The sequence below is a fragment of the Sparus aurata genome, chromosome 19 (genome assembly GCF_900880675.1).
Source record: "Sparus aurata chromosome 19, fSpaAur1.1, whole genome shotgun sequence".
Taxonomy (NCBI): Eukaryota; Metazoa; Chordata; class Actinopteri; order Spariformes; family Sparidae; genus Sparus; species Sparus aurata.
Window position 1 is genome coordinate 2,077,406 of NC_044205.1, and position 72,089 is coordinate 2,149,494.

Sequence of the window (72,089 nt, forward strand, 5' to 3'; positions counted from 1 at the left end):
GTGTGCGGTCCTGACATGGGCAGCACCATAAATATATGATGTAGGAGACACTGCTCACACACTACTTTGATATATATATGATTATTAATCACTAGCAATTAATATTACACTCGTTAAAGGGGGCACCACCTCCGTGTTTAGTTATTGGAATAATCCGGAGGACATTATTCCAAACACCTAACTGTACCAGTTGGCTTGGACAGTTAGAGTCCATTCAAAATCAATTTATTCAATATCAATCAATATTCAGTCTCAATATTCTGAAGTAGTGAATTCTTTGCACGTATCCATCGGTTCTCCATATTAAAATTAAGTTCCAGACAAAGACAAACGATTATATGTTTATTGACTAAATAATTTGGGTAAAATAAAAGACATGACAATTTTAGACGAACAACAGATAACAGAAAATGTAAAGACTGCAATTAGGAAAGTAATAAAGTCGTGTGACCGTCGGTAGATGGTAAAGTTAAAGGGTCGGGTTTTTATATATTAAATATTACGGGAGTAATCTTTTAATACTAACGAGACCCTAATCTTAATTCTTTTAAGTTCATAAGATAGAAGTTAGAACTTTGACAGAAGTCAGAACTTTAGACAGAAGTCAGAACTTTAGACACCACTCATTCTCACGTGTGTGGATCCAGCTGTATGAAGACGTTCAGCCTGTTTTGTCTGGGCGTCAGGAGGCACTGAAGCTTGGTCTCTTTGAGAGTTCTGGGTTGGACCACGGCACGGCGCGTCAGTCCAGTAGCCAGAGGGAAGGCCGGTACTCTGTTGAGGGACTCTTGGTCCGAAGGCCCAGCGGGTTTCCGCCTTGGGAGCGCTGGGGGCAGAGTTGATCTCGGCTGGGAGCACACAAAGGCTCTATTTACGGAGACTCCTTGCACGGCCTCTGAGGCAGACGATGGACTGCAACGTTCTTCATCAGATGATTACAGTCTTGAAAAAGACTTTTCTTGATGGTTTCAAATAGTGGTACTCAAGTTCTGATTCTGAAACTAATTCGACTTCTTCTGAATCAGGCGGTGATACTTTAACGTTATATTAAATCAAATCAAAAATCAAAAAGAAAAGAATTTGTTCTATTAAAGACTCGGATAAAAGTAGAGTACTTGAAGTAGTTATTCAATTTGCTTTCTTAGAGCTTGTTGCAAAAATAAAAGTAAAGATTACTTTAAAAATAAAAATAAAATAAAAATGAAAAACAAAGAAGAGAAGAAAGAAGAAGAGGGAGAAGAAGCAGGGGGAGAAGATGACAGGGGGAGAGCGTGTCCGGAGAAGAAGAGAGGAAGAAGTAGTGGCATGAGAGAGGAGAGTGTCTGTTTTTATGACCTGTAGCAGGGGCTGGCTGACAGTGTCACACCTCCTGTGATCTGAGTTGAGGCTCCCAAAAGTTAATCTAACTATACTATTTGTATTTAACATTTCGAAATCGTGTTTTAACCTTCCCAAAACTTCACCATCTTAAAAGTCGAATGTTTGCCTTCGTGAAAAGATGCAACATGATAATGATCATTTGTCATTCAAAAGAATTATAACCTGATTAAGACATGAAGCACTTAAGTATACAACATATGACAATAAAGTATACAATACACAGTAGAACCAAGGACTTATACATATTCCTTGTAGTTCTATCTTTAACAAGACATATCAGACATTTAACTGGTAAATAATACAAGTATTACACAAGGAATGATGATCTTCAAATCTCTCCTCCATCGACAAAGGGGAGGGGGTTTCTGTTGACCTCAAACTTATTGAGTAATAAACTTCATTTGGGCTTCACAATAACATAAGAAAGATCTTGTTGAATGACCTTCTTAACTCTATTTCGGGATCCGTTAAATTTAAGAAATTGAGATGTAGTTTATTTGTCATTTAAGACTTATTTGAATTAGGGTGAGAACAGAAGACTGCAAAAGGGAGAATGGTATGTCAGACCCAGGAACAACAATGATCGTAAATAACAGTTGGACATGTGAGGAGAAGAACACACAGATAAGGTTCCCCATTAAGCCTTCCCCCACTGGAGAATGTTCCAGAGGAAGAGAAACGTAGATTAGAAAAACATCTTAAATCACCACATCTATGTTAGAAACCAGTCCTTCTTCCTTTTGGTGTGACCAAAGAAAACTCTATCAGGCTTGACCTTGTTTGACCTGAGGAACAGGGGTTCATCTTCTTTGGAGGAAGAGGAACAGACCAGATGTGCTTTAGTCGTTGTAAATTACAAAGAAGATCTCTGGTGATCTGTTTATTGCAAGAAAAACAACATCTTCCCACTCTGTGGAGAGGAGAGGAATTTGCCAGGCCAGGATATGGGGGCTTTCAGTCCCAAATGCTGGAAAAAGGAGTTGATTTGGGTTAAAGGTAATCATGGCCAAAATGAGACCACTTTACGATGCAGAGACAACGGCTTGTGTTCCTACAATGTTCCACAGCAATGCCCTGAATCTGTCTCTTGTCATGACAGTGGCAGGAAATGGCACAGACAAGATGTGGTTCTGCTTCCAGTAGTCCAGGAGACATGGCAGCAACACCAATGCTGTGTAAATGAGGAGACCAAAGAATGTGTAGAGTTCCTCAACTTCAACATCAGCCCATTTGTATTTCTTGCCCATTTTCTCTTTTTTTGCTGCTTCCTTGTTGGTGTTTTTGCAGAGGGTCTTCATTGTGTCGGCAGAGAAATACAGCTGGAAAAGCTCCATGGGTGAATGTGTTAGGCATGTGTTTACCTGGGCCCGTATTCACAAAGAATCTTAAGGCTAAAAGTAGCTCCTAACAGGCGAATTTAGGAGCAACTCCTAAAAATAATGGGCGTGTCAGTCGTAACTTTAGGACTCCTAATTTTTGAAAATAAGAGTTATTCACAAAACATTTTAAGCCTAAAAGTAGCACCTAAGTCTGGGAGACCTTAGAAGTAGTCCAGAGGACTCCTAACTCGCTAAGACCTGGTCCCAGCCGAATGTTTTGAAGACGCTAAATGACAGGGAATTATTAAAACTAGAGATGCACCGATCAGGATTTTTGGGGCTGATCACCGATCACCGAAAGCAGTATCTGCCGATCCCGATATTGCCGATCACCGATCACAGCGTCAAATCCATAAATTCTTCTATATTGTTGTCTTGTGTAACTTTCATATATTTAATTAATTATTCTTCTTACACAACATTGACGTTGTATTATTAAGTATAAAAATTAGGAGATGAGAAAGTATCATGATTTGACCCCTGTTTTATTGCAGGCTGAGGCAATGTGTAATATTTCACACTCTAGAGACTCTCTTAGAGACAACTTGGACTCGGCTTACATAGAGTAACTGTAGCTTACTAGTGGGAATGCATGCAGTCAGGGTGGGAATTTTGTCATTTTAGGGGCAAGTCCATTTGGCCTTCATTTTTTTTTTCAGGGGCACCAAGGCCACATGACAGGGCACAAAGGCCACTGGGTAAAATGTGTTGATTTACCTTTCAGACTGATACCATAACATCCTAATTTATAATAAGACATGGATTGTGTATTAAAACATTTTTTTTATACTAAAATCAAGTTAAAGTTACATTAGAAAGTAGTTTTTGTTAAGTAGGGTTAGGGTGAGGTGAGTTTTGTGACACCTCATTAGTGTTATTGAATATTTCTCCCAATAGAAATTCCCCAAAATTATGGCAAAGCACAGTTTTTCCAAACAAAAAATTGTAGAAAAACCAGCAGGAGACCACTGATGTGTGGAGTGATTTTGGTGACACTGCACTCTGAATAATAGTTAAGTTAATTAATTTTTTGTAGTTTCTCTTTTCGGTGTTGCACTTTGTAGACGGTCCCTGCGCCCTCGTCTCACAGCCAGCTGACCATACAGACCGGAGTTAATGTCCAGATGCTTGTTTTGATGAAAATACGGTTGTAGCTCGTTGTCTACCTTATTACGGTAGGAAAGTTCCGTCGTTTGTGTTTTAACAAGGTTTCACTTATGAGTTATTGATCCGGGAAGTTCGAATCTGTGAATATATTTTCAACTTTACCGAACTAAATCCTACCACATAAGTCAGTTACGTATCATGTCAAAACCGGCTGCAGTCGCTCGCTGTGCTGTAAGTTTCGTTCTTCTGTTTTGAGATGCTGCTGCTGTTTGAGAGGCTTTCACGTGAGATCATTGTGATGATGAGACTCCACCTGCGCGAACCGCGGACTCAATGAAGTTACTGTGAGTGACTACTGTGTACTCAGGTGGCTGTAATTAAAGGCAAGCCCGCTACGCTGACCGGGCCAGGGGCACAGAGGCCACTGTGGCTGTACGATTAGTTTTTTTTTTTCACGGGGCATCAAGGCCAAAGTGCGGGGCAACGGCGGCCATGAAATTCCCTCCCTGCATGCAGTTAATGCACTGTCTTTATACTTAAACATCATCTGATCGGCCTGATGTGATCTATTTTGAGAACTCCGATCAAAACCGATAGGGGCATTATCGGCCGATTGCGATCGGTTGCCGATCGATCAGTGCATCTCTAATTAAAACGATGTTGGATGGACCGTGAAGGGATTGAAGTTGTGGTTGAGTTGGTGAGGGATGCAATAACGTTCCCAATCAACTGAAACAATCCAATAACGCCGGAGTTAAAATGTTTGGCCGGTATTTGGCTACGGGGAAAATGCAGCTCTTCGCACGGGACTAGTATTACCTGGGGACCTCAAGTGATTTAGAAATTATCACAACACGTCCGTGTTTTGTGCGGCGCATTCGCACAGGATAAGCGAAGTCTGTGTTTTAACTCGAATTTACTGACATTGTCCCCCGGGTCGATCGCACCGGAGCCCTTGCTGGAGCAGCACAACTGTTATATATGGATATTTTTGATATAACAACTGGTGAGCCTGTTGAAAGATGGAAAAATGTTCCTTACCGCATGCTGCCATGCATGTAATCCATCTAATCATCTTTCGAGATCTTGCTCTTCTGATGAGCCTCCTGAATTTGCACCCAAAATGCTGTCAAAACTTTCATTCATAATTCCCACTGCAGCCTCCATAATTCTCGACCGGGAAAAAGGCAGAAAAAAGGTGTGGAAAACACAAAAAACCTTAAGAAAAACAAAAAACAACCCCAAATCACAGAGATGCCGTTTTGCACGGGACTAATATTATCAAATGACCTCTGTGTTTGGTGAAATATGGTAGGTAATTTGCGGTGCAATTTTTAAATTACGGACATTCGCATGGGATTAAGATCACAGACGACCTCCGCAATTATTACAAATTACTGGAGGTCCCCAGGTTATACTAGTCCCGTGCGAATAGGGCTTTTGTCAATCGGAAAAAGTTGCATTCCATCAATACACAAATTGTCTTTGACGCATGTTACGATATACTGGACGTTGTTGCGAAATGGCCCGGATCAACACACGATTCCCGAATTTTAATGGAGAGTGGTTTGACGCAGCTTTTCGAGCAAATGCCGCTTTTATTGCCAATTCACGTTTTTCATCGCAATCTTCTAACATGATTTTTTTGATTTGATTTTAAAAGTGGGTCTCAGCGGCTTTGTGAATTACTTTTAAGAAACGACTCCTACATAAAAACTTTTAGTCCGATTTAGGAGTACTCCTAACGTTAAGATAAAAGTCTTTGTGAATACGGGCCCTGGACTCTTGGCGTTCTGCGGGGCATGAACCTACTAATTTGTGGGGCAGTATCTGGATCATGCTGTTTTCCAGGGCTCAGAGCTGTGGTGTGGCTGTGCTGCTAACTGAGATCTTGACCTGGACCTGGCTTGATTGCCCCTGCCACACCCCCTCCGTGTGCTCGCAGTTGGGGTTGTAACATTGCAAGATGTTCCAGGCTGCTCACAGCATCTCTCTCTATAAATGTACATGACAATAACACATAGATAACTTAGATAGATAACACAAGATAGTTTGATTTATATAGTGATAATTCATTACAGAAGTTATCTCAAGATATTATCCATATATAGTAGGTCTAGACCGTACTCTTTATGATGTTATTTAGACCCAATTATTGAGACCCAACAATTCCCATAATGAGCATGCATGTAAAACCCATGTAAAAAGATAGTTCACAAAGAGGGTAATAAGTAAAACAAAAGCTAGTCTATCTCTGTACATGTACACGACAAAAACTCATGTAAAAAGAGAGTTTACAAAGAGAGTAATAAGCAAAGCAAACGTAACAGAGGTTCATAAAAAGTTGTTCTTACCTCTGGTCGTCAATAGCAAAAGACGGGTCATCCATGTCATCACCGCCATCACCCGTGGTTTCGCTGCTATTCATATGCAAATTGGAGCCTTTCGCTCCTCCGGGAGCTCCACATATGTGACCAGCCATGAGAAAACCAGCAACAAGTCTCCCGAGCGGCATTTTGAATTATTTACAAATTTCCAATGATGTCTAACACATGGAAAATCTGATAATATTTGAAGAAGTTGTGGCCATTTGAATGTATGCACATCTGAAAAGCCTTTAGGGAGAAAACAGCCCTCGAACATTTGCAATTCTCACAGCAGGAAATTCTCACACCTGGCTAGTCAACACAATGGTGCTCATTTGCATCTCATTTAGATAAGCCCTACCCCCTACATTGATTCAGTGACATCTGGTATCTGTTAGCCTGCAGGGCAGAAAGTATTGTAGTGGTTTGAACAATGGTCATCAAAAGCAGTTGTCATGTAGTTAATGTTGATGTAGTGTTATTTTCCTTAAGCACTTTAGTGGACTGATCAGAATTAGAAGGTACTTTATTGAAATGGAAATGCTATTATTACAAAAAGGCCCTGAATATCATTAATTAATACACAGGATAAGATGTTACAATCCATTGTGCCATAATCCAAGGTATAAACCACATCTACACATCTACAACCACATCTGTTTAACACTCTGTAAAGCGCCATGAGACATGTGTGTTGTTTTGGTGCTCTATAAGTGAAATTACATTGCAATTGAAATTTGGAAGTGCAGTGTAGATGGATCAGTCTGTTGCTGAATGAGCTCCTGTGGCTGATCAGCACATTTTGGAGAAGTTGTGAAGGAGAGTCCAATTATTTGGTGATATCACATCTGCATCTTCTTCTGCATACTCTTCTGTGGACTCTTCTGTGCTGTGACCCTTGGCGCTGGGCATGTGATGTCTCTTGCCTTGTCAGCACAGAAAGGCCTGATTTTTTCATAAAGATAGGTCTGCCTGTCAATGTTCAGTCCAGGTGGGGCAAGGACAGGAAGACTGTCAACAGGGGGCAGAAGCGCTGAATCGTGCAGTAGCTGGAATGCGACAGGTTCTGCATCACAGTGAGTTCTTGCAAGCACCACACCTGGTCTCTTGGCATCAAAGCTGTGACAGAATAAGCACATAACAGGACACTTTAAACATGGCTAGCTATTTTCTCATAAAACACTATCATGTCCATGAAATTATTTCTTATATGTACACAATGTGAAAGTTTCAATATAAATACCTGAAGTGCTGATAACTCTTGATCTGTGGGAGCTTTCGGAACTTGGGACTCAGATGCTGCTGCCAGTCGAAGGTCTCGACTAACACTCTGCCATCTGCATTTCCAACAAGCTGTGGGATATTGAGGTGACTCTCAGGAGAGCTGTTTTCCACTACCTGGTGACAAAAAAAGAACAGAAGAAGAAAAAAAGATCTTAAGTTAAACCTTTCATTGAAGCAGAACAGAGAACAGCACTGAAGTCACTAATGTTAAAAGCTCTATGTTGACTTTTTTTACACAAGCCCAAAACTGTTCAGCGAAAAATGAAAACTAACCTCAGCGATGTCTGCCAAAGTGTTGACTCTGGTCTTCATGTATGCTTGCTTGATTAGTCCAAAGCCACAGTCAGGGGAAAATTTGGTGTGGCCAGCAATAAGAAAGTGGATGTCAATTGTCTCATGAAGCTTGTGTCCAACCCACCAGGCAGCGTACCAGAGCATGAAGTTGTTTTTGTTTTGCCCACTGCAGTTGTCACAATGAAGATCCACATCTGTCCAAAGTAGCTGAAGAGATGATGCATGTAGCTGATGACTTCATTGCTCCCCTTACTTGATGACATGCCTTCATCAATCAGAAAATTCACCTGTTTTTGCAGCCCTTCACAGGAGACACCAAAAAGGCCACATTTCCGTGGAGTCAGGAAGTACATTGGCCCAGGCTGAAGAGGGTTTGAGGGAAAGTGTATCTGAAGAAGACAGAGGGAGAGAGGGAAAGGGGATTAGATTAAATGAAAGACATTTGTGTCTATTCATAACTGTCTAATAAATATAGATATAGATTACTATATTGCTGCTATTCTGCATTTGCACTATTATTAGGCTACTTATTCTCCATGCACTTTATTGTACAGTAACGCTTGCCGTGTGTGTCTGCTGCAAACCAAATCGCCCTTCAAGGGACATTTAATAAAGTGAAATAAATGATGTGTGATAAATAGTACCTGCTGTGCAAAATCAAAACTGTAATGTATCCTGATCTTCTTGCTTGCTGATGGGGAGGGTCCCAAAGACAACTTAGAGTCAGCACATGTCTTTCTGCAGGCAGCAGTCATCTCGTTGTACACAGCCCTCTCTTTTTGCACAAGGGCAAGATGATCGTGTTGCTTCTTGACCGCTTCAGACTTTCTATCATCTGGGAGGTTTGCACTTCGTACCAGCTGCTCGTTATTGTTTTGGCACTGCCAGCAGAGATCTGTACGTGGCCTGCAACTTCTGATGTGTGGGAGAAGCTGGTTCCACAGTGCTTTGAAGCTTGATTTGCAAACTGCACGCTCATCTGATTAAACAGATAATACTTACGATTAATTATACTGTAATTGCTAATATTACTTCACATTACTTCACATTACAAGCACTCAATTCGAAATCAATTTTTACACATACCACACTCCTTAGCAGATTTCACGTAGAGACGCCAAACTGAGGCCTTAGACACATGGGTTGGCAGCAACTCCACATGCCAATCCCTATGCCCAGGATGTTGGCCAGGCAGCATGATGGCATTGTCTTCTGCATAGTTTTTTATAAATTCCACAACTCTGTTGATAATTCTGCGGCTGATGAACCTGGCTGGCCTTGGCTGTGAGTGCTTCTTCCTTAACCGTGGTCTTGCCCCATTCTTCTCAAAGTGTTTGATTATATCCGTCAAGGTGTCTTTGCCAATTCTGAAAAAGGAAAACAAAGAAGTTTCACATCATGGGTCATACTAACAGGCACATTATCACCTGACTCTGGATGTATTCATCCAAACTGTTCCTCAAGTAGGCTAGTTGCTAAACATTAGCATCACAGTCAATTCAAGCAATGCTAACAGGCACATTGTCACCTGACTCTGGATGTATTCATCCATACTATCCTCCAGTAAACTAGGTGCTAAATCATAAGCATCAGTCAATTCAAGCATTATTCAAATTGATAGCAGATGCTCACATTACAAGACAAAACCTCCCATTACAGCTTAGTTTCGATACGCATATAATTTTAAAACGACAGTACTGAGCTGGCTAATAACAATGTAGGCTAAGGTATAAACATGAAAACAAAAACATGAGATAACAGTTTGTAACACTGCATGAAAAGTGGGATTTTCGGCCCCGTAAACGCCCGGAAATCTCCCTAATTTTCGGCAGTTAACGACAATTTACAGGCTGTGAACGTGGCGTTTGTCTGTGCGGAAAATTGTCGGAAACGAACCATGACGTCAGCGGAGCTCCCGGAGGTTGCATAGCAGCGAAACCACGCCTGGCCAGAGAATGTGTGGGCTGGCTTGAATAGTCAGTATTGGATGAAACCACTACTTATAAACAAGCAAAATCACTCGTGATTGGCCACCCTGGGTCATTATAAATGTAAACCCCAGTGGGAATATATATATATATATATATATATATATATATATATATATATATATATATTATGTTTACATATTTATATTTATATGATTTATTCATTCATTTATATTTATGATATCATCAATGACATTAATGAATTTACTGAGGAAAGGAACATTTGCCAGGAAGGAGTTGTTTATTCAAAGAAAGAGTTTTATTAGCACAAACACAGCATGTACAAAGCATAATCTGCCCACACAACAAACGGGAAGATCACAAGAAGCCCAAAATCCTACAGCACCAAAGTGTCTGTTTTTGCAGACGTCTGTGGTGCGCTGCCCTGTACTTCAGAATCGCCTCTCATGTGACTGCAGTGTGGCACAGAGCTCGGTGAGCTCCCGGCTGCGAAAGGACGGAGGTCGCACAATTCATCCAGACACCCGCCATCTTGTGCCGTCTTCCTCCTCAGACATCAGGTCCATGGCGGCGCACTTCCAAAGGTCCACCTCATCCTCAGCTAGCACTCTGTCTCGCTTCCAGCAACTGTAAAAACAATCAATAAAGACGATCAATACTGCGCGATGCACTGCGTATGGATACAACACATCTATTATTTAATAGAATAATAGTCACATTGACCAAAAACGGATCCAATCTAATAAATCTTACCCTCTTTCTCCTCGATCGACTCTGAGCTGAACTCCTCACAGCGTCCGCCTGCGATGCAAGATCTGGTTGTTTGTTGTCCTGCGTACCGTCTCGTAATGTCTTACAGGCAGCTGGAAAACAATTAAAAAGAGTGGTATGAATAAAGAAACGTAAGTCACAGTAAAATTAAACGAGTGAGAAAACAGTAACAGTTACTTACACACAATGGCGTCATTATCGGCATCGTGTAAATCTGGACTTGCAGACGTGGCTCCGAGCTAACAGGAGGTCGCAACCTTGTTATGAGGCGAGGTTAGTCTGTGAAAACAAAATGCTCGCAGCGATAAACCTCCGTGTCCCTCTGCGGCAGCAATTTGTCCATCACAAGGTAGCCAACCCCGAAAGCACACAGTACTCAATACCGTACTTTATCACCTATTTTACTCTAAATGGGAACATATTCATTTCTGAATGGAACATATTGCTGTTTTGGAAAACACTTGGACCTAGTAATTGAGATCCTAAACACATTAGAAGATGTTTACTGAGGTAGTGTGAAAAGAAGTGTAATTTTTTCTTGAAGTGAAACTCTCGCCAAAATGCAACCCAGGCTTTTTTGGGGATTGTATATGAGTCAAACCTTCGTGTAAAAGCAAAATTACGACGAAAGAGGCACTTTTAAGATTTACTGTATTTTTGTTTTCAGGTCAAGCTCATTTTCAATAGAGTGCTAGGGCACTTTTACGATACGCTATTTTTAAAACACCAAGAAGACTTGACAACATGAAACTTTGCTTGTAGTGTCACCAGGGTCTCTACACATGAACACAAGCATTGAGAACATTGTTTGTGTACACAGAGTTTGCTAAAAAGAAAGTTTTTGAACAGCTTACCTTAGCAGTAGCTTGTTCCACTCACAGCCGTCATGGCAGCAGAGAAGTATCAATCTCAGAATGCAACGTAACCTGGAGGAGAGTTGAAGTGGACTGCTACTGTCTTCCGGCAACAACTATCCACGCGATATCTCACATGACTTTTCCGGCTTTTGATTTTAATATTGTTTCTTATATGAGGCTCCTTTTTCAACTTCAAGGTCAATGTTGTTTTCTGCTAACGACAAAACAAAGAATTATCCATGCATTTATATGGAACTAAGCTTTGGGAGCGGTCAACCTTGACTGTTCTCCATTTTACACCGCATTCTGAGATAATTTCTCAGCTGCCATGACAACGGGGAACAGAACAAGCTACTGCTAAGGTGAGTTGTTCAAAAACTTTATTTTTAGCAAACTCAACAATGTTCTCAATGCTCGTGTTCATGTGTAGAGACCCTGGTGATACTACGAGCAACATTTTATGTTGTGTCGAGTCTTCTTAGTGTTTTAAAAATAGCAATTTAGATGCTATCGTAAAAGTGCCCCAGAACTCCATTGAAAATTAGCTTGACCCGAAAACGAAAATATGGTGAATCCTAAAAGTGCCTCTTTCATCGTAATTATGCTTTTACACAAGGTTTGACTCATATACATTCACAAAAAAGCCTAGGTTGCATTTATGCGAGAGTTTCACTTTAAGCTCATATAAAATGGACTTCTTTCTGAAACCAGTTGTTAACACACACACACACACACACACATTCATGCACAAAGAGAGATTCTCATAGTTACAAGTTACAGTGTACACGCTACTCTCCAACAACAAAGACAGAAATGTTTACTCAATGTTCTTTCCACTTAAATGCAATATCTCCCCGTCCTCTGAGCTGCCTTTCCTATTACCATTGAATTATTTTGCTTGTGTGTACAATTGCTAAACGCATCAGCCCGGCCTCCTCTGCAGAATCAATTCTGCATACTTACCAGCTGGAATTTTTCAATTTACACGCCATGAAAAACAATCCCAAATCACCAAGCACTGCAGCATTGTTCACGCTGTTTGGCTGGCTGCTGTGCTCTTTGTGTTTTCAGTCATATGTTAGCATAACATTGTTATGAGCCTGGCAAGTACTGTATGTGTTAGTGTCTATGTACTCTGTGGATGTGTTTGTGTGTACATTTGCAGTAGAGGGGGATTTATTGAGCTGAGAGCAATGCTTTTTGGATAATGTTCTGTAGGAAATGGTACTGATGACAAAAGCTTGTGTATTGCTAATATCCGGTCTGTATTTAATTTGGGCTCTGATAATCAGGGCCATTATGGCAGCACACTGAAAGACACTGAGATGGATATGGCTCTCTCTTTGCCTTGGACCAGTAGGCTGAAGGCAATAACATTTTATCAGCTTCAAAGAAAGCAGGGATGCTCATAGGCAGAAATCCCGGGGGGGAAAGCTGTCCCCCCCTAGAATAATTTGAGACACAATTAATAATTTTTGAAAAAAGCAGTAGCATTTATTGAAAGCACAATGTAAGTGGTGCTCATTATAATCGCGCAATGATGTGCTATTTACATCTGTAAAGATTTAGTTCCCCCCCCCTCCCATTCTTACAAATGGTTGAGTCCACCCCACACTCTTTCCAACGGGCGGAGCTAGCAGCTGCAGCAGCGTGGACGGAGCCTGCTACTCACACCGTGCTTAGCAGGGTAAGAGGTCTATACCACACAGACATAGTTACATAAATTACAACAACACACATCCCATTTACTAAAAGCGCCAGGTCCAAATCAAATCAACTTTATTTATATAGCACCTTTCATACATGTAAAAATGCAACCCAAAGTGCTTTACATTAAAAGAAAAGAAAATGAACCAAACCCCCTTAACATCCCCACTTCCCGCACCCTCATTCATGTAACACACACACACACGCACACACACCCTTGAGCATACTACACTGATACGTACAACCCACCCCACAACATAAAGTGGAATATGGCTGAGCACTGATAGACCAAGTGAGGAAACACCAACTTATGGGAGCCATCCCCACCTAGAGCTGTCCAAGCCCATGACCACAGGGGACGCCACCACAGAGACCGCCCCGACCCAGACAGATAGGGGTCCATACCACAGCTGTAAGGCCCTGGGGCAGGACTCCTCAGCTGTCAAGGCCTGGACAACCCCAGGACGGCACCCCCGTAGGCAGGCCAGACAGAGCTCCCGGATTGGAGGGCCCCATGAGGAGCACTGAATGAAAAGTGGGATTTTCGGCCCCGTAAACGCCCGGAAATCTCCCTAATTTTCACCAGTTAACGACAATTTACACGCTGTGAATGTGGCATTTGTCTGTGCCGAAAATTGTCGGAAACGAACCATGATGTCAGTGGAGCTCCCGGAGGTGTGAACGGCTCTAATTTGCATATGAATAGCAGCGAAACCACGCCTGGCCAGAGAATGTGTGGGCTGGCTTGAATATCCTCACTCAGTATTGGATGAAACCACTACTCATAAACAAGCAAAATCATTCCTGATTGGTCACCCTGGGTCATTAGAAATGTAAACCCCGGTGGGAATATATATATATATTATGATTATATTTATATTTATATGATTTATTCATTCATTTATATTTATGATATCATCAATGACATGAATGAATTTACTGAGAAAAGGAACATTTGCCAGGAAGGAGTTGGGTATTCGAGGGAGAAAACACTAACAGTTGCTTACACACAATGGCGTCATTATCGGCATCGTGTAAATCTGGACTTGCAGACGTGGCTCCGAGCTAACAGGAGGTCGCGGCCTTGTTATGAGACGAGGTTAGTCTGTGAAAACAAAATGCTCGCAGCGATAAACCTCCGTGTCCCTCTGCGGCAGCGAAGCTCCGTCTGTCAGCGACATTCTTCGTGGTGACCCGGCAAAGCTTCTCCCGTCCGCGCAGACGTCTGCTCGACAATGGCCGGGCTGCTAGCCTAGCTCCTGCTAGCTAGCTTAGCTCCTGCTAGCTAGCTTAGCCGAACTTGCTTCGTGTCCATTAAAACACAAACACTTCGACTGCGATGGACACACACACTCACACACTCACAGCACGTCGTCCGACAACAGTTCACAGTCTGTTAGTGATAAAACACGACACACACAGTCCCCTGTTAGCTGCTTGACGCCATTAACTCTCCGCTCCTTCTTCCTCGTCACTCACGCTCCGGTCTACCCGGAAGTGTAAAAACTCTGACAGGTCATGAACTCCCACCATAGTAGAACGTCTCTGCTCTCACACGCAATAAGAATTACTTTTCAACTGCTTTTAAAACATTCAGCACCCATGAAATTATAGAGATAATTTTTTTTTTTTTTTTTTACAAATAAAATAAGTACTAAAAGAAATTAAAAACCTCCTAAGACAACATAAATGAATGTTAATATAAATTACTAAGAGCAAAACATAACTTTTAAGCACTAAACCAGTAAAAGCAGCATTAAAAATAAATAAATAAAAAAATGAATAATAAAACCTTTCAGAGAAAATTAAAGGACAAAGAAAAATGACAGGACAGTATAAATGAGTGGAACTAGATGAGTAAAAGGGGACTCAGTTAAAAGCTAAGTTAAAAAGTTGAGTCTTGAGCCTGCGTTTGAAAGCATCAACAGACTCAGTGGCCCTGAGGCCCTCCGGCAGGCTGTTCCACAGGCGAGGGCCGTAATGATAAAATGAGGCTTCACCAAAGCCTCTAACATTGGTAACAGATAAAAGACCAGTACCGGAGGACCTCAGGGTCCATGAGGGCCGATACGATAAAAGCAGGCCAGACAGATAAGAAGGCCCAAGGCCGTTAAGACACTTAAAAACTAATAAAAGAACCTTAAAATCGATCCTGAAGCGCACAGGGAGCCAATGCAGTGATTCTAAAACTGGTGTAATGTGAGCCCGCTTTCTGGTCTTCGTCAGCATATGTGCAGCTGAGTTATGGAGCAGTTGAAGCTGTGAAATGCTCTTTTTTGGGAGACCAGAGAGCAGGGCATTACAGTAATCTAACCGGCTAGAGATAAAAGCATGCATTAGCACCTCTGTGCTTGCCAGAGAGAGGGAAACGGGCGAACTCTGGCTATATTCTTAAGATGGTAAAAACCGATCTTTGTAGTATTTCTGATATGTGTAATAAAATCAAGCTCAGAGTCGAAAAGAACGCCCAGGTTTTTTATTCACTGTGAGTGTTTAAAAGCATTTCGTTCTGGTAAAAGTTTCTCTCTCTTGCCTTCAGGACCAATAATTAAAACCTCTGTTTTGTCCTGGTTGAGCTGTAAGAAGTTTTCTGCCATCCATGAGTGTATATCTAAAATACAGTTTAAAAGGGAATCAATAGGCCCCATGTCATAAGGAGACACGGTGATGTAAAGCTGTGTATCATCAGCGTAGCTGTGAAAATTGATGCTAATGGTAATGTGGGAAGCTAGTGCAGTGAGACCTTTGATGTTGAGGTGGAAGTTGTCCAGCCAGAATAGATCAGTCCTTTTCCAGAATGTATCACAGTTATTAATGAAACCAAACCCACATGCAGAGCAAAAGTCCAATAACCACTGATTGATACTGAATAATCTGCTAAAAAACTCGGAGCCACGTCTGGGGGACGGAATCAGTCCAGAAATTATACAGGTCCTCCCCAGGCTTTCTATGAGGAAAGCCAGCTGTTCGTATTCCGCGCGTAGCTTTGTTGATTGCCTGCACCTGAGATTGTTAACGCCACAGTGCACGAGGATCGTGTGGGCTGACGGGTGACGGTCGGCAATAGCAGGGATGTGTTTGTGTAAATCCAGGATTTTTGCAGCAGGAAAGGAATAAGTAATGCCATTTGGGATTGCAACAGACCTTATCATGGAGTCCCCAACGAGGATGTATTGTGGAGGTGGAGAGAGAAGCACGGTGCTAGCATCAGCAGTGTTAGCATCGGCGGTGTTAGCATCAGCGATGTTAGCATCAGCAATGCTAGCAGCCGGAGCAGATGAGGGTATTCCCAGCCGGGTGTTCTGCTGTCCCGCGGTGAAACGGACAGCCGACTGTTCAGCACCAGCGGCGGGTAGAGATGTGGCAGTACCAGAAGAGCCCCTCCCAGAGAGGCTCACAGCGGTAGCAGCAACGGGAGTCGAGACGGTCTCCGAAGCAGCCGCTGCCGGAGTAGCCCGAGAAACGGTGACTGAAGCCCCCGCCATGTCCACCTGGGCAGGAGCCACAGCCAGAGGCGGAGAGGACGGCACACCTGCCGAGAGCTCGGCGCTCAGAGGGCATGCATCAGCCCCGGCCATGGCCATGGGGTCATCATCCGGGTGAACGGTGACGTTAGATGCCAACACGGAGAAGCGTTTCGTGAGGTTGAGAGGGTTGAGGTTGAGAAGGTTGAGACAGTCCGGGTTGTTCGCCTCCTACCTCGACACACCACCTCCGACCAAAGAGTCCATGAGCTGGGAGTGGTATTCTTTAAAGGTCCCATATTATGGTCATTTCTGCCTCTTAACATGGTTCCTTGAAGTCTAAATGGAATGTTAGTAACATGCTTTGGTCGAAATAAGCTAAAGGATTGAGCACAGCAGGGTTCTTGAAACACCAGTTTCACAGCCCTGCTCCAGGTGGCCTGTTTCAGTGCCTTTCCCTTTAAATGCTAATGAGCTACTGCGCGCCGCCCACGGTACCGCCCACCTCTTCCTGCCTGCGGAAGACGTGAGGACGGCATCATGTGACCATGGCAACGGCGGAGTTTCAGGAAGTAATGGCCGCTGGACAACAGACTGGACCCAGAACAAAAGGCTCCAGAAGAAAGTAAGCAGCCAAGAATGAACATTGATGTTTCTCAGTGGTTAGTAGTTAAGTTTTTTTTACCTCGACATTACTTTTATGTAACTGCAGACTAACGAAAGTCTTACGAGCTTACTGGCCGTCTGCCCCGCATAGTTACAGATAACAGCCCCCTTCTCCTGCTTCCAGAGTTTACATCATAAAGCTAGCCAAACCTCGGCTGGTGTTTACTGCTGTCCAGTTGTTGTAACACGGATGCAATTTAGCAATAGCCGTTACAAGACAAAGCGTAACCCCATATTATTATTTACCTTTATGTAGCCAGGTAAGTTGATTGAGAACCTGTTCTTATTTGCAGTGACGACCTGTAATTAGCTTCTGCCAGCAATTTTCAACAACTGTAGTTTTCAGTAAGCCACAGTTGCCTCCCATCACCTCTCTAACAGTAGAATTGTTTTTTAACCAGTTACAACGGTTTATAAACTTTAGTTATGTTACCAAAGAAACAATGCGACAAGATTATCGATTATAGTTTACAATGAATAATAAAAATTCTGCATAAAAGCAGGTGTTCCTGTGGCAACTGTGTACAAATGTCTACACAACCTGAGAATATCTGCTGCATGGAAATACCACAATTAAGTGTGAACACTGGGCAAACATGGTTGTCATTTTGCAGTCTATCTTTTCTCTAATCTATTGTCACTCACTTACCTTTCCTTAATTCTAGGTTACACGAAGACTACAGCAGCATCCTGAGCCACCATCATGCATGGTGGACCCTCCTGGCCTGTAACCTGTCTGCCTGAATGTATCTGCACTGCAGAATGCACTTTACATTTATCGGACAGACTATGGACCTTTACGTCTGAGGGGAATAGTGCAGTAAGCTTTTGGTCCCATAAATACTATTCATTTATCGCAAAAGTGTTATGATGAAAAGTACATAACTGATTCCTCTATCTTACATTGCTTATAGTTTATCTTTTACTTATTACCATGAAAATTACTTATCAAACAATGAAAACACAGAACAGTTAGGAAAGATGTTTTATTGTAAGAAACATCTGTAAACATGTGTTGACATGAATGAAATAATAACAAGAAAATAAATATCTGAAGTGAAACAGTTTGACTTTATATATTAACTTAAATATCAATATGAAAATAATAACAAAGAAAGTATCTAGTTGCCATAGGTGTAAACATTCAGTGCTGACTTTATATTGAATTGTGTTCAGCCAATATAGCCTACAGAAGCTCTGTAAGCTGGTGCTGGGGCTCTCTGGCGTGGAGAGTGAGAGTTGTGCTGCCTGTCTGCGTGGTCTGAGAGATCTTCAGGGATTATAAGTTTCAGCAACTCGTTTACATGGGGCAGGGTCCTGGAAAACCTTCTTGAAGATCAGGTCCAACAGTGCATCACCGCAGTCTGCAGTGCAATAAACAAAAATGTATATTTACAGGAAAATTGCAGTAGAACCAAAAAGCCTTGTGCTGCAGTGTTGTAAAGTGTATCTTATTACTTAATTACTTCTTATTTATACATTCTTATTATTGTTTATTTTGAAAACATCTTAAAAGAATTCAGATTTTAAGTGCTTGTGTTTGTTTTCAACCTTTTGTGTGATGCCTGTGTGTCCATGTTTATTTTAATTTGAGAAGTTCAAATAAAAGATTGTAAAACTTACAGGATGTCATGCCTGTCTTCACGGGTTTGGCTCTGCACTCTCCCTTCCTGGACTTTGGAAAGCTCAGTTTGAAAAGAGGATCTCCTGATGATGTGGTGGCTTGTCCTCTATCAGCATTCTCATTGTAATGCAGTGCAGCCGGGTAGTGTTTTGAACAGTAAAAAGACAATAAAACATAAAACAATTGCAAGAAATGGGCAAATGTTCTCAACAAGTAATCACAGGAGTAACACATGACAGCACTGTTACAGTATAATTCAAACACTAAAGGCTGCATCGCGTTACGTTACTCTAACCTGACCTCTTTATTTCTGTAACGAGTGATCTAACATTTCCAAACCAGTGATCAGATTAAAGTTATTTATTCAAGTCACTGTGCATTACAATTATTTTTATCATTTTCCTTAGAAAAAATATATATTCTTGCTTTCTTCTTGCGTCTCGGGGAGTGATGTCACGTACGTCTCAAGTCACGTTTTCACCATGAGGATAACTCATGTGTAACACCACGCAGCAACACAAAAATGGAGGGAGGAGAGAGATGCGCGTTTTCTAGCTGGAAATATGGTCATTATTTTGAGTTATTAAAATAAAAAAAATCAGGATTACTTGGTCAAGGGCCCAGCCCAGCCCAGCCTGTCCCGGCCGGGGATAGCGGCAGGGTCGGGCTGGGGCAGATAATCTAACGTTAAACTCTGTGTAGCATTCAGCAGTACACTGGTTTTGCCCCGGCCTATGCCAACATATTCCAACTTAGAAAACGTTTTCAAATGCATTATTTCACAAAATCCTGAAAACTTAGACCCGGTGGAGGGTGTGTGTATACCGCTTTACCGACCGGGTCTCTTGGTTTGCATGTGGAGACTGTTGATCGAGAACTAGAAGCTCGCGGTTAGCATTAGCTGGTACTATGTGACGCTGCTTGGTTAGTTCGTGTAAAATTGCTAAATAACACAGCTAAATACTTGCACATGCAGACATTTACCTAGGACGCGCATTACATAATGTGCAAGATCAGAAATGTAATACACAGAATGATTCTGCTGTAGCACTAACTTGTGTGGTCAGAGAAGCTAACGTTAGCGGTTAGCTGCTAACCATACCTTGTTCTCAATGGCAAAACACACAGTACATCACACACGAGTTCAGCCTTATCTACAGGAACACACAGCACATTATTTGTATACTTACATGTCCTTGGTCTGCAAGTATTCCTTTGAGTAGACGTTAGCCGACTACTCCTGCCTTGTACTGGCTCAAGTTGGTGAAACAGTCAGCGTCAAAGTGGTTCGCACACACGAACAGTTTTTTGCCAACTTCAGCTGGGACATTGGCCTCAAAAAGAAATTCAATCCATGCTGCTCTTTTGTCCTCTGTAGCTGGGAGACGATGGAGTGTTTTGTGCTGGTCCTTGCAAACAACAACAGCGCACTTCTCCTTGAGCTTGGACATGGTGATTTCAATAGCGTAATGGCGGATCTCCCAGACGGTAGCTGTACCTGGTGGGTGGAGACACCGTGCGGTGAAGGGAGGGGCAGTGGGGTAGCCATATGCAAATGAGCTGCCGTCGACGTCGACAGCAGCAGGAAATTTGACTGGTGTATCTGGAAACTGCAGGCAGGACCCCTTTAGATATCTGTATCTCACTCAAAAAAGCAAGGATTGTCTTTTTTCAAAGTTTCTAGGTGTGTGGCAGCACCATAGACCCACAATAACACCCCAAATCCCAGAAAAAGTCAGTTTTTCATAATATGGGACCTTTAAGGTATTTCCTTTAGTTTTGGGATTGTTTGGAGCTTTTACCTCTTGTAAAGATATTTAATGGACTGTGGCAGAAGTTAGAACAGTGAACAAAGGTATTATGTCAGATGTGTTCACATAAAGTGTATTATTGCCACCTTCCACCTAATACCATTGTTTTGTATTGTTGGGTGAATAAACAAGAACTTGTATACAGGTAGAGTAAGGACTAATACAGTATAATGCAATTATTGTAATTATCATTACTTTTGAAAACTTTTTTTAAAACATTTGATTTGAACATGCTGACAGTGCAAGAGTGCAACACTGCGAGAGAGAGAGAGAGAGAGAGAGAGAGAGAGAGAGAGAGAGAGAGAGAGGGAGAGAGAAAATAGCATAATCTGATATCTTTCATCTGGGAAAGGGCAGTTATCTGATCATGAGAAATCTGATAAACAAACTTAGATGTTTGCCTGATAATTAGTTTATTCATTGCATGTGTACATGTTAATTTTATTTCAGTCATTTTGTTTTAAATCTAGACATGTGCAGGTGGACTCAGCCAGTGCTAAGAAAGGTCTTCTGCCTGCCTGTTGTAGAGATAGAGAGACTAAAGCATCAAATTGCGGTAAAAGATGCTATATAAAAGACAGGCTACAACTTTTATTCCTTGTCCCCCCCTGGAATTATTCTCTAAAATGTTACTGTTTATTGTCCCCCCCAACTATGAAATGGGATTTTCGCCCCTGGGGATCCTTGTGGATGGGACTGGAGGAAATGTTATGATCCAGACCTGATCTATTAAAGTCTGTGTAAAGCAAATTCAGCCATTTTCTTCTAAACAAATTAAAAAGGTCATAAATGTATTTCCTTAAAACATGTAAAAAGCCATTCAACCATTTAGAATTTAATTTTGGAGCTAGGCTCACAAACTGTGTTTCAGCATTTCTGTGTTCAGGATTTAATGGGCTGGTCAGAAATCATGGCCGCGTTACGTAACGCCCTCTCTGTCCCCGGCTTGCATCCTCCCGTCCCGCCGACAGCGCATGCTCTCATCTCCGCCGCCCGCATTATGTGCCCGCCCGGACATTAGATCTCTCATCCGGCATTACGTGCCCGTCAGAGAGTGTAAGTAGAGTTTAGATTCTCTGCCCGAGCCCGACCCTGACCCGACCGGGACCGTGGCCGCGGGACGGGTCTGGCCGATATTTCCCATCTATATCCTCGGGCCGGGTCATGCCAGCACGTGATCAAGCATTTGTGTGTGTGTGTGTGTGTGTGTGTGTTTTTTTTTTAATAACTCAAAATAATGACTGTATTTCCAGCAACAAAAGGCGCATCTCTCTCCTCTCCCCATGTTGTTTGTGCCGCTGCGTGGTTTTACACGTGAGTGAGTGTTCTCGTGCTGAAAACGTGACTTCTCGCACAAGTGATTTGAATAAGTAACTTTAATCTGATTAGCGGTTTGGAAATATTACCGTGTTAGATTACTCCTCAATGAAAAAAGTGGTCAGATTAGAGTAACGCGTTACCGGCATTACTGCACGGGCTCGGCTCGGGCCGGTCGGGCTTGATTTTTTTTGGGCCAGATCTAAGCTCTAAGTGTAAGTGTGTGCTTATGTATGTTATAAATATTTTACATTTGGGCAAGGGAGTAGGTTTGATTTTGAGATTGGTGGGGACACAAAAGTGCTCCAAGGCAGCACTCCTGAAAGTTGACGTTTTTTTGACATTAGCAATCATAATTTCACGTCATGCAGATGTTATAGGTTAAAGCAACTAATGAAAGACAAGGAGGCAACTTCGAAGAGTTTTAAAGCCACATGGGTGAAGCATTGCTATTCAGATCATCATCACACTAACATTTGTCACAGTGCTGAATCTCGTGACTTACATATCCATAATACATTTTAACCTCACCTGTGAATTTCCAGCCTCTCTTTCAGCTTCTCCTCCTACATCTCCACCAGCCTCTCCTTCTCTACCTCCTCCTGCCTCTCTTCCTCTACCTTCTCTGGCTTCTCCTCCTCTATCTCCTCCAGCCTCTCTGCTGTCTGTCACCTTACAAAAATATGTTGATGCATGACATATGAACAGATACATTAGGGATACAATGATCATAGAGCTTGATGGTACAGTTATTGCCTGAGCAAAAAGGCTTTTACTAAATATTAATATTACCTAATATTAATTAATTATATTTTATAATTATAAAATCACATGATCTAGAATGTGAGGTTTTATTGTATTTCCACCATTTGTGTTTTTAAACCGTTGCTCACTTCTACACAAATACATGAAAATAAGAATTAAAAATAACTTTTAAAAAGTGTATCTCTTTGGCATTAAATATTCTCTTTTATTAAATATCTGTATTTTTGAGCTTCTACCTATACACCCTTGAGGTAACTTACACTTTGACTCCTAAAGAAGTCTCTTATATCCAGTTTTCTTTTCTTTGACATCCTTCAAATCCTATACAGCACGCAAACAGACACAAACACAAATGTAAATGACACCACTGATATTAAAATCCGTCTAACTGACGTGACCCAGGAAGAACAAATGCCGAACATGTTGACAACTTACACTCGCGGTTGCAGATAACATGCACTGCCTCTCGTCTGGTCCAACTAGCAGGTTGCATGTAGCTTTTACAAGCAGAAGGAGTGACAGCGGGGACAGCCAATCACATGTAAGTTAGCGAGAAACCGGCAGCCGATCAGGGAGCGATATTTAGGTTAGAGGCGGGACTTCTAGCAGAGACCGACTTTTAACCCTTTGTGTGGCATAATCATTGACTAAACACTACGGACAGCGGTTGTATTGATAGTGACTACACAGTAGTGGCTGAATATTGGTAGGGAGGTGTCCCCAGCGTCCCTACCCAATTCTACGCCCTTGCATTTGGGCAATTAAATGCATTTTGCTGAAGGTGCAAATCCTGAAAGTGATTTTACATCGTGCATCCTGTCATGCCCATGTAATGTTAGCAAATGTTATTGCATTTAATCATGACATGATTTGGCCTCATTCCCTGAGCGGAGTCCATCTGACAGCACAATGATAATCTACAGGTAATATTTTATGTGCACCAATATAGCTATGACAAGGAATTATATGTAGACTGGGCTTTTACGTTTGTGTGTAATGTAAAACATGGACTGTGAGGAACGAGGCTGAGCACTATCAGTGTCTGACTCAGAGTCAGTTTCTGGCTCTGATGGCTCAAACAGGTCGGGCTGGGTCTGTCCGATGATGCTGCTAGCTTCCATTGTTACTGTAGGTTACGTCCTTGTACAGTACAGGGAGGAGGCTCCCCTCCCGCGCATGGGTGTGGTTCCAGCGCCTCTAACTGACACGCCCCCAGCGTTTCACAGCAGATAAAAGTGCTTGTTTTTCCATGATTTTGAGACCTGATTTTATATACTTGGCAATTTTTTTAATCTTTCAAATTTGGCTCAGTGGTCAATGACACGTTTCTGTGGTGTGACAAACTCATAACACAAATTTATTTCTGCTTTACACGGTCTTTAAGGTTAAAGGTTAGGGACTGATGAACAATTTTTAAGCCAATACTTTTTATTTAAATTAATGATACTGAAGAAAAAGTATATTGTGACATTTTGGAATTGCTGTGCACAGCAATTCAATTTAAAGTGAAACTCTCGCCAGAAAGCAACCGAGGTTTTATTTGTGATCAGTGATGTGCACAGGGGGGGGCAGGGGGGCGGCCTGGCCAAGTTGTTGAAAAATGTCTTGGGAGCCAAAATGCGTGCTAAACTGGCCTCTTGGGTGGAAAAAACACACTAAACTGCCCCCTTGGCTGGTTAAAACATGATAAACTGCCCTCTTGGGTGGCAAAAACATGCGCTAAAGTGCCCTCTTGTTAGGCAAAAACGCGTGCTAAAGTGCCTACCTGGTTGGCAAAATACAACTGCCCTCTTGGGTGGCAAAAACGCGTGCTAATGTGCCCTCTTGGGAGGCAAAAATATGTGCTAAAGTGCCCTCTTGGGAGGCAAAAACGTGTGCTAAAGTGCCTTCTTGGGAGGCAAAATCACATGCTAAAGTGCCCTCCTGGTTGGCAAAACACACTAAACTGCCCTCTTAGGTGAAAATAAAACACTTAATTGCTCTCTTGGGTGGTTAAAAACAAGTTTAAGCGCACTCCCGGTTGGCAAAACATGATAACCTGCCCTCTAGTCTTGGGTGGTATAAACGTGTGCTTAAGTGCCCTCGTGGTTGGTAAAACACAACTGCTCTCTTGGGTGGAAAAACACACTAAACTGCTGCCATTGGATGGAGAATATTGATTCCAATTAAGGCATGCAAGCTTTCCCAGAGTCATTTTATGGTCTCAACAAGTTAAACCCTGTTTATGTTCAATACACTTTGTATGGCCATTAGCCCATATTTTCTTTTTTTTTTTTTAAATGTATTTATTTATTTCTTTTTTGCAAACGGCCGATGGGCTAATAAACTTTCTAGATTTTATTTTCAATTTACAATTTAGGCTAGGTCAGTTAGATTCATTGTATTTAGTAAATGATGGAATAAATTGATAGCAGCTAGATAGATGGTAACTTAAGTTTTAAGAACACATTCCCGTTGTTAAAATAAGTCCATTCCATCCATTTAAGTAGTCAGTTTTAGACACACTCTCTCTCAAATGGTCACATGTCAGTGGGGACTTAATACTGACTGAGGTGCAACCTGGCATCCTACTGCTGTGTGAGGTAGGTAGCTAATATAGCAAGCTGTCTATTAAGTTACCAATTTTGCATTACTAAATACTAGTGTATGTAGCCTGGAAGTGCTATTATTAGGTAGAGATGCCTATCACATGTTTAAGCCTAGGCTGAGGAGCTAGCCTAGCTAAGTCTTGCGGGAATAGCTTTTTAAAGCTAGCCAGTAAAATTAAAAGTGGGGTTAGCATTGCATATCAGGGTTTCCGCTAGGTTTAAGTTGACCCCCCGCCAGGCTAAGCTTTTGGGATTTTTTTTTCTATTTTAATTTTTAAAAATGCTTTTCTTTAAAATGCCTTTTTAAGTGCACAGCTCAGTTGGAAACATATACCGTGGCTTGCAAAAGTATTCATCCCCCTTGAACTTTTCCACATTTTGTCACGTTACAACCACAAACGTAATTGTATATTAATGGGATTTCATGTGATAGACCAACACAAAGTGCATAATTGTGAAGTGGAAGGAAAATGATACAAGGTTTTCAAACTTTTTTTAAAAATAGAAAACTGAAAAGTGTGGTGTGCAAAAGTATTCACCCCACTTTACTCTGATACACTTAAATAAAATCCAGTGCAACCAATTGCCTTCAGAAGTCACCTAATTAGTAAATGGAGTCCACCTGTGTGTAATCTAATCTCAGTGTAAATACAGCTGTTCTGTGAAGGCCTCAGAGGTTTGCTAGAGAACATTGTTGAACAAACAGCATCATGAAGCCCAAGGAACACACCGGACAGGTTAGGGATAAAGTTGTGGAGAAGTTTAAAGCATGGTTAGGATATGAAAAAATATCCCAAGCTTTGAACATCTCACAGAGCACTGTTCAATCCATGGGATGGGAAGATGGATGGAGCCAAATACAGTACAATCTTGGAAGAAAACCTGTTAGAGTCTGCAAAAGACTTGAGACTGGGGCCGAGGTTCACCTTCCAGCAGGGCAGTGAGCCTAAACATACAGCCAGAGCTACAATGGAATGGTTTAGATCAAAGCATATTCATGTCTTAGAATGGCCCAGTCAAAGTCCAGACCTAAATCCAAGTGAGAATCTTTGGCAAGACTTGAAAATTGCTGTTCACAGACACTCTCCATCCAATCAGACTAAACTTGAGCTATTTTGCAAGAAGGAATGGGCAAATATTTCAGTCTCTATATGTGCATCGCTGGTAGAGACTTACCCCAAAAGACTCGCAGCTGTCATTGCAGGGAAAGGTGGTTCTACAAAGTATTGACTCGGGGGGGTTAATACTTTTGCACACCACACTTTTCTGTTTTTTATTTTTAAAAATGTTTAAAAACCATGTATCATTTTCCTTCCACGTCACAATTATGCACCACTTTGTGTGTTGGTCTATCACATAAAACCCCATTCAAATACATTTACATTTGTGGTTGTAACATGACAAAATGTGGAAAAGTTCAAGGGGGGTGAATACTTTTGCAAGCCACTGTATGTCCATGCTTCATCATAGTTTGTTTCTTTTGAGGTGTCAAATAAATATTTTAAATGTGTATTGTTCCCTGTGTTTTTATCACAGAGCCCTATTGGGTGAAGAAAACACACTAAACTCCAGGGCCCGTATTCACAAAGACTTTTATCTTAACGTTAGGAGTACTCCTAAATCGGACTAAAAGTTTTTATGTAGGAGTCGTTTCTTAAAAGTAATTCACAAAGCCGCTGAGACCTACTTTTAGTTATGAAAACAGTGAACTCCTAAACTAGAAGTAACTCTCTGTTGCTATGGATGACGCACTAAGAAGCGGTGACAATGGTGATTGGCTGTTGAGTGACAGGGCAGCCCATTGAAAAGTCATTTAGGCTACACAATGCATGACGTGAAAATAAGGAAGTTGCCTGCAAGCCCATGACAAAGCCTATGGAAAGATATTGGATAAAGAAATGTGTTTATGATGAGAATTAAGTGCCCCCCCCACACAACAAAAACGCTTCGGACAAAAACTACAAATTGGAAGATTGCGATGAAAAACGTGAATTGCCAATAAAAGCAGCATATGCTCGAAAAACTGCGTCAAACCACTCTCCATCAAAATTCGGGAATCGTGTGTTGTTTCAGGCCATTTCGCAACAATGTCCAGTATATTGTAACATGCGTCAAAGACAATTTGTGTATTGATGGAATGCAACTTTTTCCGATTGACAAAAGCCCTATTCACACGGGACTAGTATAATTTGGGGACCTCCAGTAATTTTTAATAATTGTGGAGGTCGTCTGTGATCTTAATCCCGTGTGAATCTGCCATGTCCATAATTTGTAGAGTAAAAATTCCACCGCAAATTACCTATCATATTTCACCAAACACAGAGGTCATGTGATAATATCAGTCCTGTGCGAATCGGCATCTTTGTGATTTGGGGTTGTTTTTTGTTTTTCTTAAGGTTTTTTGTGTTTTCCACCTTTTTTCTGCCTTTTTCCCGGTCGAGAATTATGGAGGCTGCGTTGGGAATTATAAATGAAAGTTTTGACAGCATTTTGGGTGCAAATGTAGGAGGCTCATCAGAAGACCGAAATTTCGAAAGATGATTAGATGGATTACATGCATGGCAGCATGTGGTAAGAAACATTTTTCTATCTTTCAACAGGCTCACCAGTTATTATATTAAAAATATCCATATCTAACAGTTGTGCTGCTCCAGCAAGGGCTTCGGTGCGATCGACCCGGGGGATAATGTCAGTAAAACACAGACTTTGCTTATCCTGTGCGAATGCGCCGTACGAAACACGGACGTGGTGGGATAATTTCTAAATCACTTGAGGTCCCCAGGTAATACTACTCCCGTGCGAAGAGCTGCATTTTCCCCGTAGCCAAATACCGGTGTGTATTTTAACTCTGGCGTTATTGGATTGTTTCGGTTGGTTGGGAACGTTATTGCGTCCCTCACCAACTCAACCACAACTTCAGTCCCTTCACGGTCCATCTGACATCGTTTTAATAATTCCCTGTCATTTAGCGTCTCCAAAACATTTGGCTGTGACCAGGTCTTAGCGAGTTAGGAGTCCTCTGGACTAGTTCTAAGGTCTCCCAGACTTAGGTGCTACTTTTAGGCTTAAAATGTTTTGCGAATAACTCTTATTTTCAAAAATTAGGAGTCCTAAAGTTATGACTGACATGCCCATTATTTTTAGGAGTTGCTCCTAAATTCGCCTGTTAGGAGCTACTTTTAGCCTTAAGATTCTTTGTGAATACGGGCCCAGAAGACTATTAAGATCAAGAAATACTATGAAACATTACTGTTGCAATGACTTTTATGTCGGGCCCCTTTTTAGATCTATATTGAGCCAGAACTATATCTCATAGAACCAGTTTGGATTATCTGGTGCTAATATGGTGTTAAAATGCACTAGAGTACAGGAAATAGCATCTACTTAATTGAAAACGTTCCCCCAGACCCCCTAGGGTTTTATTTCGTTCATACATCCATGACTCTTTGTGTTCTTCACAGTCCAATGTTGAATCTACACAGTTCTCGTGGATGCTGATCCTAACTACAAATTAACTTGAGTAGTCTGTCTAGTTAGTCTGTTTTAAGGCTATATAATGTGCCATTTGTATAACATATAAACATGTCTAAAGTGCCCTCGGCAACACACGAAACTTAGTGCCCTCTTCAGTGGCAAGAACACGCTGTAAGTGCCCTTTTTTTTCTTTTCGCCCCTGCCCTTCAAAAAGTCTGTGCACGCCACTGTTTGTGATTGAATATGAGTCAAACATTCGCGTAAAAGCATAATTGTGCCGCCATCATGGCAGACAAAAAGTGTCGATTCCCGAGTGTGACCTAACAGGCAGGGGAGTAATAGAATAGAATAGAATAGAATAGAATTACTTTAATGATCCCAGACTGGGAAATTATTTTTGTTACAGCAGTAGTGGGTCAGCAAATAAAACACTTAAAACACATAAATAGAATCCAATATATACATAGTGTATATATACAGTGCACATTGTGCTATAAACAATAAACAATAATAATATATACAACAAAACAAAATATGCAAAATATACTATGACAATAATAATATATACAACAAAACAGTAGAGAGACCAGAGTTCTCAGTCAGGCAGAGGTGAGAGAGTTATTATATAAAGTGATGGATTGTGGCAGGAAAGATTTCCTGTATCTGTTGCTTCGATAGCGAAGCTGAAGCAGTCTTCCGGAGAAGGTGCTCCGCTGTCTGACCAGTGTGAGTTGGAGAGGGTGGAGAGGATTATCCATGATGGATAACAGTTTTTTCAGTGTCCTCCTCTCCACCACAGCCTCCAGAGTGTCCTGTTTGCAGCCAATCACAGAGCCAGCCTTCCTGATCAGTTTGTTGAGTCTGTTGGTGTCGCTGGCTCCGATGCTGCTCCCCCAACAAACCACAGCAAAGAAAAGTACGCTGGCCACCACAGACTGATAAAAGATCTCCAACATCTTGCTGCACACGTTGAAGGATCTCAGCTTCCTCAGGAAGTAAAGTCTGCTCATCCCCTTCTTGTAAACAGCTTCAGTGTTAGATCTCCAGTCCAGTCTGTGGTTGATGGTAACACCCAGGTACTTGTAATCCTCCACCGCCTCCACATCCTTTCCCAGAATGCACAGAGGTTGGAAAGCCGTCTTCCTCTTCTTCCTGAAATCTATCACCATCTCTCTGGTCTTGCTGATGTTCAGCCGCAGGTGATTCTGTCCAGTCCACTCCACAAAGTTGTCTACCAGTGCCCTGTACTCCTCCTCCTGTCCCTCACTTATACACCCAACAACAGCCGAGTCGTCAGAATACTTTTGCAGGTGACACGACCTGGTGTTGTACTGAAAGTCAGTGGTGTATAAGGTGAACAGGAAAGGAGACAGTACAGTCCCCTGTGGAGCTCCTGTATCACTAACCACCGCATCAGACAGAACACTGCCCATACGGACAAACTGTGGCCTGCCTGTCAGGTAGTCAGTAATCCAGGAGATCATTGTGTCGTCTACACCCATCACCCGCAGCTTCTCCCCCAGTAGCAGTGGCTGAATGGTGTTAAAAGCACTAGAGAAATCAAAGAATGTGATTCTCACAGTACCTCCTCCACCATCCAGGTGCGAATAGGCTCGTTGCAGCAGGTAGATGACAGCGTCATCAACTCCCAAGTGGGGCTGGTAAGCAAATTGCAGAGGGTCTAGCAGGGCTCTCACCTGCGGCCTCAGGTTGGCCAAAACCAGTCTCTCCAGCACCTTCATGACGTAAGATGTGAGGGCCACTAGTCGATAGTCATTGAGGTCTGATGGTGTCGACTTCTTTGGAACAGGAACCAGGCAGGAAGTCTTCCAAAGCACCGGTATTCTCTCCTGACCCAGGCTCAGGTTGTAGAGGTGTTGTAGGACAGGAGACAGCTGGCTGGCACATGTCTTCAGGATCCTGGGGCTGATACCATCAGGGCCTGCAGCCTTCTGCTGGTGGAGTCTCTCCAGCTGTCTCCTAACCTGGCCTGCAGTCACAGTCATGCGGGGGAGGCTGCTGGTGTCTTCAGTGGAGGACGAGGAGGTGGAGGAGGAGGTGAAGGTGGAGGAGAAGGAGGTAGAGGAGGAGGAGGTGGAGGAGGAAGAGGTGGAGGAGGAAGAAGTGGAGGAGGAGGAGAGGTGCTGCACAGGAGAGCTCACAGCAGGGGAGTGAGGGGGGAGGGGAGGAAGCATTTGGGGCAGTGAGGGTGTGTGGGGGTCTGGAGGTGTCAGGGAGACGACAGAAGGCTGTGAGCTGAACCTATTGAAGAATCTGTTCAGCTCGTTTGCCCTCTCCAGGCTGCCCGATGATGTCTGCCGCTCACCTTACACCCAGTGATCTGCTTCATACCAGTCCACACATCCCTCACATTGTTCTGCTGGAGTTTGGCCTCCAGCTTCCTCCTGTAGGCGTCTTTACAGGTCCTCAGCATATCCCTGAGTTCATGCTGCACTCTCCTCAGTTCTTCCCTGTCTCCAGACCTGAACGCCCTCTTCTTCTTGTTAAGAAGGGCTTTCAGGTCATTGGTGATCCACGGCTTATTATTAGGGAAGCAGCGTACAGTCCGGGTTGGCATGGTGGTGTGTTCACAGAACCTGATGTATTCTGTGATGCAGTCGGTCATGCTGTCCAGATCCTCTCCATGTGGCTCAACAAGTGCATCCCAGTCTGTCGACTCAAAGCAGTCCTGTAGTGCGTCAGCAGCCTCCTGAGTCCACCTCCTCACGCTCCTAGTGTGGACAGGCTGCCGCTGAACAAGGGGAATATACTTAGGGGTCAGCAGAACCAGGTTGTGGTCAGATCTTCCAAGCGGGGGGAGGGCTGTGGGACTGTATGCATCCTTAGCATTTGCATACAACAGATCCAGTGTGTTACAGTCTCTGGTGGGGCAGTCAACATACTGGTGAAATGTTGGAAGGGTTTTATCCAGTGAGACATGATTAAAATCCCCAGTGATGACAATAAATGCGTTAGGATGCTGCGTCTGTATCTGGGCAACAGCGGAGTGGATGACATCACAGGCCAGCGCTGCATCAGCTGAAGGAGGAACGTACACACCGATAATGATGGCGGATGTGAACTCCCGGGGCAAATAGTAAGGCCTCATCCCCACAGTCAACAGTTCAATGTCCGGGGTACAGAGACGTTTCTTCACGTGAACATGTCCGGGATTACACCACCTCTCACTCACGTACAGTGCAATCCCGCCTCCTTTTTTCTTTCCGCTGCTTGTCACATCCCTGTCTGCCCGAACAGTGCTGAAGCCGGGAATCGCCACGCTGTGGTCCGGGATGTTTGAGTGAAGCCATGTCTTCGTGAAACACAACACACTGCACTCACGATATTCCCTCTGAGCCTTTATCAGCGCGGCGAGCTCGTCCGTCTTGTTCCCCAGAGACCTCACGTTTCCCATGACGATCGCCGGTACAGCCGGTCTGTGTCTCCTCCTCTTCACCTATGGAAGTTAAATCCTGTCATTAATCAAGAGCATAGATTTTCAGTTTGAGAGCATGATTTCATTCCTTTTCAGTGACACAGCTCCTTCGCGTGCTCAGATTTTTTCTCCTCATGCTCACATTTTGTTCTTGCATTTAAATTTCTTCTGCTCTCTTTCAAAATGTCAGCTTGAACTCAAAAATCACATGCCCGTGTTCACATTTCTCCTTCTTGCACATAAAAATTTCGCTCGCATTCAAATGTGCCCTCTGCGCGCTCAGATCTAAAGTGCACGCGCTCAGAACACACACCTGCTCACAGGTCAAGTTCTGCTCTCGGATCTCTCCTCTGCTCACGGATTTTTCTTGTGTATCAACACTGTCAACCAATAGAAGGCCGGCTACTGTTGACCAATCAGATTACACCCGCTTCTTTGCGGGGCGGGCACTCTTACTACCGGGTTTATCTACTTCCGCCCTCCAGGCTGTTAAATGTGGTGGTTGCCTTTATTTTTTGACGACCTTTGGAATAAAATATCAGTTAATCAATACACCAGCGCCCGTGCTTTTCATTACAGTAGCTACATCAACATAAAGTAGAACAATAGCTGCTGTACTTTCGCCATATTAGCCAGCTGCCCAGGCTCGTTGTCTCGTTTGCTGTGTCCTGGGAGCGGGTCTTCAGTGTGTGTGCCACGTATGTTGGGTGATTTTTGTTTTCTTTTTGGTGGGCCCCCCCCCCCCTTGCACTAGTCATTGTCCACTCACTTGCCTCCAAGCCCTTATTTATCCTGGGATGAATGTCAAAAAGACTTTGTTTTAAAAAGAGAACTTATGTAATAAAATTGTATTTTTCTACAACATTTAAACCACGTCTCATGCCTTTTAATGAGTGACCTTACCTGTGTGCCTTTGCACTTTAAATCAATTCCTTGGGTGAAATTCCCAGGGTGGCGTTGTTGGTTTTCCGTTTCTTGTTTTTTTTTGTTAGACTATTTCGTTTAATTTTCTCTCGCCTATCGCACGCCACATGTGCAAGAAGGAGAAATGTGAACACGGGCATGTGATTTTTGAGTTCAAGCTGACATTTTGAAAGAGAGCAGAAGAAATTTAAATGCAAAACAAAATGTGAGCATGAGGAGAAAAATTCTGAGCACGCGAAAGAGCTGTGTCACTGAAAAGGAATGAAATCATGCTCTAAAACTGAAAATCTATGCTCTTGATTAATGACAGGATTTAACTTCCATATTCACCCTCTGTTTCACTCCGGCTCTGCAGCCACGGCGTCTCCTCCGCAGCTCCTTCAGGACCTCAGGCCTGGCTCCGGGCAGCAGTGCAGGTTCACAAAGCGCAATCAGCTGGTCGCGTGTGTAAACAATGCGCTCAGTGATGCACTCCTGACCCTCCGTTGCTAGGGCTAGCAAAAACATCTCAAAAACATAACAAAAAGTGCCGTAAAAGTTCAAAAAGAAAAAAAAAGAAAGGTGTTCGTCCTCTCCCAGTCTCCGGAGAAGAGCCGCCAAAAGTTCAGCGAAAACCAGAACACAAATACAACAAAAACTACGAAAAAAACCCACGGGAGCTGCTGTTACAGGCTGCCACCTAGTACGGCGCCATAGCAACAAAATTTTGTAATGGTGGACCGCTCCTCAAGCCTTCCTGTTAGGTGGCACTCGGGGATCGACACTTTTTGTCTGCCATGACGGCAGTGCCCCTGAGCATCTCTGGCGCGCCGCAAGGGATTTTGGGCCTCATGAAAAGAAATCTAATTGGGCTCTTGTATAGGCCAGCGAAAAATGTTATGTCGTTTTATATAAAGCAATGCATTTTAAAGATATTTTTGACTATCATTCCCATATATGTGAAAAGAACAACATGACAGTTACTTGGTTACTGCTCACTGTCTCCCTTGTAGTCCCGCATGCAGGTCTCATTTATCTCCGCAACTGTAGACTCACAGGTGGTGGCATTGGATTTGGGGTGAAAAAATACATATATGAGGCTATATAGTCATTACGATTTAATCGTCTGATTTCCAGAAAATATAAAAATTTCTCTGATTGTATTGAGAGTTGTATTGAGCCCCACAGTCTGCATGCTGCTGCTGATGATGATGCACTTGACGTATGTTTGAACAACATGTTTATTTTAATTACACTCTGCCTCATTGTTCATTATGTGAGAGACTTTCTATCATTAATAAATATTTCATTTTCTTTTTTGTAATGGTAAAAAGAGCAAGAGAGACAGAGAAATCCCCACAGACTCCCTGCAATGATGCTAAATGGCATGTCATTGAACACAGTGTTGCTCACCTTCTTCACTGGGACAGGGAGGGGTACAGTTATGAGGAAACTGGGGGACTGCTGACTCATCTGTTGTTAAGTCTGCTAAAAGGGGCAGGGACAATAATTTAATATGAATATCTTGCTAAACGTTTCCTGCACTGATTAAATGTTGATGAAATGTAGGCTAACACTAGTCTGTAGCTAGCTAGCTTATTTCACTATGGACATTAAGCCAACAGGTTAATACCACTCACAGACTATAGGCTACCCACCTTTCTTGGTGAAAAACTGGGTTACAGATTGACACCCCTTTCTTTGTCTTTCCTCTCTCTCTTTCCTTTTTTGAAAACTAGATTTTGATTTAGGCAACATTGTGACCACTGTAGTTCTGGCGCAGCTACTGACTGCAACTAAACACCTTCACTGATAACTGCGCAAAGGCTGGACCAAACCATTTCATGCAAATACAGGGTGGTGGTCGCTAAATATGGATGTTTAGTTTTTGGTCAGTGAGGATATTCAACTTTTACTGCCAAAAACAAGTAAAAACAAAGAGATCATTAATTAGGGCTCGAGCAAGTCTCACCCTGCGAGGTCCCTATTGTTTTGTATTGATTATTTTTTGTTATTTCTCTTTGCAAATGGTTACCGCATCTGTGGACCCTCCTGACAAAAAGTTATGAAAAGAATTCCGATAGTCGAAAGAATACTCAAGTTATTAAATAAACACTTTCTGCAGATTTAGTTACAAACAGGAAGTGTTGCATATCTCCACATTGGTTTGTCCGAATGACATGAAACTCAGCTTACTTTTACCCCATGAGCCGCTTTAGGCGATGACCACAAGGTGGCGCTCTTTAAATTGAAATTCATAGGGGTGGTCTAGAATGTGCCCTGTAACTCACACACCAAAAATGGCCAGCAGGTGGTGCTGTTTTCCATGTGAAAGCGTTTTTGGCCCATAACTTGCACAATATGTTTCGCACATTGTAAATCCTTATATCTACACGTTCCCTCAATTCAGCTGAATTGTATGGTTTAGGCCACACCCACTTTTGCGGTAATTTTCCATTCGCAAAATCACGACAAATGAAAAACCTACTTTTTCGAACTGCTCCTAGACGATTTGACCAATTTGCACCAAACTTTGCATGTAGCATCTGAGGACCCTCCTGACAAAAAGTTTTCAAAAGAATTTTGATAGTCCATAAAACACGCAAAATATAAAACAACAAATCCCTGCAAAACAGACAATCTTGCACATTTGTACAAAATACTGTCTGATTATCATGTAAATACTATTGTATGGTGTGTGTGGTGTGGACTAATGATGGTCCGTGTAAAATTTGGTGCCAATTGGCCAATAGGTGGCGCTCTGGTTGCAGTCTAGTTATTGTGAATGGAAAGTAAATGGGAAAATCTTCAAATCCTCTTCAAAACTCATCGAATTTCAACCTCTTCTTGCACCTTGTAGTTTGAGCTGCAGACATCATTCCACCTTTAAAAGAGTCAGAAGACCGATTAGGCAGATTTTCGGTTTTAGACCGTCTTCTGATTTTACAATGGGTGTGTATTGAGTGAGCTAGAGTGTGTGACATTATCGCTAGAGTGTAGAGCAGCTGGAAGAACTGGAGAAAAAATTATCTTCAGCTTGATTTGGATCCCACATCTTTTACTTCACATAGACACTATATACATAGAAATGTAGGACATCTTTTTGGCTTTCAACTGATGGTCTTATTTCAGGTGTAGGACTTACACTTTTGGCTGTAGAAGTCCTAGAGCGACAAGCACTCCAGCAACTCCCCCATAAGCCACAATGTTAATTTTGAGCCTAACTTTCTTTTCTTCAGCAATGTCTCCTGTGACTCAATAAATAAATATTTTGCCAATAACCATTACATTTCTTTGAAAAATCGCACAAGTTTTGAGGCATTTTTTCCATTCATTCTTTTGGAGACATTTTCAACTTTAGCTCTGCTACTGCTCCAGCATATGTGCAGCCAGAGAAACTGTTCACCTTTTTAAGCTCTTTCAGTCCTCTTACTTTTCACCTTTTTTGCCTTTTCAGCTTTTTAAATATCCATCTTTCTTCATCTTCAGCTTTCATCATGCAGCAGGTTAACTCACATCCCATTAGTTAATCAGTGCTTCTCTGACCTGGTTGGATTCTCTGGATTTTTTCATGATCTCCCAAGAGAACCAGTGTGCTTGATAGAGTGATGGGACACAGACTACCAAGAGCAAGCACAGTAAGATGGAACTTCCATATCCGTGCCGTGAACACTGTGTTTGAGCACAAAGGTGACATCATCCAGTGTTTTGAAACCTATTTTGAGCCTATCACTGTGCGGGAAGCTGGAGGGTTTGTGAGGCTACTGGACGATGATACCTTCAGCTTCTTCCTGAAACTATTTCATTGTATCATGCCTCGTGTGGACATTCTCTTCAGCCAGCTCCAGAAGCGGACCATCGACTCAGTCTTTGTCTGGGGAATCATGCAGCAGTTCACAGACAACGTGCAAAAGATCAGGTAAATTAATATGTTGTGCTGTGTAATTTGTGAAGTTAATTGCCACACACATTTGATCAAATTTCATTTACCCATCTTTTTACCCATTATTTTTGTCAAAATAAGTCAAGCTCTTTTGTGTGAAAGTCCTTTAAACCTACCCCTGAACCTAATACTGTATTTTTACGTTATACTTCCACTTACCTGTTTGCAAGATATAGATTCTCACTCTAATAACCATATTCCTCTATAAATCCTACTTCTGCATGGGACCACACACATAGTACATACCTTTATAGTTACCAACAATCCTTGAATAAGAAAAAAATAAATATACATTGTATAGATGACTTATATCCATCTCCATATTGTGTTATATTGGTGCTTTCATTTTTTTTTTGGTTTGTGACACTATCTTGGGCCATGCAAAAGAGAGGTTCACCTTCACCAAAGCCCTGATCAGTGCTACACTGCTGCAGGGAGACAAATTCCAGCAGTACAACAGTCAGTTCCCTGAAACAGCACTGAACACCACCATGGAGGCTTACCCACTGCTGAACAAGAACAAGCTGAAACTGAACTGTCTCTCATCTACAGCAAGGATGGGTTGGAGTGGAGCTGTGCTCTGTACCAGCTCTTCATGAAGAGAAATCTTCAGGACAACTTTTCAGAGACCATGGCTCTGCTGAAGATCCTCATCACAACTCCTATGACTACAGCTGAATCTGAGCGGTGCTTCTAAACAGTGAAGAGAATCAAGACCTTCCTCAGGAACACAATGTCACAGGATCTTCTTAATCCAGTGGCCATGCTCTCTATGGAGAAGAAACTTATCAAAGACATCTGTAAAAGGGTAGACGTGTATCAGTAATAGATTTGGTGCGTTTTGTGTGACATTAGTGGTGGATTTTGTGGCGCATGTGTGGGTGTGGCTTTACAGAGTAAGGGCTCTATCTTGCACTCAGCGCAATTGACTTTGTACACTGGTGCTTTTGTAATTCCTATTTTTCATTCGGCGCACACTGGAATTTTCCCCCCGCAGACGCACGTCCTTAAATTAGGGAATGACTTTGCGCTCCCGGGGCGGTTCAGCGAAAAGAGGAGGCGTGTTCCGGTGCAAACGTTCACCGGTGCTATGCTGTTTCAGAAAACACTTGCACCACAGACCAGGAAAAACCTAGTCTAAAGTCGGTGGCGCTTATTCAGATGCTATTTTAAGGGCACATGCTTGGCCATAATGTAGCGTGTGCTTAACGTGCATACACTTTGCTTCTCTCATCTACAAGGAAGCAGTTCCCGTTTTTGCAAACCATACAAAAAAAAGTTGAAAAGATTTAAACAGAAGAACTCATTCTTTTTCCCTCTGATATGCGACGCGCCCACCGTAGCCGTGAGGGTCTGGGAGTGGCAATGCGCGATGTGCTCCTAGTGGAGCGGGTGGACGGAGATGGAGTTGGGGGAGGAGGAGGAAGGGGCACAACAGGAGCAGGTGGTGCGTTTGGAGACTTGAGGCGATGCGCCTGAGAAGCCGCAGCAACATTGCCACTCGGTCAAGACGGGCATTAATACCTTGCCGCATCCCGGACAGTGCGGTCTGGTCTGACAATGCTGCCACGGCGTGTAGTGGGTCTGGATCCTCTGCACTTTGGTGTTTGCGCTGCTCCCTCATGAGCTGGTCGTTGCGCACTGCTCGGCCCGTGCGCACTGCTCCCGAGGCCAGGTGCGATGTCCTGGGGATGCCAGCCGTAGAAACAATTAATATTTCTATTAATATTAATAGAAATATTATTAATATTAAAAAAAATTCCTCCCACGCCCGTTTAACCAAAGATAATTTGGATGGATTTCTCTTATCCCCATACAAGGCCACTTCTCGGTCTTTTACTGCCCTGACGAGAACGTCGGTCTCCTCGGCTGTGAACCGCTCCTGGTGTGCGCCTGGCAAATTCGCCATTATAATAGCAATGCGCCATAGAACAAGCGCGCCTGCTTTTAAAGGGAGTGTGAGATGACGCTCTGATTGGTTTATTGCACGTTATGCCCAAACCACACCTATGAATAATGTAGCTACTTCAGACCAACCCATTTTAGATTTGCGCTGGGCGCAAGAGTCATTTATCCCGCCGGCATAATAGCAACAGCGCCTGAGATCCGCCCACAAAGCTACTTGCGCTTTGCGTTTGATACCTAAGTGTGTGTGTGTGCAGTGATTTAATGGTGATGGGCTAACCTGAAACAGGTGTGCTGGGCATGATTTCAGCCAGCTTAACTACCCCCACACACATTCTCCTCGAGTCTCCCTCTGCTCTTCTCTGTGACAGGTACCTGTATGCATGTGTTCTGAGGCCTCTCTCTACCTAGGAAACTGTAAGTTGAATGTCTTATCTTGTGTTGAGTCTCCCTCTGCTCTTCCCTGTGACAGTGTGTGGTGTGTGACATGGGCTGGAGTAGTCTTAGGACGGTGGGTCGGACTGGAAGCAACTGCAACGGCTGAGCAGCAGCAGCAGCACCTTGCAGCCACACAGTGGAGTGCAGCAGTCATAAGCAGCACAGCAAGCAGCGTCAGCAGCAGTAGCAGCACAGCCACACCGAGCCAGTGCATCAGTCAACAAGCCTGATCCAGCCTACCAGCCTGGTGACAGTGAAGCCTGGCCACTCACCAAGCCACACAGAACCCACACCTTCAGCTATCCCTCGTATTTTTTAATTAATTTCCCCTGGACACTTTTTAAGTATTTATGGATATGAATAATAAAGGACTCATTTAAATTATACCTCTGTCTTGTTGTTGTCTTGCCCACTATTTACTGGCTGGTCAATTGCAAGAATCAAAGAACACTTTACACATCCACGACTTTAACCACAAAATCACTAACAAATTTGCATCTCTCCAGGAGAGAAGGGCAACATTTATGTATAAAAAGTAAAACTGAAAACACCTGAAGGTTTTCTTTACAGGTTTAATGTTACTACTAATGTCAACATTGTTTACTCATAGGGCAGTGGAGCACAACTACCCACCTTTTCTCCTGTATTCTTTTCAGTCTCATGAAACCTTAAGGACTATATCACATTGGAAGTTTAATGTACAGTGCTGCCACTTTTGTCTGACCACTAGATGTCAGTACAATGTTTGTAACATAATTCATTTTACTTGATCTGTAAGTGTTAAAAAGATAATATTAATGTTTGGAGATTTGTTTCAACATTTTATGTAATATTTAGATATATTCATAATACATATTTTAATAGTAATGTATTATTGGGGGGGCTGTTATGTTTGGTGCATTCAACAGTAGCATACACATTTCTCACTCATCCATACATCACATTCACGACTGATGCAGTTACTTTTCACACCACATGCTTTTTGTAAATAGTTATTGTTTCAAATAAAACATTCATGTTGCACTTTAACATGACTTGTCTCATCTTTGTGGCATAAATTAAGCCGGTTTGTGACAATAACATTATATAATGTGGGGTGACTGCTGTCCATAGTGCTGTCTCTATTTACGTTTATCAGGTGTTGCTGTTCATAAGTTGAACTGATAGTGAGTCAATATTCACCATCATGACCATCTTTACTGTTAATTTACACTTTTATGATTTACCATTTATTTTGGATTTCGTTATAGCCCCCCCTGGAAAAAAATGCACCAGCTGCTACTGCCACAAACAACATCTCACACACACATTCTCACAGGAAGAATTAGGTGTCATTTATGGAAACCTTTCTTGAACTTATGTGCCAACCTAGGTGCCACACACACTACCCAGACCTAACAATGCAAGAGCAAGAGAGGAAAATATTGTAAGGGTGATGCCAGTGCCAACACTATACTGTAAGCAATATCTTGTGTGGATGACATCAAGTCCAGCTTCCAACTCTTTTTACCAGAGTCCATGGAGGAAATGATACTGGATGTGACAAACCCGGAGAGGAAGCATGTGTTTATGGAAATATGGTGAGCATTCGACCAGAGGGGTATTGCACAAAAGTAGAATAAAGGAATCCAGGATAACTTAGCAAGCGCGGCTTGACCTAGTCTGCTCTGCGCACCCTGGCTTAATTGGTTGCACGTTTGCTGAGCCAGGATGAAAAGGCGCGGCTATGTCAAGCCAGGTGTAGATAGTTGGGATAAGTGCATGTTCACGACATAATTAAATAGACCTCGTGATCGCTCACAGAGTCACCGATGGGAACGTGGATAAGAGCCGCGCTTCATATTTCACGGCCGCAGAACAACAGCTCCTGATAGAGTTCTATGAAGAGGTGAAAGACATTATCAGAAAAAAAGGCACTACCAATGCCATAATTAAATAACGAGAGAAAGCCTGGCAGACAATAGGGGACCAGCTTAATGCGTAAGTAGTCCAAAACTGTACAATTAATAAACAGTGCTCCACTGGAACTGTCATAATTAGGCTACAATTAAAGGACTGAAGGAGTTACTTTTAAAATCCACTAATCAACTGTTGTACACTTTGCTTTAAATGTGGCAAGTAGAAGTGCATTTACTCAGGAAATGTAGACTATGATTAAGTGTAAACAATTATCCACAATGTGTGTCATTTAATCTATTTTTCTCATGTTACGTTTTTATCTATTTTATCTTTCTCTCCTTCATAAAGAACAAACTTGTCTGGCCAGATAAGGACCTGGCAGCAAGCTAAGATTAAATACAAGAACATTTTGCAGGCTGGTAAGTGACTTTAAAGTAGATAACAGTGAACAAATGAGGTGAATAGATTAGGTGTCTGCTGACATGTTGAATGTCTGTATGATTGTAGCAGTTAAATAGCACAGGGGGCGGCCCACCAAGCCAGGATACGACCCCAGCGGAGGAGCTGGCACTCCATTTAAATAAACAGAGTCCAGTGATGGAGGGGATCCAGGGAGGGACAGTAACAGACTCTGTCCCAGCCACAGAAACTGTCCGCCTCATACAAGGTACATATTGCAATGCTACTGCACATGAAACACAATCAAATAAATTTATTATACTGTCTGACTTTGCATTTCCTTACAGTGTCTGGGAACACAGTTACACTTTTGGAGCCACCAGAAGATGACCCGGTTAGTACATTGTATTCAAATCACAGGCTTCGTATGTCCTGTGAAATCTTAATTCAAGTTCTCTCAATACATGTATGTATATGGCAGGGGGAGGCACATCTGCAGCTGCAGAATGCACTTCTGCAGATGAGGAGACTGTCACTGGACTCCATAAGGCTTGCGGTGTATCAGTTTTAGGGAAATATCCTGCTTATTTAGTCCATAAAGGATATGAAGTCAGTGATGTGGTGCTAATAGAAAATATATGTGTAACAGGACCCAGATGCTGCACAGTCTCCTAAGCAGCCTGGTAACATTGTGAGTATTGGCTAAAGTAAATCTCCATTATGCACAAAATCTGCTGTACTAATTGAAATTTATTTTACACACTTCACAAACAGTCAGAAGACTGTATGCAAAGCACCTGGAAAGACAGATGGAGCTGGCAGACATTAAAATCAAATTCAAGAAGAGATAGCTTCAAGAAATGGAGCTGGAGCTTGAGATTAAACGCCCGACACTCAGGAAACTGGACCTGGAAATATAGAACCTAGAAAGAGAAGTGAGTATTTCAGTGCACACAGTAACCATAACTGCAAAACAGTGTTTTAATCGTTGTTACTTTTGCTCTCTCTATTCCAGGATCCAAGCAACCAAGAGAAATGACTGCCAAATAAACCCTCAGGTGGTGCAGGCACTGAAACCGAGATTTCAGAAGGCCAAAGGTCATCTCGATTCAAGCCCTTGTCTTGCTGTGTACATGGTTGTAGGCCTGCTGTGGTGGGGTTTGGGGGTCCACAAGGGGAGTCACAACAAAAAATAGTGACTGATCATATAAGAAACTAATGGTTGCACGTTGAAATTGAGGTTACCTGCAATCTTGTAAAACTCCTCCTTGATGTAGAGGGGTCTTCTGTTGCCAGGGACGGTGATGAATATGCTGATGAATGACTTCAGTGCCAGATAAACACGTCTTTTTGTGCGGAAAATGGTTCCTTTATTGAGGTTCTCTGCATCCCCAACAGAATAAAGGAAGCTCCCACTTACAAAGAATCTCAATGCGACACAGACCATCTGTGGTACAGTGAGAGCATGGCTTCGAGCCGTCTGGTGCTGTATTTTTGGACCCATCAGCCTACATAAATATCTCAGTCCATCGCCTGACAATCTGTATCTCTCAATAAGATAGTCATCGCCAAAGGCCAATGGGTCTGTATGGAGGACTAAACCTGACATAAGTGATAAATAAATAAATGAATACATAAATAAATAAATAAATGCTGAAATAAATGAATGAATAAATGAATGCATGAAAAAATATATAAATAAATACAGGAATCAATAAATAAATGCATAAATAAATAAATAAATAAATAAATACAGGAATCAATAAATAAATGCATAAATAAATAAATGCATAAATAAATGAATAAATAAATAAATGCTGAAATAAATGTATAAATAAATAAATAAATACAAGTATAAATAAAAGAATAAATGCTTTTTATTTATTTCTACATTTCTGTTCACCTACATTTATTTATTTCTGTACTTCTGTGTCCATATGTTAATGAGGAGGTAGGAGGTCCTAACCTCAGTCAAGAGCATGATTGGTCAAATCAGAGAGCCAGACAAAAGCGAACGATTCCTGATCCCAAGCCTTGCTCTCTGTAATGTTGTGAACCAGCTCCAGTTAGCTTAATGGCCTCGACCGGTGTGACAGGTTAACCCTTTAGGCGCCAGAGTCGCAAATTTGCGACACACCGCGGTACTGAACAAAACAGCTGTTTTCTCCCAATAGAGTGTTACATGTCGTTCATACTCCCCACCACTAGTTGGCAGACATCCTATACTTAGACCTTAGCTCATAAAAACGTCTTGCTACAATGCAAAATGTTCGAGGAAGTCCCATGCAAACTGTGGGGTGCGAGTGGAGACAGTGCGCCAGGAAGCCATTTTGCTGAAGGGGTATTGCTGGATTCAGACGTTATTGAGACGAAATAAACGACAATGGCATGCAAAAAGTTGACACTTAGGGAAGTGATTGAGCTCCTATTTGGTGATTCTGATTCTGAAGTGGAAAATCGAGCTTTGGGAGATGACGGTCGGTTGATTAGTGAGCTTGCTAGTCGCGGTGCGTCTTTGCATAGCGATGGCAGTGCCGCGCAGAGCGAGGAAAACGCACAAGCACTAACACACGATCCTTTGCCCAATAGGTGGGAATGGAAATGATACACAAACTCGTAGTATCAGTAGGGAAGCGAATGGATGTGGTAGAAGTAGCGGGGGTGGTGAGAATAACGCTGGGTGTCAGCGTTAGTGTTCACTGTTTCTACCGCGACGGTCAGGTAGCCTCCATCCGCGGCAGCGGTGCAGCTATGCGCCGCAGCAGTGTTCACGAAGCACAAAGCACACACGAGTCCAACTCTTCTCACAACACTAGAGGGGATAGCAGGGGGAGACGTGGGCAAAGTGTTCGTAGAAAGGCTGATGGGTGTCGTAGGGGCAACAGGGGAAGGCAGAACAGGGCTGGAGATGATGATGATAATGGTAATGGTGGCTGGGCTTACTTGAGAGATGAAGTATATGGATAAAGCCCTTTGATGAGCAAATTGGATATCGTGGTGACAGAAAGCTAAGCAATGATTCAAGGTCTATAGTTTTTTTGTCCCTCTTTCTGACTGATGATTTCTGGTATCTTATAACAATGGAGACAATGCTCATCAGTATTTAGGCTGACATGAACTAATTCCAAGTTCACGGTTTCATGAATGGTATGATGTAAATGTAAATATATATATATATATAGTTCTTATTGTCTCTATGCCTTGCAATGACAGGCTCCACACTCTACAAATATTACAAACTTTTATCTGGATAGATGGGCACAGATAAGGCCTCTGCAGCTAAAAGACGCCTACTGTTATTATTATCATATAATAATAATAATAATAATAATAATAATAATAATAATAATAATAATAATAATAATAAAGAAGGAGAGAAGAGAAAACAAGAAAAAGGGAAGAAAAAAAAGTGTCCTCCGATGGTGGGTAAAAAAAACGCATACTGTTTACATGAGTTTTGTGGTGTACTAATAGTTCTAGTTTACGACTGTTGGCTTACAATTTACTTTTTCCCTGTTCATTTGATGTGTGGACAACATAACAAATGGATGGAGGGGATGAATCTGATAAAATAAGTTCAACTCTCTTTCAAAACACCAGGTATTTCATGGAAATTACATAATCCAATATGGCCGCCACCATATGACGTCATTATATGCAAATTAGATGGGAAAAATTACTCCCTTCATAAACTTTAGGTCATTCTCAATATTTGTCTCATTTACACTTTGTCTCTATCTCAAACTACATTCAAGCCAGAGCCTTCTGAAATTTAGATGTCAAAATCTAGTATTTTTTAAAATAAAACCCGGCGCCTAAAGGGTTAACTGACATTCGTTTTAACTTGCGAGGGTCCAAGATGTGCTGGTGGTGTGGTTTGAGAATCCAGTCTGGAGAGAGAGGGGTCCTCGGCCATGTCCGCTAACCAGTAAAAACATTCTGCTCATCGCTCCAAGTCATGTATATGTGTATTCGTTTTGACGTGGCTTGAACACTTCTATCCACACGGAAATGCCGGGGCTGCGGCTTGTGAACCACTGTTAGATGAGCGCTACAGAGCACAAATCGTCCAAAAGTGCATGTTGTCGGTTTCATATCTTTGTCGTGAATGTCTGTACTCTCAAATAACTCATGGGTGGAACAGTCTGAGGCATTTGTTCATGCCGAGCGGCTCGAGAGCAGTGTGGAGACTGCTGTTAGCTCTTATGTTAGCTGTTGGCTGCTCGCTGTGGCGCAGCGTCCAGGTTACCTTGTGACACCGGTTACCATCGGGTATTTTTCATTCCGCACTGCGTTCAAATGGTTACTTAAAGCCATCGTTCCGAGCCGCATACATCGTTATTAAGCTGAAGCTAAGACAGTGTGAAAACTGTACACTGTCATACAGCCTGCTGGTCAAACAGTCTGCAGAGTACGTTGACATCCAGCCTGAACTCAGCGGAGGTCAATCAGCTGTAGCAAATCGTGAGACGTCCAGATCAACCTGTGATACAAACACCAGTAGTGACAATGGTTCATAGAAAAGCCCAGAGATGTATCTCACTCTCGATGGTAACCGGTGTTACCAGTTAACCTGGATGCTGCGCTCTCAGCGCTACAGCGAGCAGCCAACAGCTAAAAGCTAACAGCTAACTGCTAACAGCTAACATAAGAGCTAACAGCTGTCTCCACGCCGCTCTCGAGCCGCTCGTCATGACCAAATGCTTCATACTGTTCCATACGAGTTGTTTGAGAGTACAGAGATTCACGACAAAGATATTAGGGGTGTGAAAAGCAGCCGGTATTTGTATCTGTATTTGTATTTGTTGAGGGGGGAAAAGTATTTGTATTTGTATTTGTATTCGAGTTTGTATGCTTTGCAGTGGGGTGGTTGGGTGGATAAGCCTGTTTTGCATTAAATGCAGCTAATATAGGTGATTGAAACTGACTTGCAGGGGCAGAACATGGCTGTGATGATGAATTGGTGCTGGTGGTGGGATTGGTGCTTGTGGGGGGGTTGGCAGACAGTACCGGGAGAGGATGCTTTAAGTGCATGTGATTATGCATAGCAGATGTTGACAGATGTTTAATATCTCTGCCTCTGCTGATTTGACTTTTGCACACATTACATATCACTTTGGTTTTATCTGCAGCACTGATTGTAAAATGCTTCCTCACAGAACTTGAGCAAGTTTTTTTGGCTGGTGGAGGACCAGGAGATGGCTCAGCAGCAGCCACACTCTTTTCTATTTGGTTGTCCAAATCCATGTGGGGAGTTTCAAGTAGTATATACTATGTTCTATTGCGCGTGCATGTGAAAATATGAATGCGTGTGCACATGCACAATTTATGATATGATTTACGTCTGTTTATGATATAATTTATGACTGTTTATGGTCTAATTTATGTCTGTTTATGGCCTAATTTATGTCTGTTTATGGTCTAATTTATGACTGTTTATGTCCGGTTTTATGTCTGGATTTATGTCCAGTCAAATGGTTCTTATATTGTTGATGTTTACTCAACCTCCTCTGACCCCATCCTCTGAGCTTCCCACCTGTGAACTGCATGTCTTGTGTGTGGGGTGTGTGTGGGGGGGTGGGGGTGGGGGTTGCAGGCTCCTCTGCAACCACCCATTCACTGTGATCTTGGGAGAGTGTGTGTGTTTAATTTGTATTTCTTAGATGTTTGCCATCTTTATGGCAAACAGGTGAAATAATTTCAGTGCCAAATGTGGGAAGGAAATGGGTGCAGACAACATCTGTGATGGTCTTTGAAGGCTGACAACTGGTGGAGGACATGACTTTGTCTGTGGTGTGAGACAGTAAGTTTTTACGCATATACAGTGCACCCCCTGCTAAAGTCGTGATACAGGAAGAAATCACTTTTCCGTGCTGGCACCTAAGTATGTGTGATGGTGGGGAGTGGTTAACTGTGTTTGAATATAGTTGTCTGTAGAGAATAACTAACTCTCTCCTGCTCTGCAGCCGTCTAGTAGTTATACCAGCTATTCTCGGCTGTTTTCCCCCCTACATTTAAGTTCATTTGGACAAGACAATTTTCATCCGAAGTACCAATGGAGTCTCTAAATGGTGAGTTATTATTTAATTATTCTATTCCTAATAAGGTGTTTTTAATGGTTCTGTTGATCTTAGAATAATGTTTTGCATACTGTTTTAAAGGTTTTGTTTATTAGGTCACTTGGGGGGTGCTGTGTTGGATGTTGACGAAAACCCTGATGCTGACAACCAATGCTAGTCTTTAATATCACTCATTTATGTTAGAATTTATTCAATTTACAATTTGTTTTAAATTGATTTCTTTACCTTCTTTTGTACAGTTTTCCAGGGAGAAACACTGCACCCTGGTGACATCATTAGGGCAGAGCGAAAAAAACTTGCTGATCAGATAGCTGTTCGGAAACAGAGAACTATTGGGGAGGATCAAAAAGGCCTTGATGGTAAAACAGTATTTTGTTTCATGCTTAAATAGAAATTGTCACTATGTCGTCAGTTTATATTAATTATTTATTAATTATTTTTCTTTGCTAATATGTATAGATTGTGCTCCCCCTCATAAAAAATTCAAAAGTCTGGCTTGTGCTAAAACCTCTGGCAAGAAGTCATTATTGAGCCGAAAACGTCGTGGGATTAAGAGCCGTCAGACTGATAATGATGCAATGTATGTAACAACTATTTGTTAGTAGCATGAATTAACAGTCATAGCGTGTGTTATTATAATTGTTAATATACTTGAAATAAATCCTATTGTTGTTTCTATTTTTTTTCTAACTTTATCTTGTTATCACAGGTCGGGGAACGGTGTATGGCAACCGTTAGACATTCCTCAGAAGTAGCAGTTCTTTCCCCCGAGAGAAGTGGATGAGGCAGTGCAGACACTCGTGCAGCTAAACACAACACAGAGGAACGAGCCCCAGTTACCCGCTGGATATGTTGTTGCCTCTTCCCAAACAGGTGTTGTAGAAAATGATGTGTCTGACATTTATATTTTTATTGGAAGCCCTCGGTCCAGTACACCTGATGAACATGTATCAACAGATGTATTGTCGCTACTGGCCGCTACAGTTAGCAATATACAATCATCCCCGGCAGGCTGTCCTAATAGCAGTGTGATCAGTGTGGGCAACACGCCTTTGACGTGTCTACAATTTAATGATTCTCTGGATTTATCAGACGTGTCTTATAGTAATACTGATCAGGTTGGCTCGTTAGAGCATTTTGCTTCCCTACAGGGAACTGAACTGCCTGATTTAAGCAGCCATTATGGCCTCGATCTAAATATAAGTGGACTAGGACTAGCTAAACAACTTGACGCAGAGACACAGACACCAGTTAATTTGCAGGCCTCTGTGGTTGATAGAGTTGATCAGCTGACGGCTGTAGTAAATAGTGAATTTGCAGGATTAAAACGACACCAACTGGCTTTGGAAAAACAAAATGAAAAGCTAATTGAAATAGTGCAACAACTAAGAAGCTCTACTGCGCAGCATAAAGAGGATATTGCAGCTGTGAGACGATTGTTGAGGGAGCATTCCGATTGTAACACCTCCATTTCTATTTTGCTAGACACGTTGGTGCTGAGGCTTTTGAGTTAAAATTTTACACACCTCTGTGACCCTTATTAGCAGCCATCATGCCGCCTCATAAAAAAAAATTCAGACTTAAAGACGGGATATGGAGTGTTTTAGACACTAGTGATGATGAAGATGATGAATGGAACTCTGATGATGAGAGAGCTGTACTTATTGCCAGTGAAGGTGTCCATGGTAGATATATCCGGTGTGCGCAAAAAAATGGTTTGCCTTATGGTGATAATGTAGCGGGCAATGTCGACACATTGTCTAGATGGGCTAGAGTTTGAACTAGACGAGTCGATGCCTTAACAAGACGTGTGACACATATTGCTTCCACCCGCCTCCGTACTGCTCGTGCTGTTGCTAATAATGCTAGTTTTACTTGTGCTAATGATGGCAATGTTGTGGCTGCTTGTGATAGCGTGACCTGTGCTGATGAAACTACTTCTGCTAGTGTTTGTGCTAATGTGGGCTGTGCTGATAAAAATGCTTCTGATAGTGCTTGTGCTGGTGTTAATAACAGTGTTATTGAGATTTATGACGATGATGATGCTGATGACTCTGTTAGCCTTGTTAGCGCAGGGCTTGACACATCAGTCAATGTTGATACTGAGTCTGTTGTTCAGGCTGACAGAGTTATGTTGCAGAGTCCTGCAGACCCCCTTAGTGTTGGTGGGGCTTGTTCTATAAATCAGATAGGTGGTGGTGGCGGTGACAGAGAAGCAGAACAGGATGCAGTCGCTGAGCGTGAGTCGGGGTCCGTTTCCTTCTCTGATGATGATGATGATGATGATGATGATGGTGAGGTGAGACCACCGATACAAGTCCGTGACATACCGAATTTTAATGCGATGGAGTTGCGTCAGCGTCTCGATTTCAGAGACATCAGTCTCGATAACCCCGAGTTGGTACCCAGGAGAATCAGAGAAAGGTTGTCTGGTGTGATAGACCGTGCGTTAGATGGTACACACCCTGGGAGTATTTTAAATGTGGTGTTAAGAGGTCCGTCCCTGGCCAATGATGTGCAGACTATTTTAAACTCTGACAACCAATACAATACAGATTTGATTCTGGAAGAAATTTCGCGAGTTTTACAGAGTAATGACACGTCCATGTCTGATGATGAACTAGAGTTTATTGTTACGGTGGTGCAGAATAGAAGCGGCGGAAAGCGTAAAAATATTAATAAAATACCATATAATAAGATATTGTCAGAGAAAACGCGATTTCTATTTAATCCTGACAATTTGGGAGGCAATAATTTGTGCTTCAGTCTCTGTCTTGCACATTTAAAAAAAAAAAGACAAGAAGAGGAAAAACAAAAATTGCTCAAACAAACAGTGGATGTAGAAACATTGGATGAATAAACATATGCAGAAAATACCCATCTGAAAATTTTGGGTGATCTCACAAGCTGTGCGTCCTTTGATAAAGTAGCCGCATTTGAGAGAGAGATAAATGCAAGATATTGCATCACACAGCCGGTCGCAAACGCCTGGCGTGTTACAAAACACATGATGAGATTAACAAACATACCGTCTGGTTATACTTACGGGATAATCACTATTATTTAATAGAAAACCCGGCAGGATTCTTTGGCTCCGCATACGTGTGTAATTATTGTTATGAACATATGAAGCAGTCTTGAGTCATAGCTGTAAACTCAGGTGCAATGTCTGTTTTACAAACGCATGTCACAGACATCCAACCAAAACTGTAAAATGTGGTGACAGTAAACGCATATGCAAATCTAATTTTTGTCACAAGCAACACAAAATGGTGGAGAAAACTCATAAAAGAATACCATGTGACAGACCAAGGTACTGTGAGGCATGCGGCAGTGTCTACACAGTGGGAAAAGGAGGTAAAACACACAAATGTCGCCCTCTTAAGTGTCGTCACTGCAATGAAGAAATAATGGATGTCAAGGCCCCCCACCAGTGTTATATTCAGCCTCTGAAGAAGAAAAAGCCAACAGATAAATGCCTGGTATATGATTTTGAGATTCGGTATCACAATGGCAGGCACGAAGCAAATTTTTGCTGTGTAAAAGACCTTGACGGTAAAAACATGTTTTGTTTCCCCGGCCTAAATTGTGTGAAAACATTTGTTGAACACTATCGAAAACCCAAATATATTGAATACACATTCATTGCACACAACGCGTCAGGGTTTGACAACTATATTTTGCTTGAATATATGGTAAAAAATAAAATTGCGCCTGAACTGACCACGCGAGGTAGCAGAGTCATTTTGATGTACGACCGGGCGTACAAGCAGCGGTGGATAGATTCTTTCAGCTTTCTACCTATGCGTTTGTCAAAAATACCAGCAGCATTAGGGTTTGAGGACATGATGAAAGGTTATTTTCCACATAAGTTCAACACGGTGGGGAACGAGAAGTATGTGGGTCCCTATCCGGAACCGTATTGCTATGGTTATGATAGTATGAGTGACAGTGAAAAAACAACATTCGTGGCTTGGTATAATACTGTCTGTGGAGAAACTTTAGACTTTGAGAAAGAGATTCAGCGGTATTGTGTCAATGATGTGGATGTGTTGCTCAGAGGATGCAGTATCTATCAGGATACTTTTCAGAAATGCACAGAACTTGACCCCTTCGTCTTTACCACATTGGCATCCAGTTGTATGGGTGTGTTTAAAACATTGTTTCTGAAGAAAGACACACTCGCTCTCACGCATGACAGTGCATACGTTGGCCAGTATAAGGCATATTCAGATGTGTCTATACAATGGCTTGAATATCTGAGTCACACTCAAAAGATTGAGATAAAACATGCAGTCAACCATGGCGAACATCAGATAGGGCCATACTTTGTGGATGGCTATCAACCTAATACAAAAAAGTGTTACGAGTTTGCCGGTTGTTTTTACCACGGGTGTGTGCGGTGCTATGCTCAAGCGGGTTTAAATCCCGTGGTCAAAGAGACTTACGGTGTGCTTTATGGTCAGTTTATGTCAAAGGTAAACGAATTGAAGGTTAGATATAGTCATGAAGTTGAAGTGATGTGGGAGTGTGAATTGCTCCAACATAGAAAGAATGATTTAAGCGTTCAAATGTTTCTACAGAGTTACAGGAAACCAGAACGTCTGGACCCTCGAGAGGCTCTTTTTGGAGGCCGTACAAATGCAATGAAGCTGTATCGCAAGGTGTCAGAGGGTGAGAAGGTACGATATTACGACTATACCAGTTTGTACCCGGCTGTGAACTCACAAAAACAGTATCCGTTTGGACACCGGCAGATTATCTATAGGGATTTTGGTTCCCTTGATAAGTATTTCGGCTTTTTTAAGTGTGATGTGCTCCCTCCGAGAGGGTTATTCCATCCTGTCCTGCCCTATAGGTGTCACAATAAACTAATGTTCCCATTATGTCGAACATGTGCCGAGGAGCTGAACCAGACCAGTAACTGTGCACACAGTGACAAAGACAGACAGTTGTCAGGTGTGTGGGTCTCGTTTGAGCTTCAAAAAGCGGTTGAAAAAGGATACAAGATTGTGAACACTGACGAGGTATGGCATTTTCCTAACAAAACAGACACATTGTTCAAAGACTATGTTAAGACATTTCTCAAATGTAAGCAAGAGGCCTCTGGCTATCCAACATGTCAAAACGCCTGTGGATAAGGAGAGATACATTGAGGAGTATTTCAAAAAGGAGGGTATCCGGCTAGACCCAGACAAAATCTGTGTCAGCAAGGCAGTGAGGAGTTGCAACAAGCTTCTTCTGAACTCGTTATGGGGCCGTTTTAGCATGAGGAATAATTTGCCAACATGTGAGTTGATAACAGAATCAGACCGCTTTACACAGCTGATGTTTGGTGATCAATATGATGTGCGGCAGTTTTGTTTCATATCAGATGATGTTGCTATAGTACAGTGGTGTCATGCTGACATTAAAGCAGCCAGAACAAAAGATGTAAATATCTTTATTGGTGCCTTTACCACCGCTCATGCTCATCTCATGTTTTATGATGTGATGGAGAAGTTAGATCGACGTGTGTTGTATTGTGACTCGGACAGTGTTGTTTTTACTTCCCAGCCAGGGGAGTGGATGCCACCCTTAGGCGAATACCTGGGTAATTTGACGGATGAGTTAAATGATGGAAATTTGTGTGACCTTCCTGAAGAGGATTATATCACCGAGTTCGTGTCGGGGGGTCCAAAGTATTATGCTTATCATACAGCTCACGGCAAAACAATGGTTAAATGGGTGTGACACTAAACTTCAAAAATACATCTGTGGTCACCCACAAGTCTCTGGTGGGTTTGGTTCAAGCCTTTGTTGCCAATCAGAATACAGACGCACACGTGATGACTGTTTCTGAAACCATTAAAAGAGATAAAAAGCACTTCCATCTCAAGAATGACACAGTTACAAAAAAAATTCACGTTGTCTACAACAAACGCAGAGTATTAAGTGATTACACTACCCTACCTTATGGCTATTAGACCAGATCAAGAATTTGATGCAAGACTACAACATCCGTTTAGTCTGGTGGTGAGCGGGCCTTCAAATTGTGGGAAGACATATTTTGTTAAAAATGTTATCAAAAAAGCATCGTCAGTTATCACACATAATATTGATAATATCGTGTACATATACTCTTGTTGGCGGCTGTAGCTCAGTGGGTAGAGCTGGTTGACTGGTGATCAGAAGATCACTGGTTCAAATCCCGGCTCCCCAGGGCGGGACTGAGCTACATGTCAAAGTATCCTTGAGCAAGATACTGAACCCCAAAGTTGCTCCTGATGTGCAGTTGGCACCTTGTGTGAAGGCAGCCACTGCCATCAGTAAGGGTCCTGCGATGAACTGGCGACTCATCCAGGGTGAACCCTGGCCTACGCCCCTAGAGTGAAACTGGATTTGGCCCCAGTAAGCCCCGCAACCCCTTAGGGGGGAAAAAGCGGCAACATCCCGCGACCCTCACGGATAAGCGGAAAAGAAAACGGAACGGAACGGAATACTCTTTTTGGCAACCTTTATATAATCAGCTACTACAGATAAGAGAAATTAATTTTGTGAATGGTCTACCCGAATCTCTGTGTGATGATGTGTTGTTACCCCCAGAGAAAAACAATTTGCTCATTATAGATGATTTGATGACTGACGCCAGCAACAATTTAGAAGTGCAAAATGTTTTTACGAAATACGTTCATCATAGGAACTTGAGTTGTATATATTTAGTCCAAAATTTGTTTATTCAAGGCAAGGCTAGCCGGACTATTAGTTTGAACACCAATTACCTTGTTTTGTTTAAAAACCCCAGAGATAAATACCAGATAACTTTAATAGGCAGACAAATGTTTCCTGGTAACTCAAAAATTTTTCGGAGGCTTTTAATGATGCCACAAGTACAACTTACGGTTATCTTCTTATTGATTATAAAGCCAAGACACCTGATTATTTAAGACTTAGAACAGCTTTGCTGTCTGACTGTCCGGTTGTATACATCTCTAAAAAGCAGAAGGGGTAACCATGTCGTTACGCATGCAGAGGAATTTGGCCCTGTTGGAACTGTTATATAAATCAACGCCGAGTATGCGCAGGGTCATAGTGGGGAAAGCTAGCTCGGACTTTATCAATGCTCTGTGTGAAATAGCTCTCAATGTGCTGATTGGTAACATCCCTTTGACTGATAAACAGTACAAACAGCTGAAAAAAAGGAAAGCCGTCATCAGATTAGTAGCCGACAAAAAAGTCAGACTTTTAAAAAAGAAAAAGAATATCAATCAGTCTGGAGGTTTTTTATTGCCCCTATTAGGAGCAGCCATACCATTTATAGCCAGTCTTTTTAACAGAGGGTGATATGGAGCATACGCAGAAAATGTTCCTGGTACCACAGCATCAGTTGGATGCCTTAAAACAACCGCAACAGTACGAGCAGAACAGATCCATAAGACAAACGGCACAAAATGAATTGGATAAAGCCATGACTGATGTCCTAAACCTACCAGACACTGATGTATATGAAAAGGCCAAAAAATATGCAGGTATTCTACAGAGATACCTAGTGATGACAAAACAGAATGAGCTTGAAAAAAACCTTTGGATTCTATCCATACCGAACACTTCAGACCTTGTGGCACCTATCGATGACCAAGATAAAAAAGATTTAATTGCTGAAGAGGTACTAAAACACATGCCTAAAAGAAGCAGGCAAAATGCCGAACACATTTTGGAAGCTGCAGCCCGGGCAAAAAATGTGATCTCGTGGACAGATCAGGGTGAGATCGTCATTGACAACCGTCCTGTCCAAGGTTCGCATTTATATGATCTGGTAAAAAGTGTCACTGCAACGCATAATGTTTTAGATGATTCAAGACCTGTAGGTTGGAACGTTTTTTTAAAAACTATGGCCTGTTTAAATATTCCTTTATCTGCCATCCCAAACACCCTGGTACGACGGGCTATTACTGAGTATAAAGTGATCGATGACACGTTTGATAATGAGAGTTTTATGAGTCGTGACACTAGTCATAAGAGAAAAAGTCTTGGTAGAAGACACAGATCCAGCACACCTCTTAGGACACCTGGGTGGGAGTCAGACAGCCAGAATACCTCTTGGTTAAATTTCTAATTTCTGTTTTCTATTTTACTGCGTTTTATTATTCACATTTATTTTATTTTAACTATTTACTTTATGCGTTTTTGTCATTTTATGTATGCTGTAATTTGTATAATAATAATAACTTCTATTTTATTTTTTTATTTTATTTTTCTCATATTTTTTGATCATTTTATGGACAATGTAATTTGTATTATGAAATTCTTGTTTGCTGTGCAAATGTTTTGATGACTAGACGCGTGGAATTTCTCTTCTTACTATAAAATTGTACATTGTTTTTTGTTTTGTTTTTTTTCCTCCTTAACTTTATATTACCGAATGTTTTGTGTTAATAAATCACTGTTTTGTTTTTTATATCAGTTTTATACAACGATGATTTTTACAGTATGAATAAAAAATGACAACGTCAACATGTTTTACACAGCATTTATTTCTTAAACAACATTTGTTTTCCATACTGTACACATGTCAAATTATATCCACAACATATGGCAGGACGTATTTTGTTAACAAATCGACATACCATGTTATCATTACATACAAGATTGGGTCCGTACATATTTAACAGCCGTGTATACGGCATCCCTTTTTGCATATGACAAAGAAAAAAGACACAATGCGGACCACATGTTACAGCCAGGTTATTTTGAACCTGTTTTCTAGAACAAGATAAATTTGTACAATTTTTCACCAGAAAACTGTTTATCTCCTTAGGAAATTTGTCAGGCGGATTACCAAAACTGTCAAAGAAATAGCCCTGTCTGTCTTTTGTGATATAAATTGCCAGCCAGTGTTCACCAGACATGTTAGAGGGCTGTGTGTTTACAATCAACATAGCAGGGCATCTATAAACACGGTGCTTAGGGAGCTGGTTGCATGCTAAAACCCCCAGGAAATTTGTACCATTGATAATAATTTTTGTAACAACACCAGTTAATTCAATTGTATTCATTATGTTTAGTAGTAGTCCATCAGTACTTGTCTCCTGTTTGATATTTCGATAACTGAATCGAAGACAGAATAGCAAATCAAATTAACCGTCCGGGGCAAGGGAACTCTAAATCGGGCTTCCAGCCGTACGTTGCCTGTTTTAATTAGCGATACATTTCCTGCACTCCCTTCATCAGGTTCCAGGTTGAAACAGAATAATGTATAACCAGCGCCGAAATCACTGCGTGATATGGCCAGTGATCTGTCTTTTAGGTGCCTTCCTGTGGTCTGTATCAGCTGATAATACTCTCTTGTGTAATCGCCTCTTTGAAAAAACGGTTGAAAGGGTTTTGCTGGAAAAGACTGGCCATCGGCATACAGACTTATAAACTCTGTGTCATAGTTTCTAAAATTAAAGGGGTTGCGAGTATAACTTCCTGTATATCCTTCGTTATCGACAAATGCTACAATAACAAATTTAGGGATCTGACCAATATATAGATTTTCCTGGTTGCACACTCTAGTTCCAGCAGGGATGGAGAAAGTCTTAAAAGCGACTCTGTCTATAGCATATTTAGCATTAGCATGCTGTAGTGCTCTGCTGTGAGCTAAGCACACAGTGGGGGCAACAGACACCTTTTTTACAAACACGCTGGCTGATATAATCTTAACATGGAATTGTGCATTTACAGCAGTCATAAGAGAGAATTCATCTTTTGATCGTATAAATTTCAGAGAAATATCAACACCATTTAGCAACAGTTTTTTCTTGAAAAAACAAATCGGCGTGTATTGGGGCTATTAACTCCACAATCTGACTGTGTTCAGTATATGTACCTCTAGTCACTAATCCTGTGTTGACTCCAGCTATAGATGCGTCATCCATATGGCCACTGGTGTCCTTACAAAACAAACCCGGGCTGAACTGTGTGTCCAAAGTGTCCTTTCCATAGTTAATTAAACACTCTATTATGCCTCGATATGGGTATGTGTTGGACGATTGTGTTAATATCTCCCAGCATGATATCAACCTGTAAGAATAAGGTACATCCTGGGTAGTTTATAAATCCAACGTCTGTTCCTGGTGCCAGATTTGCATTGTAATTCTCACACATGTATAAAGATACGATTCGTTCAGGTCTAGGTAGTCCTCCCCACTAGCCGATATGTAAAATTCCAGAGGACCTGTGTCCGTAATCGCGGAAACCGGAGGGATTTCAACATAAGCAGAATTTTTCAATAGATGTCTGGGTGTAGGGAACGGTAAACAGATCCAACTCGGTCTTCACACATTCTTCAGACTGATTATGAATGGGTGCCATGGTTGTCTTTTTAGAATTTAAGCTTAGAATATGTCTTTAGACAATTTCCTGGAGCATCTGTTCGGCACCCTGTAACTCCTGGTGACTGACTTCTTTTTGACTGCTTTGTGTTTCTTAACAACAGTTTTACGTTTTTTAACAACACTACGGCTACGCCAACGTCTGAAAGGAGGTCTTTTCAAAGGTCTTCTGCTGTACACCAGCATGCCACTCCCATCCTGATGTTTTGAGAGTGTATTTCTGGCAATATTCGATACAATGTCTCCTGCTATATTTGTAGCCGCAGTCCTTAAATGGGGTTTAGCCAGGCTGAACCCACTTTTTAACAAAGGCAAAGCCATCATAAATAGACTACGAAATATCCCTCCTAACCATTGCCATATTGAGTACTAGCCCCTATAAAACCTGGTAACTCTCCACCAGCCTGGTTCATATAATATGCCATATATTTGGCATCATCACGAGTAAAGGGAATGTGTGTCATTTTGCAGACAGTACTTAGAAAAACTGCTTCACAGGCCTGAAGTGTAGTTTGATAATTACCTTACCAAATGCAAAGGGGATATACTGGTTTTGATAGTTTTTTTAGTGAGATCTCAATATCATCTATCACTGCTTTGGAGAGCGATGCGTAGTGTGGCTTGTCATAAGTCAGAGTGGGCATACGCCTGGGCTCGTCTGACACATTTATACAACGGAGAAGTGGTACATAACTATCCCCCACTAGTTGATAATTTACGATATCGCTGTAGATGAATATATTATACATGCCTGCGTATATATACACAGGATGTGGAGCAGTGTGTTGTTTTTTTAAATTTAGGGTGGCAGGTAGATTGACCGCCTCCCCCGGATTAAAACCTAACATCACAGCTAAACAGCCTTTAAATGTTAAACTGTAGCCTTCAGCAACTGAAAAATTACTCTTTTTGTGATGTTGTTGTAGACTCATGCGTGATATTTGTTGGGTTACTATACATTTTGCATTCAATTCCTTAAGTATTCTAGGTATAGTATCATAAAATCCAACCGCCAGAGATATAATGTATGTTTTCTTTGTTTTAGAGTCATAGATGTCCACATCAGCTTCTTCTTTCGGGAAACTTTTCCAATCACGGGGATACTGGACTTCGATAACACCGACTTCATATGGCTCGTTCAACACTATTGGTTTAGCTAATTTAGTCCGATATTGCCATATCTTGTTATTTGGGTATATATGTGATAAAGCATTACTGGGGAGGGTGATGTAAAAACGGTTCTTCTCCATAGCTCTGATGTATATGAACACCTATTCAAAATGCGTGCTGGTCAGCATTTGAGCACGTCTTTTATCACACATTAACAATATCTTTTTCAGGAATCCACGAGTTAAATTTCTCAGGCCAACCCAGCCATTTGACAAGTACCATGTTTTTGCGGCCTAATTTTTTTCTCATCAATATGTTTTCTATTTTGAAAGTTTTGTTTTAACAATAATTACTAGTTGCAGCTCTGGCTCATAGAATGTGCCTTTCACGGCCTCACCCCTACAATCTAATAACCTGTACACAGGGGGATCTCTTGCTACACGTTCGGCTATTGTAAAATATTCATCTGTGAAGGTTTGCTCATAACCTTTTCTAAACACACCGCGAAGTTTTGAAATTCTCACTTTATCCCCCAAACTGTATTTGAAGGCTACCGATCTCTGAGGTTTTAACTTATATAAATTGTTAAAGACGGTTTTCTCATTGTGTTTATTAACAGCATTAGGGGCCATTTTTATCGATCTGTGATGAGATTTGTTGTAGGAAGCGGTCAGATCCTGAATCACGTCCACATATCTACGTGAATTTACAGACGATAGATACCTCCACATTCGACTCTTGAAGGTTCTGTTAAAACGTTCCACCACACTGGCCTTAGTTTCGTTTGATGTTGAAAAATGTTGGATTTCATACCGATCCAATAGCTGTTTGAAGTGTTTATTTTAAAACTCTGTGCCAGCGTCCGTTTGAAGTTTTGTAGGTATACGGCCTTCACCCAGTATGTTGTTGAAAGGTTTTGTAACATTAATGCCTGATTTATTCTTAAGACATCTGACCCACGCGTATTTAGAGAACACATCAATACACATTAGCAGAAATTTCACACCATCGTTTTCGTCAGAATATTCACTCATATCTACTAAATCAATTTGGAACTGTTTGTTAACACCGCTAACCAAAACCCTGTTCCGGGGAAAATGTCTAGCTGCTTTGGCATGAAGTGTATAAACATCTTGTCCCAATAAAAAGTGTTTCACGTCTGATACCGCAGGAGCAACCCCCGTAGAATCCCTCACAGCCTTGCGAAGTTTGTGGACACTTCCGAGACCTCCTGGATTAGCAGGGTCGTGATAAATCTAATGCATCGTACTTTCCATGTTAAGAATAGGACAGAAATGACATGCATGTGCTTCTTACAAAGGCTTTTATTTTAAAGTCAAACAAAATATCAAACATTAACTTCAAATAATAGTAACCATTAAAAACATGGTCAAGTTTTTTAAACACACACACACACACACACACACACTTTGAAGAAAGTGTTAATAATGAAAAAAATAAAAAGGAAAAAAAAAGAAAAGAATAAAAAATTAAAAAATGTCATGTACGACCACAAGTTGCATCAATGATCTTCCCCTTCCCAGAAGTTGGTAATAACACTTAGTTGCACAGTTTTTATGTAGTCATTGCCAATTTTTGTCTCATACATCTTGGTGATTTTGTCTGTGATCCTCGCTACTGATTTCAGCTCGTGCAGTATGGCCTCAGCAGCCCCTTCGATTCTAAAATCATTAACAAAGATTCCCTTTGTAGTTAAGAATGTTTGAATGGCCGAAATAAATCGCTCATTCCACAGTCTCTCTGTAAGCTGATCAAAGTTGTTCTCGTAGAAATCATCAGGGACCCCCCACACACAGTCGTGATGTTTCTGACTGGGGTGATGGATCTGACAACCGTAACAGATTTCCTCGAGGTACTTATAAACCACTAAATTGAGCAGGTGTAGAATAATAATGTTTACATTGTCTATAAAGGTAGCAGACAACGCTTTCTCCGACTGAATGGCAATCAGATCTTGTGTGTCAAAAAGAGGGGGAGATGATGGAGGGGTCTAGACCAGCAGAGCCGGAACACATGGAGATGAAGATGATGGCTGTGACACCGGATCCGGGCTAGGTGCAGGAGACGATGGAGCCGACCAAGGCTGAAACTGTTGAGGAGATGTATGAGGCTCCCAAAGAGGCGGTTGCTGAGTAGCTGTATGAGGCTCCCAAGGAGGCGATTGCTGAGTAGATGTGAGAGGTTCCCAAGGAAGCGATTGCTGAGAAGATGATACAGGTGACCAAGGAGGGGGTCAAACCGGATTATATGGAGCTGGAGTGTCTGCTGCCAAAATGAGTGGAGATGCAGGACTGTACTCTGAAAAAAATAAATTACATCACATTTAGAGACAGATCAGAAATTAACACACAGCTGTAGCTGTAAACATGATTACAAACTGAAATTATTTACAGTATGCCTACCATTTGTTATTAGCAGTCGGTATGTCTGATGATTTTCGGCCTACACAAGGCAGGCAGGAGACTGCTCTGGATGCCAGGCGATATATCATCAAAAACAAGGCGCTTTCTAATATTCTCATAATAATTGTAGATTCGGTCTCGCTTGATTGCTCCATCAATTTCTCTAAACACCCTTTGCAGACACCGCCAGTCACACCACTGGATAAAAAAAATGTTTTTGAACCATAAGTCATGCTCTTCAAGATTGAGCAGGTATGGCTGATTTTTTTTTCGCGTTCACATTCTTCGCGACCTCTGGCAGCAATCAGCCTTTCCCTGTCTTCACACACACTAATAAAAATAAAATCATCTAGCTTAGACAGAGTGTCTGCAAGAACCATGAAATCACACATACTTAGGTGACAACCCCGGGAAAATGATTTCTTCCTGTATCACGACTTTAGCAGGGGTCTGCTGTATATGTGTAAAAACTTACTGTCTCACACCCCCAGACGTTGTCTGCAGGCATTTCCTTTCCTTCCCACATTTGGCACTGAAATTATTTCACCTGTCTCATATAAAGGTGACAAACCTCTGATCAGTACAAATTAACCACACACTCCCCACCATCACACATACTTAGGTGCCAGCATGGGAAAGTGATTTCTTCCTGTATCACGACTTTAGCAGGGGGTCTACTGTATATGCGTAAAAACTAACTGTCTCACACCACAGACAAAGTCATTTCCTCCACCAGTTGTCAGCCTTCAAAGACCATCACAGATGTTGTCTGCACCCATTTCCTTCCCACATTTGGCACTGAAATTATTTCACCTGTTTGCCATAAAGATGGCAAACATCTAAGAAATACAAATTAAACACACACACTCTCCCAAGATCACAGTGAATGGGTGGTTGCAGAGGAGCCTGCAACCCCCACCCCCACCTCCCCACACACACCCCACACACAAGACGTGCAGTTCACAGGTGGGAAGCTCAGAGGATGGGGTCAGAGGAGGTTGAGTAAACATCAACAATATAAGAACCATTTGACTGGACATAAATCCAGACATAAAACCGGACATAAACAGTCATAAATTAGACCATAAACAGTCATAAATTATATCATAAACAGACATAAATCATATCATAAATTGTGTACACGCACGCGCAATAGAACATGGTATATACTACTGTTTCAGCTAAGTTAATGAGTGACAGGAAGCTATGCTAAGGTTAACTAGCCTATAGCCTACATCTTGCTGTCTGCAAAAGACAGAGTAACTTAAACGTACCAAATAACTCCCACAAGTGTATACAATACGACACAACTACACAAGCCTTGTTTTAACCTTTTTAACCAAACTTAACTTTAACGTTGTCAACAGCCTATTGTCTAAATTACCGAGCTAACAGAGCTACGTAAACAGAGCGAACATGAGAGCACCCGACTGCAGACGTCAATACTAATGCAGCGTAATGGAATAATCTCCCGATCAAACTCCGCCTCCCGAAAGTTATAAACGACCTCCGGAACCCAGTTAAGGTATTAAAATCTCTTTAAAAAAAATAGAGATGCTGTGTGGAGCAGCCTGTGTCAGTCACCTCTTTTACTCCCCCCCCCCCCCGACTCCTGAACGTCACTCACTCACTCATCCGGGCATGTACTGCGGTCTCATGAGGAAACACAGCTTTTTGATATGATGTTTTTCTTGTTCCTGAATACAAATATTTTTAAAAGTATTTGTTCGAAATAAGTATTCGTAAAAAACACGTTATTTGTGCCTTTCGGAATACCGTATTCGGGTTCAGCTCCACCCCTAAAAGATCCAACAACGCACTTTTGGACGATTTGTGCTCTGTAGCGCTCATCTAACAGTGGTTTGCAGGTCGCAGCCCCGGCATCTCCGTGTGGATAGAAGTGTTCTAGCCACGTCAAAACGAATACACATATACATGACTTGGAGCGATGAGCAGAATGTTTTTCCTGGTTAGCGGACATGGCCAAGGACCCCTCTCTCTCCAGATGGGATTCTCAAACCACACCACCAGCACACCTGGGACCCTCCCAAGTTAAAATTAATGCGAGTCAAATTCATTATAAACCAGAGCTACATGAATAACAAATGTCAACAACTGCAGCTAACAGTTAGCTGAGCGGGCTTGCTGGTAGCCAGCAACATTCCTGTACAGTGTACAGGAATCAGCGCCGCTACGAAGGCAGAAGTAGTAGACCCTCATCGAGCACACTCCTGTAACCAATCATGCTCTTGACTGAGGTTAGGACCTCCTACTTCATTAACATATGGACACAGAAATACAGAGATAAATAAATGTAGGTGAACAGAAATGTAGAAATAAACAAAAAGCATTTATTCTTTTATTTATACTTTTATTTATTTATTTATTTATTCATGCATTTATTTATTTATTCCTGTATTTATTTATATATTTATTCATGCATTTATTTATTCATTCATTTATTTATTCATTCATTTATTTCAGCATTTATTTATTTATGTATTTATTTATTTATTTATGCATTTATTTATTTATTCATACTTATGTCAGGTTTAGTCCCCCATAGGTCTGACCTGTCCCAGAAGACCCTTTCATGCCTAAATGCTCATCTGAGGATTAGGGCATCCTCATCCAGTACATCCCCCAAAAAAGGTCAAGCCATTGTGAAGAGGGAACAGGTGAATGAGAGTTGGATGTATGTATGTATATACGTATTTATGTATGTATGTATGTATGTATGCATGTATGCATGTATGTATGTATGTATGATCAGCTGTGTTTTATCTCAATTACTGCAATAAAACATATTTATGAAACCTCTGATGGCAATTTGAAAAGCAGTCTTCATTAGCATATAACACTTGGCCCGAGTAATAATACTACCACTTGAATCAATATAAAAAGACTGTTGCAATTACAAACAGCCAACAGATGTAAATGAAATGAATAATGACAATATATATGTAATATTTTAATGCAGGATAATTCAAATGATGCAACATACTTAGAAAGACCATGGACATGTTGTAAAACACATTAATTCCTCACAGGATTGACAGTGGAAATACAGGTGAATCTCTAGAATTAATCTTAGCCTGGCTGTTAGCCTGGTCTGGAGCAGGCTATCTGCAGAGAATAAATCACTTTAGTAACTTGGCCGGGTTAAGTTTGACCTGCTTTCATGCAACCGACTTTAGGCTAAATTCAGCCAGGATAACCAACATATCCCGGCTTAATCCCTTATCTTGGTTTTGTGCAATACCCCTCTGGTCTGTCTCAAAGCCTACATGTGTCTGTTGATTCTGGTTGGAACTCATCACCCTCTGCTAGTCTGGTTAGGAGTTTGCAAGCCTCAGCTACTGGCCCAGGCTAAGCCCCCCAACAACGGCAACAACACTGACATGCTACAAATGTGATGCCTTTGTTTGCAAGGCACACTCCAACCTGATTGTACAATGCCACTCCTGTGTGTCGAAAACACGCACACACACACAGATGTGTTACACTTGGTAGAATCTGGTTGAAGTCAAAAGCGGACACAAGGCTGGAGCAGTATGAAAAGCTTCTTTATTTCAACACAACTGAATTTGACCAGGAATACCACAGGTTTTTACAAATTTCACATGTTTGATAAGAGTCGAGCCATTAAGACATAGGCCAATATACAGTCATAGTCACAGCACCATATGTTGGACACAGGAAATGACATTTGTAGGAACATGTCCCTTTTTAACCTCTTTTATATCACAGGAGACGCGATCTTCAGGTCCACACAGACCCCCTCTGATCCACTTTCTCTGACACCCTAATGGCCTGACTCTCTTCCTCCCCCTCCCTCCATTCACACTCTGATGGTGGGTTAAACAACATGTGCTGGGCAATAAACATTTCTTGTGATAAGGGACTGCTGGCTGAGTTCACAAAGGGGGGTTGCCAGACCCCAAAGGATTACCGCTGAGAGTGGGAAGACGACCATTTGTCACCTTAAGTTCCCTCTTACCTGACTTATATAGGGTCTATGCTAACAGGACACTGGACATTCGAGACTCAGAAAGGTCTCCTTTTACATCTGGATTTTGTTCACTTTGACGGGCTGTTGATAATTCAGGGCGCAGTGGTCACTGAGAAAAACAAGGTCCCAATTTGTTATACCAGACTTGTCATCAACAGATACCCTCCACATCTGGTACGAGCCATCAAAGTGCCACACGTGTGAATTATGACACTCAACCCAGCCCGAGTCTTTCTGCATTCCAAACAGGAGAAAGGAAGAGCCTTGATTTCTGTCTTAATGCTAAAAGGGTATTTAATGTAATCTCATCTTTTACAGGACAAAATATCCTTACTCAGCTGGATGATAACCCAAACATACTTTTTCCCCCTGTTTTCTAAGTTCAAGGAAACTACAGTTAGTAAATTCAGGTTTAATCTCTGAAAGTGTGATGGAGCCACAGCTCCACCTAGTGGTAAGTCCGGATATAGTTAAGAGGAGAGTTTCTGACACAAATGGACTTTATATTTGTACTTATAAATATGATTACCTACCTCCAACATATATTCTTGTACCGAAAGTTAAGCTAACCTTTTCGAAATGTTTTTAAGCCATCAGTGCTGCTAAAATCGTATGCAATTGTGTGTGGGTCTTGTTATAACCAATGACTCCCCTTTTTACTTTATTAGGCAATTCCTGTCATGTTCTTTTCATGTTTATGTAACAAAGGTTGATGTAAAGACCATGGTGGATTTAGGTGAATAAGTCGATCGTGATCTTGAGACGTTACAGCGTTATTATATTTCCTTAAGTAATAAGTTCGCAATATCAGCTGTAATATGAGCCGTGACGTCACCGGAGGAAGTGACGTGACAGTCCGCCCTCAATTCTGCCTTCAGCGTAAGTGTTAAAAGAGCAGACTTCACGTCACTCTTCCTTCTTCTTCTTTTTCGTAACCCTACCTGTTTAATCTTTTCTACAACGCGTTTACACTTATAATTCTCAAACTTAATCTCCGTACTTTGCTTTGTTCGCGCCTCCGGACTTTTTCTCCGGAGATTTGAGTTGCTCCCAGAACTCTTACCAAGAAACGCGCAGTTATTTTGAAAATAACTTCTTTCCAAAATCAAAGCGAGAACGAGATTAATCCTTTTTGTATTCTTTTATATCGCCAAGTATTGCAACTCAGTAAGCTAGAAAAGCTATTTTTGTTTTGTATTAAGTAACTAAGACGGACTCGCCAGGCCAGCGTTTCTTTCCCCGTTATTTTTGTACAAAGACCTAATCGATATATGTTCGGAGCTCCGCAATATCAGCTCAAGAAAGAGACTCTGACCAGAACTCGTGATTATTACAAGTCGGTGCAGTTAACTGCTCAAGAAGCCGTGAAGAAATCCACAGCCTAGAGGAGAAAGAGCATCCAATCGTCTCCGACCGCCTCCAGCGCACACAAGCAAGAACACTGCTGGGCCAGGAGCTGTCCTCAGGTGAACCGAGACGGCATCGCTCTCCAGCGGCTCTGAAACCGCCGCCGCCTCCCTGCACAGAGACGAAGCTACTCCCGGCCGTCCAGAGTCCGGGATCCCGCTCTTCGAATAAAAGTAGGCTAAACATTTACACGACAAGAGTCACACTCGAATGAGATCAGAGTTGGTGTTTGTGGAAGCTTCGAATATATATAGATATATCTCACAAATTCAAAGACCTCGCCATATCGCCTCAATAGAATAAACATTAATTCGTAGTGATAAATTACCGGTTACTTACACTAAAACCCACCATCGTTTAGAATTCATCTTGTCCTCATTTTATTTCACAATTTCTGTTAATATTGTCACATATTTGAATTTTTATTTCACATCCTTTATTCTGCATTTATTTAGTAAATAAACATATTTAACCGCATGTCGTTGTCTGTGCTCTTTTAATTTGAGGTGGGAAACCGACGGTATAGTGGAAAGAATTCATGACTTCAGAATAGGAGCAAATTGAAATTCAACAGATCAATTCGAGACTGATCTTTTGTGTTCAAGCCAAACTTGGACAGTTAATATTCTGGCTAGTTCCCTCCGAGCTAGTCGCACAGAGAATCATCGGAGGTGGTGCCCCGTCTAAAGTACAATTGATTACCAGCAATTAATTAACCCTTTTTATCAGAGTAGTGTCTCCTACATATTTATATGGTGCCGTCCGTGTGAGGCCACCTAAAACCACGTTTTCCCACATTAAATGAATGTGCACAGATAAAACATTGGTTGTAATAATCAGAACCCAGGCTGTTTAATGCCACTTGACGGTGTACTGAGTGATTTAATGCGATACTTGACCATATATTCTTAACTGCATATGTAACCTGAATTGTGTGTGAGCATAAAACTCCGCGGAGCCGTGATTGTGCTGTTCGAAACGAAATTAATGTGCACGGATGCTGAGTCATTCGTGAGTGATTAAGAGCTCTCCAACATCGCTGCATGTTGGAATTAACCAGAATCTGCTGGTAAACAGATCAGTGAATTGAAAGGCTGACCAAAGCAGCCGCGCGCTATTGTTTGTCTGGATGCTGGTAACCAGATCCATGACCTTTTTGCATGCATAAGTGTCGCTGTACACTTGAATTGAACCGGTTGGGCGAGATCCAGTGGCTGCGCGACGACAGCATTGGACGATCGTTCCTGAAGTTTTATTAATATCCGCTGCGCGCCGACAGGGACATTAATGGACTCAGACCCTCGCGTTCCCTAAAAAACTTGGAGTTGCTAACCAAGTGGGGAACAGCTGTATCATCAGTGAGAGGTTGTGCGTAAAGGTATCACTCTGTGTAGTGTAATACCAAAATTGTTGGCTGTGGCAACAATCCTGTCAGGAAGACAGTGTGTTTTGGCTGATAAAAGAGAGGCGCAGAGACCCTCTACCAGCCAAACTGTGAAATCCAAAGTAAGTGGATAAACTGCTTGTTGCTAGGTAAAAGTTACCAAAGTTGTTTGAAAAACTACTTGTGAAATGCAAGTGCTTGTGGCCGCCGCGCCCAAAGGCTGCCATTGTGTGGAAGAGTGAAATTCTGCCGCTACTGCTGTTGCTGCTGTTACTGCAATTTGTGCATGCAAGTGTTCTCCTCAGAGACCAGAACACAGTGAATCAGACTCCTCTGCCCTGAGGGGAGTATATCAGTGGGAGGAGCTAAAGAGCCCGCCTCCTAACTTCTTTTATTGTTGCGCGACTCACCCAAGAAGTAACGATAAGCGCCCCCTGTTGCTCAACCTGGGTAAATCACCCTAAATTGTGAAAACAGCGCCCTCTGCTGTTTAAAAGGGACGAAGCGTCCTAAATTGTGAAAACAGCGCCCTCTGTTGTTTAAAAGGGACGAAGCGTCCTAAATTGTGAAAACAGCGCCCTCTGTTGTTTAAAAGGGACGAAGCGTCCCAAGTTGCGAGAATAACGCCATCTGCTGTTGGAACTGTAGGAAGGCATCTCAATGTGTGAATAACTCTCTCTGTGCTTGACTCCCTGGAAACAAATTCTATCTTTATCACTAATGAAAGATTGTGATGACAACAAATACATTTAATTAATCTGTTTTGAGGATTGACTTGGTTAATGGGACTGTGATTTTTAGTTTAACTGGCTAAACTCTTAAACATTAACTTGGTAAACTGAAGTATTAAGGCCTTTGTTACTGCCATACTTACTACAAGTGAATCCACAAGGAAATCAAATAATTAAATTGGAATTTACTCATTGGATAACCCTGACCTAAATTTGATTAAACCTTAATTTCTTTGAAATCCTCGAAATTTGATTTTGACATATGCTCCACGTATGCCAGTCCAACAATTAAGGTGTTAACTAATATCAAAGTAGCTTTACAATCAGATTAAATACTTTAGCTTGTGTGTTAAAACACCGGCTTTCAGACTTTTAAACTTTAGACCCCACCGTTTGAACTTCGAATTAAATAGCCAAGCAAGCTCCACTCTTTATTAAAAACAATTCAAATTAAAGGCTCAGATCAGATAAATAAAATAAACAACTTGCAACTTCCAAAATTTTTAATTTTTTTTTAATTTTTTGAATTTCTTTTTTTTGAATTTTTGGTTTTGAATTCTAGAATTTTTTTTTTGTTGTAAAAAGCCTAGGCTAAATCATGGCAGGAACTGACGACCCCAAAGCTGGGGGCTCAAAGGGTGCTTTAAACAGCTTGGAGGCTGTAATAAGAGAACTCACTTCAGACCTGCTACCCGATTATGCAGACATGGTCCGAAAAACCGACACTAGTGAGCTACCAGGGATGATGGATGCCCTTTTATGTCAGGCTCTAACTGAAGAGCTCAAAGGAAAAAGCAAAGAGAAAATGATGGGGAGCTTGCTTGTAGTGATGTTGGCACAGCAGAAACACAGCGACCAACTGTTACAACAAGCATCAATTGAAATAGACACCAGGAGAACAAAAAACAAAGCCCTTAAGAAGCAATGTGAGGAGATCAAGGAATCCTTAACTAAAGCAAATGAGGCCTTAAACAAATCAGATGAATCTTTAAAACAAACAAAAGAGACCCTAGATAAGGCCGATGGCCACATTAGCCAGGTGGAGTCCCAACTAAAAGCACAAGAGGATGAGTATGCTAAACTACAGGACGAACACGCAGACCTAAAACAAGTCCTCAGCGCTCAAGGAGCGGAGCTCGATAAAACCGAATATGAGCTCACAGTAACGACCCAACGTGCTGACCATATTAGCCGCGAACTTGAAAGCGCAACAGAGCAAATTGAGGACCTGAAGCTTAAGCTTCAAGTCTGGGAGAAAGCCAGAGAAAATGAAAATCAATTCCGTCACGACGCAAACAGAGAGCTAAGAGAAACTAGAGAGCAGCTCCATGACCTCCAACTCGATAAAAGAGAGAAAGAAAGAGAGCTTGATAAAGTAAAAAGGGAACTAGAACATTCCCTTGAGTATAACTCATTTTCAAAGGCGCCCGCCAGGGCCCACGCGAGTGAAGAAGCCAAAGGAAACAGGTATGACAGGGGCGCCCAACTAGACCTGTCTCTAGGAGCTATGTCACCAATAGATCCCGGTGCTCGCACTCGGACCGATAGGGATCTGGGTGACCGAGGCAAAAGGTCTTCCTCCCCTCAGCCACTCTCTGTCTCAAGAGTGCATCACTCTCGAGCCCCTTCCGACAGGGATCTAGACAAAATCGCGCGAAACATAACCCGTTATGAACCCAAAGCAGGCGGTAAAAATGATACCAAAGCATATCTAGAAGACATCAAGTTCTATCTGGGAAGATTCCCAGATGCCACCGTCGACGACAGACTTTATCTAATTAGAGGGACCTCTAGTCAGAAAGTCAATAAATTCATCGACCGACAGACCCCCCGTGTCAAAAACAATTATGAGGTCCTCAGTAAGGCACTGATAGATGAGTTTAAGAGCTATACGATAAAAACAGGCCTAACTGCTGCTTTGACTGTCAAGCAGGGGAGGCAAGAATCCCCTCAAGAGTACTATGAGAGACTCCACGAAGCCTATTTCGGGCCCAAGAATGAGACAGAGATGGAGGAGGAACTGCACTTTAAGTCATTGTTCGTGCAAAACCTCCATCCCTCAACTAGTCACCATCTAGGTGTCATGGCCTGCCCCGAGACCCTCACTAGCCGACAACTACGTGAGATGGCTACGAAAGGTTTCAATAAACAAAGACAGGCTCTAGTCAAAACCCCTGAAACAAACATCTTAAGCGTGTCCTCCAAAGGCCCGCCGTTGGAGTTAGAAGGAGCACCAAATGCCGAACCACCCGAGTCCGCCGCAACCTCCTCTAAATTTCCCAAACCTCCAATAGATCGAGGATACTCCCGATCCGATTCAGATCAGAGACACCCACAAAAGCCCCGGTTTGCCGGTTACGACCACCCAAGAGGTGGATCAAATTACCGCTTCTCCGACTCTCGTGACACACGGCGTCCTTTTAACCAGTGGAAGGGCAATCGGAGTTATAACAACAGAGAGCCTGACAGGCGCGAACCTCGAAATTATGGTTTTAATGAAACTCGACACCAAAACCCCTCCGATAGGAAAGAAATCGGGAAAAGCGGTCATGTCAACAGTAGGCCAGACCGATCTGGCATAAACAAAGAAGACGTAGACGCGATTCGGAGAGTGATCGAACAGGTGCGCAAAGAGGACAAGGAGAAAGCTGACCTCTTCTCAGTGGTTACTCGCATAACAGCCCCTGAGGAGTCAGCTCCCTCCCCTCCAGAAACCTCCTCCTGCCAACCCAACGTGGGGGTGGAGGAGGAGGGGGGTCATGATCTTGATGAACCTGAGCCCGCATTGTCCCCTGACCCGAGTCCAGGGGTCCAGAATGACACCCCGGAACAACCGGGCCAGGGGCATAAAGACTCCACCT